The 71,028-nt window shown below is 47.2% G+C and overlaps 1 protein-coding gene across 1 annotated transcript; it reads right to left on the minus strand.

The window, feature by feature from the left end:
- Window positions 1-46,869: 46,869 nt before the first annotated feature.
- Window positions 46,870-53,636, minus strand: LOC129842024 (uncharacterized). Its single transcript, XM_055910399.1, has 3 exons — window positions 52,720-53,636; window positions 49,650-52,316; window positions 46,870-49,529 (listed from the first exon to the last, which is right to left on the minus strand). Exons 1-3 carry the CDS (start codon window positions 53,634-53,636, stop codon window positions 47,588-47,590), a joined length of 5,526 nt encoding a protein of 1,841 aa, XP_055766374.1. The 3' UTR covers window positions 46,870-47,587.
- Window positions 53,637-71,028: the final 17,392 nt, after the last annotated feature.

Consider the following 71,028-nt stretch of genomic DNA (forward strand, 5'->3'; position numbering starts at 1 on the left):
TATATAGTCAGGTCAGGTCTCCTACATAGTCAGGTCTCCTACATAGTCAGGTCAGGTCTCTTACATAGTCAGGTCTCCTACATAGTCAGGTCAGGTCTCCTACATAGTGAGGTCTCCTATGTAGTCAGGTCAGGTCTCCTACATAGTGAGGTCAGGTCTCCTATGTAGTCAGGTCAGGTCTCCTACATAGCCAGGTCTCTTACATACTCAGATTTCCTACATAGTCAGGTCAGGTCTCCTACATGGTCAGGTCTCCGATATAGTCAGGTCAGGTCTCCTATATAGTCAGGTCAGGACTCCTACATAGTCAGGTATCCTATTTAGTCAGGTCAGGTCTCCTATATAGACAGGTCAGGTTTCCTTCACCGTCAGGTCTCCTACATAGTGAGGTCTCCTATATAGTCAGGTCAGGTCTCCTACATAGTCAGGTCAGGTCTCCTATATAGACAGGTCAGGTCTCCTACATAGTCAGGTCTCCTACATAGTCAGGTCTCCTATATAGTCAGGTCAGGTCTCCTATATAGTCAGGTCAGGTTTCCTACACCGTCAGGTCTCCTACATAGTGAGGTCTCCTATATAGTCAGGTCAGGTCTCCTACATAGTCAGGTCAGGTCTCCTATATAGTCAGGTCAGGTCTCCTACATAGTCAGGTCTCCTACATAGTCAGGTCTCCTATATAGTCAGGTCAGGTCTCCTATATAGTCAGGTCAGGTTTCCTACACCGTCAGGTCTCCTACATAGTCAGGTCTCCTACATAGTCAGGTCTCCTACATAGTCAGGTATCCTACATAGTCAGGTCAGGTCTCCTACATAGTCAGGTCTCCTACATAGTCAGGTCTCCTATATAGTCAGGGCAGGTCTCCTACATAGTGAGGTCTCCTATATAGTCAGGTCAGGTCTCCTACATAGTGAGGTCAGGTCTCCTACATAGTGAGGTCAGGTCTCCTATATAGTCAGGTCAGGTCTCCTACATAGTCGGGTCTCCTACATAGTCAGGTCTCCTACATAGTCAGGTCAGGTCTCCTACATAGTGAGGTCTCCTATATAGTCAGTTCAGGTCTCCTACATAGTCAGTTCTCCTACATAGTCAGGTCAGGTCTCCTACATAGTGAGGTCTCCTATGTAGTCAGGTCAGGTCGCCTACATAGTGAGGTCAGGTCTCCTATATAGTCAGGTCAGGTCTCCTACATAGTCGGGTCTCCTACATAGTCAGGTCTCCTATATAGTCAGGTCAGGTCTCCTACATAGTCAGGTCAGGTCTCCTATATAGTCAGGTCAGGTCTCCTACATAGTCAGGTCTCCTATATAGTCAGGTCAGGTCTCCTACATAGTGAGGTCTCCTATATAGTCAGGTCAGGTCTCCTATATAGTCAGGTCAGGACTCCTACATAGTCAGGTATCCTATTTAGTCAGGTCAGGTCTCCTATATAGACAGGTCAGGTTTCCTTCACCGTCAGGTCTCCTACATAGTGAGGTCTCCTATATAGTCAGGTCAGGTCTCCTACATAGTCAGGTCAGGTCTCCTATATAGACAGGTCAGGTCTCCTACATAGTCAGGTCTCCTACATAGTCAGGTCTCCTATATAGTCAGGTCAGGTCTCCTATATAGTCAGGTCAGGTTTCCTACACCGTCAGGTCTCCTACATAGTGAGGTCTCCTATATAGTCAGGTCAGGTCTCCTACATAGTCAGGTCAGGTCTCCTATATAGTCAGGTCAGGTCTCCTACATAGTCAGGTCTCCTACATAGTCAGGTCTCCTATATAGTCAGGTCAGGTCTCCTATATAGTCAGGTCAGGTTTCCTACACCGTCAGGTCTCCTACATAGTCAGGTCTCCTACATAGTCAGGTCAGGTCTCCTACATAGTGAGGTCTCCTATATAGTCAGGTCAGGTCTCCTACATAGTCAGGTCAGGTCTCCTACATAGTCAGGTCAGGTCTCCTACATAGTCAGGTCTCCTACATAGTCAGGTCTCCTACATAGTCAGGTCTCCTACATAGTCAGGTCAGGTCTCCTACATAGTCAGGTCTCCTACATAGTCAGGTCAGGTGTCCTATATAGTCAGGTCAGGACTCCTACATAGTCAGGTATCCTACATAGTCAGGTCTCCTACATAGTCAGGTCAGGTTTCCTACACCGTCAGGGCTCCTACATAGTCAGGTCTCCTACATAGTCAGCTCAGGTCTCCTACATAGTCAGGTCATGTCTCCTACATAGTGAGGTCTCCTATATAGTCAGGTCAGGTCTCCTACATAGTGAGGTCAGGTCTCCTATATAGTCAGGTCAGGTCTCCTACATAGTCGGGTCTCCTACATATTCAGGTCTCCTATATAGTCAGGTCAGGTCTCCTAAATAGTCAGGTCTGATCTCCTATATAGTCAGGTCAGGTCTCCTACATAGTCAGGTCTCCTATATAGTCAGGTCAGGTCTCCTACATAGTCAGGTCTCCTACATAGTCAGGTCAGGTCTCCTACATAGTCAGGTCTCCTACATAGTCAGGTCATGTCTCCTACATTGTGAGGTCAGGTCTCCTACTTAGTCAGGTCAGGTCTCCTACATAGTCAGGTCTCCTACATAGTCAGGTCAGGTCTCCTACATAGTGAGGTCTCCTATGTAGTCAGGTCAGGTCTCCTACATAGTGAGGTCAGGTCTCCTATGTAGTCAGGTCAGGTCTCCTACATAGCCAGGTCTCTTACGTACTCAGATTTCCTACATAGTCAGGTCAGGTCTCCTACATGGTCAGGTCTCCGATATAGTCAGGTCAGGTCTCCTACATAGTGAGGTCTCCTATATAGTCAGGTCAGGTCTCCTATATAGTCAGGTCAGGACTCCTACATAGTCAGGTATCTTATTTAGTCAGGTCAGGTCTCCTATATAGACAGGTCAGGTTTCCTTCACCGTCAGGTCTCCTACATAGTGAGGTCTCCTATATAGTCAGGTCAGGTCTCCTACATAGTCAGGTCAGGTCTCCTATATAGACAGGTCAGGTCTCCTACATAGTCAGGTCTCCTACATAGTCAGGTCTCCTATATAGTCAGGTCAGGTCTCCTATATAGTCAGGTCAGGTTTCCTACACCGTCAGGTCTCCTACATAGTGAGGTCTCCTATATAGTCAGGTCAGGTCTCCTACATAGTCAGGTCAGGTCTCCTATATAGTCAGGTCAGGTCTCCTACATAGTCAGGTCTCCTACATAGTCAGGTCTCCTATATAGTCAGGTCAGGTCTCCTATATAGTCAGGTCAGGTTTCCTACACCGTCAGGTCTCCTACATAGTCAGGTCTCCTACATAGTCAGGTCAGGTCTCCTACATAGTGAGGTCTCCTATATAGTCAGGTCAGGTCTCCTACATAGTCAGGTCAGGTCTCCTACATAGTCAGGTCAGGTCTCCTACATAGTCAGGTCTCCTACATAGTCAGGTCTCCTACATAGTCAGGTCTCCTACATAGTCAGGTCAGGTCTCCTACATAGTCAGGTCTCCTACATAGTCAGGTCAGGTGTCCTATATAGTCAGGTCAGGACTCCTACATAGTCAGGTATCCTACATAGTCAGGTCTCCTACATAGTCAGGTCAGGTTTCCTACAACGTCAGGGCTCCTACATAGTCAGGTCTCCTACATAGTCAGCTCAGGTCTCCTACATAGTCAGGTCATGTCTCCTACATAGTGAGGTCTCCTATATAGTCAGGTCAGGTCTCCTACATAGTGAGGTCAGGTCTCCTATATAGTCAGGTCAGGTCTCCTACATAGTCGGGTCTCCTACATATTCAGGTCTCCTATGTAGTCAGGTCAGGTCTCCTAAATAGTCAGGTCTGATCTCCTATATAGTCAGGTCAGGTCTCCTACATAGTCAGGTCTCCTATATAGTCAGGTCAGGTCTCCTACATAGTCAGGTCTCCTACATAGTCAGGTCAGGTCTCCTACATAGTCAGATTCTCCTACATAGTCAGGTCATGTCTCCTACATTGTGAGGTCAGGTCTCCTACTTAGTCAGGTCAGGTCTCCTACATAGTCAGGTCTCCTACATAGTCAGGTCAGGTCTCCTACATAGTGAGGTCAGGTCTCCTACATAGTGAGGTCTCCTATATAGTCAGCTCATTTCTACCAACATAGTGAGGTCAGGTCTCCTATATAGTGAGGTCAGGTCTCCTATATAGTCAGGTCACGTCTCCTACATAGTCAGGTCTCCTACATAGTCAGGTCTCCTACATAGTCAGGTCAGGACTCCTACATAGTCAGGTCACCTACATAGTCAGGTCAGGTCTCCTGCATAGTGAGGTATCCTACATAGTCAGGTCAGGTCTCCTATATAGTCAGGTCAGGTTTCCTACACCGTCAGGTCTCCTACATAGTCAGGTCTCCTACATAGTCAGTTCAGGTCTCCTACATAGTCAGGTCAGGTCTCCTACATAGTCAGGTCTCCGATATAGTCAGGTCAGGTCTCCTATATAGTGAGGTCTCCTATATAGTCAGGTCAGGTCTCCTATATAGTCAGGTCAGGACTCCTACATAGTCAGGTCTCCTACATAGTCAGGTCAGGTCTCCTGCATAGTGAGGTATCCTATTTAGTCAGGTCAGGTCTCCTATATAGTCAGGTCAGGTCTCCTATATAGTCAGGTCAGGTTTCCTACACAGTCAGGTCTCCTACATAGTCAGGTCTCCTACATAGTGAGGTCTCCTATATAGTCAGGTCAGGTCTCCTACATAGTCAGGTCAGGTCTCCTACATAGTGAGGTCTCCTATATAGTCAGGTCAGGTCTCCTACATAGTGAGGTCAGGTCTCCTATATAGTCAGGTCAGGTCTCCTACATAGTCGGGTCTCCTACATAGTCAGGTCTCCTACATAGTCAGGTCAGGTCCCCTACATAGTGAGGTCTCCTATATAGTCAGGTCAGGTCGCCTACATAGTGAGGTCTCCTATATAGTCAGGTCAGGTCTCCTACATAGTCAGGTCAGGTCTCCTATATAGTCAGGTCAGGTCTCCTACATAGTCAGGTCAGGTCTCCTACATAGTCAGGTCAGGTCTCCTATATAGTCAGATCTCCTACATAGTCGGGTCTCCTACATAGTCAGGTCTCCTACATAGTCAGGTCAGGTCTGCTACATAGTCAGGTATCCTATATAGTCAGGTCAGGTTTCCTATATAGTCAGGTCAGGTCTCCTATATAGTCAGGTCTCCTACAAAGTCAGGTGTTCTACATAGTCAGGTCAGGTCTCCTACATAGTCAGGTCTCCTACATAGTCATGTCAGGTCTCCTACATAGTGAGGTCTCCTATATAGTCAGGTCAGGTCTCCTACATAGTGAGGTCAGGTCTCCTATATAGTCAGGTCAGGTCTCCTACATAGTCAGGTCTCCTACATAGTCAGGTCAGGTCTCTTACATAGTCAGGTCTCCTACATAGTCAGGTCAGGTCTCCTACATAGTGAGGTCTCCTATGTAGTCAGGTCAGGTCTCCTACATAGTGAGGTCAGGTCTCCTATGTAGTCAGGTCAGGTCTCCTACATAGCCAGGTCTCTTACATACTCAGATTTCCTACATAGTCAGGTCAGGTCTCCTACATGGTCAGGTCTCCGATATAGTCAGGTCAGGTCTCCTATATAGTCAGGTCAGGACTCCTACATAGTCAGGTATCCTATTTAGTCAGGTCAGGTCTCCTATATAGACAGGTCAGGTTTCCTTCACCGTCAGGTCTCCTACATAGTGAGGTCTCCTATATAGTCAGGTCAGGTCTCCTACATAGTCAGGTCAGGTCTCCTATATAGACAGGTCAGGTCTCCTACATAGTCAGGTCTCCTACATAGTCAGGTCTCCTACATAGTCAGGTCAGGTCTCCTATATAGTCAGGTCAGGTTTCCTACACCGTCAGGTCTCCTACATAGTGAGGTCTCCTATATAGTCAGGTCAGGTCTCCTACATAGTCAGGTCAGGTCTCCTATATAGTCAGGTCAGGTCTCCTACATAGTCAGGTCTCCTACATAGTCAGGTCTCCTATATAGTCAGGTCAGGTCTCCTATATAGTCAGGTCAGGTTTCCTACACCGTCAGGTCTCCTACATAGTCAGGTCTCCTACATAGTCAGGTCTCCTACATAGTCAGGTCTCCTACATAGTCAGGTATCCTACATAGTCAGGTCAGGTCTCCTACATAGTCAGGTCTCCTACATAGTCAGGTCTCCTATATAGTCAGGGCAGGTCTCCTACATAGTGAGGTCTCCTATATAGTCAGGTCAGGTCTCCTACATAGTGAGGTCAGGTCTCCTACATAGTGAGGTCAGGTCTCCTATATAGTCAGGTCAGGTCTCCTACATAGTCGGGTCTCCTACATAGTCAGGTCTCCTACATAGTCAGGTCAGGTCTCCTACATAGTGAGGTCTCCTATATAGTCAGTTCAGGTCTCCTACATAGTCAGTTCTCCTACATAGTCAGGTCAGGTCTCCTACATAGTGAGGTCTCCTATGTAGTCAGGTCAGGTCGCCTACATAGTGAGGTCAGGTCTCCTATATAGTCAGGTCAGGTCTCCTACATAGTCGGGTCTCCTACATAGTCAGGTCTCCTATATAGTCAGGTCAGGTCTCCTACATAGTCAGGTCAGGTCTCCTATATAGTCAGGTCAGGTCTCCTACATAGTCAGGTCTCCTATATAGTCAGGTCAGGTCTCCTACATAGTCAGGTCAGGTCTCCTATGTAGTCAGGTCAGGTCTCCTACATAGTCAGGTCTCCTATATAGTCAGGTCAGGTCTCCTACATAGTCAGGGCAGGTCTCCTACGTAAACAGGTCCCCTTTATAGTCAGGTCAGGTCTCCTATATAGTCAGGTCAGGTCTCCTACATAGTCAGGTCTCCTACATAGTCAGGTCTCCTATATAGTCAGGTCAGGTCTCCTATATAGTCAGGTCAGGTTTCCTACACCGTCAGGTCTCCTACATAGTCAGGTCTCCTACATAGTCAGGTCTCCTACATAGTCAGGTCTCCTACATAGTCAGGTCAGGTCTCCTACATAGTCAGGTCTCCTACATAGTCAGGTCTCCTATATAGTCAGGGCAGGTCTCCTACATAGTGAGGTCTCCTATATAGTCAGGTCAGGTCTCCTACATAGTGAAGTCAGGTCTCCTACATAGTGAGGTCAGGTCTCCTATATAGTCAGGTCAGGTCTCCTACATAGTCGGGTCTCCTACATAGTCAGGTCTCCTACATAGTCAGGTCAGGTCTCCTACATAGTGAGGTCTCCTATATAGTCAGTTCAGGTCTCCTACATAGTCAGTTCTCCTACATAGTCAGGTCAGGTCTCCTACATAGTGAGGTCTCCTATGTAGTCAGGTCAGGTCGCCTACATACTGAGGTCAGGTCTCCTATATAGTCAGGTCAGGTCTCCTACATAGTCGGGTCTCCTACATAGTCAGGTCTCCTATATAGTCAGGTCAGGTCTCCTACATAGTCAGGTCAGGTCTCCTATATAGTCAGGTCAGGTCTCCTACATAGTCAGGTCTCCTATATAGTCAGGTCAGGTCTCCTACATAGTCAGGTCAGGTCTCGCATGTAGTCAGGTCAGGTCTCCTACATAGTCAGGTCTCCTATATAGTCAGGTCAGGTCTCCTACATAGTCAGGGCAGGTCTCCTACGTAAACAGGTCCCCTATATAGTCAGGTCAGGTCTCCTATATAGTCAGGTCAGGTCTCCTACATAGTCAGGTCAGGTCTCCTACATAGTGAGGTCTCCTATATAGTCAGGTCAGGTCTCCTACATAGTGAGGTCAGGTCTCCTACATAGTCAGGTCTCCTACATAGTCAGGTCAGGTCTACTACATAGTCAGGTCTCCTACATAGTCAGGTCAGGTCTCCTACATAGTCAGGTCAGGTCTCCTATATAGTCAGATCTCCTACATAGTCGGGTCTCCTACATAGTCAGGTCTCCTACATAGTCAGGTCAGGTCTGCTACATAGTCAGGTATCCTATATAGTCAGGTCAGGTTTCCTATATAGTCAGGTCAGGTCTCCTATATAGTCAGGTCTCCTACAAAGTCAGGTGTTCTACATAGTCAGGTCAGGTCTCCTACATAGTCAGGTCTCCTACATAGTCATGTCAGGTCTCCTACATAGTGAGGTCTCCTATATAGTCAGGTCAGGTCTCCTACATAGTGAGGTCAGGTCTCCTATATAGTCAGGTCAGGTCTCCTACATAGTCAGGTCTCCTACATAGTCAGGTCAGGTCTCTTACATAGTCGGGTCTCCTACATAGTCAGGTCAGGTCTCCTACATAGTGAGGTCTCCTATGTAGTCAGGTCAGGTCTCCTACATAGTGAGGTCAGGTCTCCTATATAGTCAGGTCAGGTCTCCTACATAGCCAGGTCTCTTACATACTCAGATTTCCTACATAGTCAGGTCAGGTCTCCTACATGGTCAGGTCTCCGATATAGTCAGGTCAGGTCTCCTACATAGTGAGGTCTCCTATATAGTCAGGTCAGGTCTCCTATATAGTCAGGTCAGGACTCCTACATAGTCAGGTCTCCTACATAGTCAGGTCAGGTCTCCTGCATAGTGAGGTATCCTATTTAGTCAGGTCAGGTCTCCTATATAGACAGGTCAGGTTTCCTTCACCGTCAGGTCTCCTACATAGTGAGGTCTCCTATATAGTCAGGTCAGGTCTCCTACATAGTCAGGTCAGGTCTCCTATACAGTCAGGTCAGGTCTCCTACATAGTCAGGTCTCCTACATAGTCAGGTCTCCTACATAGTCAGGTCTCCTATATAGTCAGGTCAGGTCTCCTATATAGTCAGGTCAGGTTTTCTACACCGTCAGGTCTCCTACATAGTGAGGTCTCCTATATAGTCAGGTCAGGTCTCCTACATAGTCAGGTCAGGTCTCCTATATAGTCAGGTCAGGTCTCCTACATAGTCAGGTCTCCTACATAGTCAGGTCTCCTATATAGTCAGGTCAGGTCTCCTATATAGTCAGGTCAGGTTTCCTACACCGTCAGGTCTCCTACATAGTCAGGTCTCCTACATAGTCAGGTCAGGTCTCCTACATAGTGAGGTCTCCTATATAGTCAGGTCAGGTCTCCTACATAGTCAGGTCAGGTCTCCTACATAGTCAGGTCAGGTCTCCTACATAGTCAGGTCTCCTACATAGTCAGGTCTCCTACATAGTCAGGTCTCCTACATAGTCAGGTCAGGTCTCCTACATAGTCAGGTCTCCTACATAGTCAGGTCTCCTACATAGTCAGGGCAGGTCTCCTACATAGTGAGGTCTCCTATATAGTCAGGTTAGGTCTCCTACATAGTGAGGTCAGGTCTCCTACATAGTGAGGTCAGGTCTCCTATATAGTCAGGTCAGGTCTCCTACATAGTCGGGTCTCCTACATAGTCAGGTCTCCTACATTGTCAGGTCAGGTCTCCTACATAGTGAGGTCTCCTATATAGTCAGTTCAGGTCTCCTACATAGTCAGGTCTCCTATATAGTCAGTTCAGGTCTCCTACATTGTCAGGTCTCCTACATAGTCAGGTAAGGTCTCCTACATAGTGAGGTCTCCTATATAGTCAGGTCAGGTCTCCTACATAGTCGGGTCTCCTACATAGTCAGGTCTCCTATATGGTCAGGTCAGGTCTCCTACATAGTCAGGTCAGGTCTCCTATATAGTCAGGTCAGGTCTCCTACATAGTCAGGTCTCCTATATAGTCAGGTCAGGTCTCCTACATAGTCAGGTCAGGTCTCCTATATAGTCAGGTCTCCTATATAGTCAGGTCAGGTCTCCTACATAGTCAGGGCAGGTCTCCTACGTAAACAGGTCCCCTATATAGTCAGGTCAGGTCTCCTATATAGTCAGGTCAGGTCTCCTACATAGTCAGGTCTCCTACATAGTCAGGTCAGGTCTCCTACATAGTCAGGTCTCCTACATAGTCAGGTCAGGTCTACTACATAGTCAGGTCAGGTCTACTACATAGTCAGGTCAGGTCTCCTACATAGTGAGGTCAGGTCTCCTACATAGTCAGGTCTCCTAAATAGTCAGGTCTCCTACATAGTCAGGTGAGGTCTCCTACATAGTCAGGTCAGGTCTCCTACATAGTCAGGTCTCCGATATAGTCAGGTCAGGTCTCCTACATAGTCAGGTCAGGTCTCCTACATAGTCAGGTCAGGTCTCCTCCATAGTGAGGTCTCCTATATAGTCAGGTCAGGTCTCCTACATAGTGAGGTCTCCTATATAGTCAGGTCAGGTCTCCTACATAGTGAGGTCAGGTCTCCTAAATAGTCAGGTCAGGTCTCCTACATAGTCAGGTCAGGTCTCCTACATAGTCAGGTCAGGTCTCCTACATAGTGAGGTCTCCTATATAGTCAGGTCAGGTCTCCTACATAGTGAGGTCAGGTCTCCTACATAGTGAAGTCAGGTCTCCTACATAGTCAGGTCTCCTTTATAGTCAGGTCTCCTATATGGTCAGGTCAGGTCTCCTACATAGTGAGGTCAGGTCTCCTACATAGTGAGGTCAGGTCTCCTTTATAGTCAGGTCAGGTCTCCTACATAGTGAGGTCAGGTCTCCTACATAGTCAGGTCTCCTATATAGTCAGGTCTCCTATTTAGTCAGGTCAGGTCTCCTATATAGTCAGGTCAGGTTTCCTACACCGTCAGGTCTCCTACATAGTGAGGTCTCCTATATAGTCAGGTCAGGTCTCCTACATAGTCAGGTCAGGTCTCCTACATAGTCAGGTCAGGTCTCCTACATAGTCAGGTCTCCTACATAGTCAGGTCTCCTATATAGTCAGGTCAGGTCTCCTATATAGTCAGGTCAGGTTTCCTACACCGTCAGGTCTCCTACATAGTCAGGTCTCCTACATAGTCAGGGCAGGTCTCCTACATAGTGAGGTCTCCTATATAGTCAGGTCAGGTCTCCTACATAGTCAGGTCAGGTCTCCTACATAGTCAGGTCAGGTCTCCTACATAGTCAGGTCTCCTACATAGTCAGGTCTCCTACATAGTCAGGTCTCCTACATAGTCAGGTCAGGTCTCCTACATAGTCAGGTCTCCTACATAGTCAGGTCTCCTACATAGTCAGGGCAGGTCTCCTACATAGTGAGGTCTCCTATATAGTCAGGTCAGGTCTCCTACATAGTGAGGTCAGGTCTCCTACATAGTGAGGTCAGGTCTCCTATATAGTCAGGTCAGGTCTCCTACATAGTCGGGTCTCCTACATAGTCAGGTCTCCTACATAGTCAGGTCAGGTCTCCTACATAGTGAGGTCTCCTATGTAGTCAGGTCAGGTCTCCTACATAGTCAGATCTCCTACATAGTCAGGTCAGGTCTCCTACATAGTGAGGTCTCCTATGTAGTCAGGTCAGGTCGCCTACATAGTGAGGTCAGGTCTCCTATATAGTCAGGTCAGGTCTCCTACATAGTCGGGTCTCCTACATAGTCAGGTCAGGTCTCCTACATAGTCGGGTCTCCTACATAGTCAGGTATCCTATATAGTCAGGTCAGGTCTCCTACATAGTCAGGTCAGGTCTCCTATATAGTCAGGTCAGGTCTCCTACATAGTCAGGTCTCCTATATAGTCAGGTCAGGTCTCCTACATAGTCAGGTCAGGTCTCCTATATAGTCAGGTCAGGTCTCCTACATAGTCAGGTCTCCTATATAGTCAGGTCAGGTCTCCTACATAGTCAGGGCAGGTCTCCTAAGTAAACAGGTCCCCTATATAGTCAGGTCAGGTCTCCTATATAGTCAGGTCAGGTCTCCTACATAGTCAGGTCTCCTACATAGTCAGGTCAGGTCTCCTACATAGTCAGGTCTCCTACATAGTCAGGTCAGGTCTACTACATAGTCAGGTCTCCTACATAGTCAGGTCAGGTCTCCTACATAGTGAGGTCAGGTCTCCTACATAGTCAGGTCTCCTACATAGTCAGGTCTCCTACATAGTCAGGTCTCCTACATAGTCAGGTCTCCTACATAGTCAGGTCAGGTCTCCTACATAGTCAGGTCAGGTCTCCTACATAGTCAGGTCTCCGATATAGTCAGGTCAGGTCTCCTACATAGTCAGGTCAGGTCTCCTACATAGTCAGGTCAGGTCTCCTACATAGTGAGGTGTCCTATATAGTCAGGTCAGGTCTCCTACATAGTGAGGTCTCCTATATAGTCAGGTCAGGTCTCCTACATAGTGAGGTCAGGTCTCCTAAATAGTCAGGTCAGGTCTCCTACATAGTCAGGTCAGGTCTCCTACATAGTCAGGTCAGGTCTCCTACATAGTGTGGTCTCCTATATAGTCAGGTCAGGTCTCCTACATAGTGAGGTCAGGTCTGCTATATAGTCAGGTCAGGTCTCCTACATAGTGAGGTCAGGACTCCTACATAGTGAAGTCAGGTCTCCTACATAGTCAGGTCTCCTTTATAGTCAGGTCAGGTCTCCTACATAGTGAGGTCTCCTATATAGTCAGGTCAGGTCTCCTACATAGTGAGGTCAGGTCTCCTAAATAGTCAGGTCAGGTCTCCTACATAGTCATGTCAGGTCTCCTACATAGTGAGGTCAGGTCTCCTACATAGTGAGGTCAGGTCTCCTACATAGTGAGGTCAGGTCTCCTACATAGTGAGGTCAGGTCTCCTACATAGTCAGGTCTCCTATATAGTCAGGTCTCCTATATAGTCAGGTCAGGTCTCCTACATAGTGAGGTCAGGTCTCCTACATAGTCAGGTCTCCTATATAGTCAGGTCAGGTCTCCTACATAGTGAGGTCTCCTATATAGTCAGGTCAGATGTCCTATATAGTCAGGTCAGGACTCCTACATAGTCAGGTATCCTACATAGTCAGGTCTCCTACATAGTCAGGTCAGGTCTCCTGCATAGTGAGGTATCCTATAAACTCAGGTCAGGTCTCCTATATAGTCAGGTCAGGTTTCCTACACCGTCAGGGCTCCTACATAGTCAGGTCTCCTACATAGTCAGCTCAGGTCTCCTACATAGTCAGGTCAGGTCTCCTACATAGTGAGGTCTCCTATATAGTCAGGTCAGGTCTCCTACATAGTGAGGTCAGGTCTCCTATATAGTCAGGTCAGGTCTCCTACATAGATGGCTCTCCTACATAGTCAAGTCTACTACATAGTCAGGTCAGGTCTCCTACATAGTGAGGTCTCCTATATAGTCAGGTCAGGTCGCCTAAATAGTGAGGTCAGGTCTCCTATATAGTCAGGTCAGGTCTCCTACATAGTCGGGTCTCCTACATAGTCAGGTCTCCTATATAGTCAGGTCAGGTCTCCTAAATAGTCAGGTCTGGTCTCCTATATAGTCAGGTCAGGTCTCCTACATAGTCAGGTCTCCTATATAGTCAGGTCAGGTCTCCTACATAGTCAGGTCTCCTACATAGTCAGGTGTCCTACATAGTCAGGTCAGGTCTCCTACATAGTCAGGTCTCCTACATAGTCAGGTCAGGTCTCCTACATAGCCAGGTCAGGTCTCCTTAATAGTCAGGTCTCCGATATAGTCAGGTCAGGTCTCCTACATAGTGAGGTCTCCTATATAGTCAGGTCAGGTCTCCTATATAGTCAGGTCAGGACTACTACATAGTCAGGTCTCCTACATAGTCAGGTCAGGTCTCCTGCATAGTGAGGTATCCTATTTAGTCAGGTCAGGTCTGCTATATAGTCAGGTCAGGTTTCCTACACCGTCAGGTCTCCTACATAGTCAGGTCGCCTACATAGTGGGGTCTCCTACATAGTGAGGTCTCCTACATAGTGAGGTCTCCTATATAGTCAGGTCAGGTCTCCTACATAGTCAGGTCAGGTCTCCTATATAGTCAGGTCAGGTCTCCTACATAGTCAGGTCTCCTACATAGTGAGGTCTCCTACATAGTCAGGTCAGGTCTCCTACATAGTGAGGTCTCCTATATAGTCAGGTCAGGTCTCCTACATAGTGAGGTCAGGTCTCCTATATAGTCAGGTCAGGTCTCCTACATAGTCGGGTCTCCTACATAGTCAGGTCTCCTACATAGTCAGGTCTCCTACATAGTCAGGTCTCCTACATAGTCAGGTCAGGTCCCCTACATAGTGAGGTCTCCTACATAGTGAGGTCTCCTATATAGTCAGGTCAGGTCTCCTACATAGTCAGGTCTCCTACATAGTCAGGTCAGGTCTCCTACATAGTGAGGTCTCCTATATAGTCAGGTCAGGTCTCCTACATAGTGAGGTCAGGTCTCCTATATAGTCAGGTCAGGTCTCCTACATAGTCGGGTCTCCTACATAGTCAGGTCTCCTACATAGTCAGGTCTCCTACATAGTCAGGTCTCCTACATAGTCAGGTCAGGTCCCCTACATAGTGAGGTCTCCTATATAGTCAGGTCAGGTCGCCTACATAGTGAGGTCTCCTATATAGTCAGGTCAGGTCTCCTACATAGTCAGGTCAGGTCTCCTATATAGTCAGGTCAGGTCTCCTACATAGTCAGGTCAGGTCTCCTACATAGTCAGGTCAGGTCTCCTACATAGTCGGGTCTCCTACATAGTCAGGTCTCCTACATAGTCAGGTCAGGTCTGCTACATAGTCAGGTATCCTATATAGTCAGGTCAGGTTTCCTATATAGTCAGGTCAGGTCTCCTATAAAGTCAGGTGTTCTACATAGTCAGGTCAGGTCTCCTACATAGTCAGGTCTCCTACATAGTCAGGTCAGGTCTCCTACATAGTGAGGTCTCCTATATAGTCAGGTCAGGTCTCCTACATAGTGAGGTCAGTTCTCCTATATAGTCAGGTCAGGTCTCCTACATAGTCAGGTCTCCTACATAGTCAGGTCAGGTCTCTTACATAGTCAGGTCTCCTACATAGTCAGGTCAGGTCTCCTACATAGTGAGGTCTCCTATATAGTCAGGTCAGGTCTCCTACATAGTGAGGTCAGGTCTCCTATATAGTCAGGTCAGGTCTCCTACATAGTCGGGTCTCCTACATAGTCAGGTCTCCTACATAGTCAGGTCAGGTCTGCTACATAGTCAGGTATCCTATATAGTCAGGTCAGGTCTCCTATAAAGTCAGGTGTTCTACATAGTCAGGTCAGGTCTCCTACATAGTCAGGTCTCCTACATAGTCAGGTCAGGTCTCCTACATAGTGAGGTCTCCTACATAGTGAGGTCAGGTCTCCTATATAGTCAGGTCAGGTCTCCTACATAGTGAGGTCAGGTCTCCTACATAGTCAGGTCTCCTATATAGTCAGGTCTCCTATATAGTCAGGTCAGGTCTCCTACATAGTGAGGTCAGGTCTCCTACATAGTCAGGTCTCCTATATAGTCAGGTCAGGTCTCCTACATAGTGAGGTCTCCTATATAGTCAGGTCAGATGTCCTATATAGTCAGGTCAGGACTCCTACATAGTCAGGTATCCTACATAGTCAGGTCTCCTACATAGTCAGGTCAGGTCTCCTGCATAGTGAGGTATCCTATAAACTCAGGTCAGGTCTCCTATATAGTCAGGTCAGGTTTCCTACACCGTCAGGGCTCCTACATAGTCAGGTCTCCTACATAGTCAGCTCAGGTCTCCTACATAGTCAGGTCAGGTCTCCTACATAGTGAGGTCTCCTATATAGTCAGGTCAGGTCTCCTACATAGTGAGGTCAGGTCTCCTATATAGTCAGGTCAGGTCTCCTACATAGATGGCTCTCCTACATAGTCAAGTCTACTACATAGTCAGGTCAGGTCTCCTACATAGTGAGGTCTCCTATATAGTCAGGTCAGGTCTCCTACATAGTCGGGTCTCCTACATAGTCAGGTCTCCTATATAGTCAGGTCAGGTCTCCTAAATAGTCAGGTCTGGTCTCCTATATAGTCAGGTCAGGTCTCCTACATAGTCAGGTCTCCTATATAGTCAGGTCAGGTCTCCTACATAGTCAGGTCTCCTACATAGTCAGGTGTCCTACATAGTCAGGTCAGGTCTCCTACATAGTCAGGTCTCCTACATAGTCAGGTCAGGTCTCCTACATAGTCAGGTCAGGTCTCCTTAATAGTCAGGTCTCCGATATAGTCAGGTCAGGTCTCCTACATAGTGAGGTCTCCTATATAGTCAGGTCAGGTCTCCTATATAGTCAGGTCAGGACTACTACATAGTCAGGTCTCCTACATAGTCAGGTCAGGTCTCCTGCATAGTGAGGTATCCTATTTAGTCAGGTCAGGTCTGCTATATAGTCAGGTCAGGTTTCCTACCTTCAGGTCTCCTACATAGTCAGGTCTCCTACATAGTGGGGTCTCCTACATAGTGAGGTCTCCTACATAGTGAGGTCTCCTACATAGTGAGGTCTCCTATATAGTCAGGTCAGGTCTCCTACATAGTCAGGTCAGGTCTCCTATATAGTCAGGTCAGGTCTCCTACATAGTCAGGTCTCCTACATAGTGAGGTCTCCTACATAGTCAGGTCAGGTCTCCTACATAGTGAGGTCTCCTATATAGTCAGGTAAGGTCTCCTACATAGTGAGGTCAGGTCTCCTATATAGTCAGGTCAGGTCTCCTACATAGTCGGGTCTCCTACATAGTCAGGTCTCCTACATAGTCAGGTCTCCTACATAGTCAGGTCTCCTACATAGTCAGGTCAGGTCCCCTACATAGTGAGGTCTCCTACATAGTGAGGTCTCCTATATAGTCAGGTCAGGTCTCCTACATAGTCAGGTCTCCTACATAGTCAGGTCAGGTCTCCTACATAGTGAGGTCTCCTATATAGTCAGGTCAGGTCTCCTACATAGTGAGGTCAGGTCTCCTATATAGTCAGGTCAGGTCTCCTACATAGTCGGGTCTCCTACATAGTCAGGTCTCCTACATAGTCAGGTCTCCTACATAGTCAGGTCTCCTACATAGTCAGGTCAGGTCCCCTACATAGTGAGGTCTCCTATATAGTCAGGTCAGGTCGCCTACATAGTGAGGTCTCCTATATAGTCAGGTCAGGTCTCCTACATAGTCAGGTCAGGTCTCCTATATAGTCAGGTCAGGTCTCCTACATAGTCAGGTCAGGTCTCCTACATAGTCAGGTCAGGTCTCCTATATAGTCAGGTCAGGTCTCCTACATAGTCGGGTCTCCTACATAGTCAGGTCTCCTACATAGTCAGGTCAGGTCTGCTACATAGTCAGGTATCCTATATAGTCAGGTCAGGTTTCCTATATAGTCAGGTCAGGTCTCCTATAAAGTCAGGTGTTCTACATAGTCAGGTCAGGTCTCCTACATAGTCAGGTCTCCTACATAGTCAGGTCAGGTCTCCTACATAGTGAGGTCTCCTATATAGTCAGGTCAGGTCTCCTACATAGTGAGGTCAGTTCTCCTATATAGTCAGGTCAGGTCTCCTACATAGTCAGGTCTCCTACATAGTCAGGTCAGGTCTCTTACATAGTCAGGTCTCCTACATAGTCAGGTCAGGTCTCCTACATAGTGAGGTCTCCTATATAGTCAGGTCAGGTCTCCTACATAGTGAGGTCAGGTCTCCTATATAGTCAGGTCAGGTCTCCTACATAGTCGGGTCTCCTACATAGTCAGGTCTCCTACATAGTCAGGTCAGGTCTGCTACATAGTCAGGTATCCTATATAGTCAGGTCAGGTCTCCTATAAATTCAGGTGTTCTACATAGTCAGGTCAGGTCTCCTACATAGTCAGGTCTCCTACATAGTCAGGTCAGGTCTCCTACATAGTGAGGTCTCCTATATAGTCAGGTCAGGTCTCCTACATAGTGAGGTCAGGTCTCCTATATAGTCAGGTCAGGTCTCCTACATAGTCAGGTCTCCTACATAGTCAGGTCAGGTCTCTTACATAGTCAGGTCTCCTACATAGTCAGGTCAGGGCTCCTACATAGTGAGGTCTCCTATATAGTCAGGTCAGGTCTCCTACATAGTGAGGTCAGGTCTCCTATATAGTCAGGTCAGGTCTCCTACATAGTCAGGTCTCCGATATAGTCAGGTCAGGTCTCCTACATAGTGAGGTCTCCTATATAGTCAGGTCAGGTCTCCTATATAGTCAGGTCAGGACTACTACATAGTCAGGTCTCCTACATAGTCAGGTCAGGTCTCCTGCATAGTGAGGTATCCTGTTTTGTCAGGTCAGGTCTCCTATATAGTCAGGTCAGGTCTCCTATATAGTCAGGTCAGGTCTCCTATATAGTCAGGTCAGGTTTCCTACACCGTCAGGTCTCCTACATAGTCAGGTCTCCTACATAGTGAGGTCTCCTATATAGTCAGGTCAGGTCTCCTACATAGTCAGGTCAGGTCTCCTATATAGTCAGGTCAGGTCTCCTACATAGGCAGGTCTCCTACATAGTCAGGTCAGGTCTCCTACATAGTCAGGTCTCCTACATAGTCAGGTCAGGTCTCCTACATAGTTAGGTCTCCTATATAGTCAGGTCAGGTCTCCTACATAGTGAGGTCAGGTCTCCTATATAGTCAGGTCAGGTCTCCTACATAGTCGGGTCTCCTACATAGTCAGGTCTCCTACATAGTCAGGTCTCCTACATAGTCAGGTCTCCTACATAATCAGGTCAGGTCCCCTACATAGTGAGGTCTCCTATATAGTCAGGTCAGGTCTCCTATATAGTCCAGTCAGGTTTCCTACACCGTCAGGTCTCCTACATAGTGAGGTCTCCTATATAGTCAGGTCAGGTCTCCTACATAGTCAGGTCAGGTCTCCTATATAGTCAGGTCAGGTCTCCTACATAGTCAGGTCTCCTACATAGTCAGGTCAGGTCTCCTACATAGTCAGGTCTCCTACATAGTCAGGTCAGGTCTCCTACATAGTGAGGTCTCCTATATAGTCAGGTCAGGTCTCCTACATAGTGAGGTCAGGTCTCCTATATAGTCAGGTCAGGTCTCCTACATAGAAGGGTCTCCTACATAGTCAGGTCTCCTAAATAGTCAGGTATCCTACATAGTCAGGTCTCCTACATAATCAGGTCAGGTCCCCTACATAGTGAGGTCTCCTATATAGTCAGGTCAGGTCTCCTACATAGTCAGGTCAGGTCTCCTATATAGTCAGGTCAGGTCTCCTACATAGTCAGGTCAGGTCTCCTACATAGTCGGGTCTCCTACATAGTCAGGTCTCCTACATAGTCAGGTCAGGTCTCCTATATAGTCAGGTCAGGTCTCCTACATAGTCAGGTCTCCTACATAGTCAGGTCTCCTACATAGTGAGGTCTCCTACATAGTGAGGTCTCCTATAAAGTCAGGTCAGGTCTCCTACATAGTGAGGTCAGGTCTCCTATATAGTCAGGTCAGGTCTCCTACATTGTCAGGTCTCCTACATAGTCAGGTCAGGTCTCTTACATAGTCAGGTCTCCTACATAGTCAGGTCAGGTCTCCTACAAAGTGAGGTCTCTTTAATAGTCAGGTCAGGTCTCCTATATAGTCAGGTCAAGACTCCTACATAGTCAGGTCTCCTGCATAGTGAGGTATCCTATTTCAGTCAGGTCAGGTCTCCTATATAGACAGGTCAGGTTTCCTACACCGTCAGGTCTCCTACATAGTCAGGTCTCCTACATAGTGAGGTCAGGTCTCCTATATAGTCAGGTCAGGTCTCCTACATAGTCAGGTCTCCTACATAGTCAGGTCTCCTATATAGTCAGGTCAGGTCTCCTATATAGTCAGGTCAGGACTCATACATAGTCAGGTCTCCTACATAGTCAGGTCAGGTCTCCTGCATAGTGAGGTATCCTATATAGTCAGGTCAGGTCTCCTATATAGTCAGGTCAGGTCTCCTACATAGTCAGGTCTCCTATATAGTCAGGTCAGGTCTCCTACATAGTCAGGTCTCTTACATAGTCAGGTGTCCTACATAGTCAGGTCAGGTCTCCTACATAGTCAGGTCTCCTACATAGTCAGGTCAGGTCTCCTACATAGTCAGTCAGGTCTCCTTAATAGTCAGGTCTCCGATATAGTCAGGTCAGGTCTCCTACATAGTGAGGTCTCCTATATAGTCAGGTCAGGTCTCCTATATAGTCAGGTCAGGACTACTACATAGTCAGGTCTCCTACATAGTCAGGTCAGGTCTCCTGCATAGTGAGGTATCCTATTTAGTCAGGTCAGGTCTGCTATATAGTCAGGTCAGGTTTCCTACACCGTCAGGTCTCCTACATAGTCAGGTCTCCTACATAGTGGGGTCTCCTACATAGTGAGGTCTCCTACATAGTGAGGTCAGGTCTCCTACATAGTCAGGTCAGGTCTCCTATATAGTCAGGTCAGGTCTCCTACATAGTCAGGTCTCCTACATAGTGAGGTCTCCTACATAGTCAGGTCAGGTCTCCTACATAGTGAGGTCTCCTATATAGTCAGGTCAGGTCTCCTACATAGTGAGGTCAGGTCTCCTATATAGTCAGGTCAGGTCTCCTACATAGTCGAGTCTCCTACATAGTCAGGTCTCCTACATAGTCAGGTCTCATACATAGTCAGGTCTCCTACATAGTCAGGTCAGGTCCCCTACATAGTGAGGTCTCCTACATAGTGAGGTCTCCTATATAGTCAGGTCAGGTCTCCTACATAGTCAGGTCTCCTACATAGTCAGGTCAGGTCTCCTACATAGTGAGGTCAGGTCTCCTATATAGTCAGGTCAGGTCTCCTACATAGTCGGGTCTCCTACATAGTCAGGTCTCCTACATAGTCAGGTCTCCTACATAGTCAGGTCTCCTACATAGTCAGGTCAGGTCCCCTACATACTGAGGTCTCCTATATAGTCAGGTCAGGTCGCCTACATAGTGAGGTCTCCTATATAGTCAGGTCAGGTCTCCTACATAGTCAGGTCAGGTCTCCTATATAGTCAGGTCAGGTCTCCTACATAGTCAGGTCAGGTCTCCTACATAGTCAGGTCAGGTCTCCTATATAGTCAGGTCAGGTCTCCTACATAGTCGGGTCTCCTACATAGTCAGGTCTCCTACATAGTCAGGTCAGGTCTGCTACATAGTCAGGTATCCTATATAGTCAGGTCAGGTTTCCTATATAGTCAGGTCAGGTCTCCTATAAAGTCAGGTGTTCTACATAGTCAGGTCAGGTCTCCTACATAGTCAGGTCTCCTACATAGTCAGGTCAGGTCTCCTACATAGTGAGGTCTCCTATATAGTCAGGTCAGGTCTCCTACATAGTGAGGTCAGTTCTCCTATATAGTCAGGTCAGGTCTCCTACATAGCCAGGTCTCTTACATACTCAGATTTCCTACATAGTCAGGTCAGGTCTCCTACATGGTCAGGTCTCCGATATAGTCAGGTCAGGTCTCCTATATAGTCAGGTCAGGACTCCTACATAGTGAGGTCTCCTATATAGTCAGGTCTCCTACATAATCAGGTCAGGTCCCCTACATAGTGAGGTCTCCTATATAGTCAGGTCAGGTCTCCTACATAGTCAGGTCAGGTCTCCTATATAGTCAGGTCAGGTCTCCTACATAGTCAGGTCAGGTCTCCTACATAGTCAGGTCAGGTCTCCTATATAGTCAGGTCAGGTCTCCTACATAGTCGGGTCTCCTACATAGTCAGGTCTCCTACATAGTCAGGTCAGGTCTCCTATATAGTCAGGTCAGGTCTCCTACATAGTCAGGTCTCCTACATAGTCAGGTCTCCTACATAGTCAGGTCTCCTACATAGTGAGGTCTCCTATAAAGTCAGGTCAGGTCTCCTACATAGTGAGGTCAGGTCTCCTATATAGTCAGGTCAGGTCTCCTACATTGTCAGGTCTCCTACATAGTCAGGTCAGGTCTCTTACATAGTCAGGTCTCCTACATAGTCAGGTCAGGTCTCCTACAAAGTGAGGTCTCTTAAATAGTCAGGTCAGGTCTCCTATATAGTCAGGTCAAGACTCCTACATAGTCAGGTCTCCTGCATAGTGAGGTATCCTATTTCAGTCAGGTCAGGTCTCCTATATAGACAGGTCAGGTTTCCTACACCGTCAGGTCTCCTACATAGTCAGGTCTCCTACATAGTGAGGTCAGGTCTCCTATATAGTCAGGTCAGGTCTCCTACATAGTCAGGTCTCCTACATAGTCAGGTCTCCTATATAGTCAGGTCAGGTCTCCTATATAGTCAGGTCAGGACTCATACATAGTCAGGTCTCCTACATAGTCAGGTCAGGTCTCCTGCATAGTGAGGTATCCTATATAGTCAGGTCAGGTCTCCTATATAGTCAGGTCAGGTCTCCTACATAGTCAGGTCTCCTATATAGTCAGGTCAGGTCTCCTACATAGTCAGGTCTCTTACATAGTCAGGTGTCCTACATAGTCAGGTCAGGTCTCCTACATAGTCAGGTCTCCTACATAGTCAGGTCAGGTCTCCTACATAGTCAGTCAGGTCTCCTTAATAGTCAGGTCTCCGATATAGTCAGGTCAGGTCTCCTACATAGTGAGGTCTCCTATATAGTCAGGTCAGGTCTCCTATATAGTCAGGTCAGGACTACTACATAGTCAGGTCTCCTACATAGTCAGGTCAGGTCTCCTGCATAGTGAGGTATCCTATTTAGTCAGGTCAGGTCTGCTATATAGTCAGGTCAGGTTTCCTACACCGTCAGGTCTCCTACATAGTCAGGTCTCCTACATAGTGGGGTCTCCTACATAGTGAGGTCTCCTACATAGTGAGGTCAGGTCTCCTACATAGTCAGGTCAGGTCTCCTATATAGTCAGGTCAGGTCTCCTACATAGTCAGGTCTCCTACATAGTGAGGTCTCCTACATAGTCAGGTCAGGTCTCCTACATAGTGAGGTCTCCTATATAGTCAGGTCAGGTCTCCTACATAGTGAGGTCAGGTCTCCTATATAGTCAGGTCAGGTCTCCTACATAGTCGAGTCTCCTACATAGTCAGGTCTCCTACATAGTCAGGTCTCATACATAGTCAGGTCTCCTACATAGTCAGGTCAGGTCCCCTACATAGTGAGGTCTCCTACATAGTGAGGTCTCCTATATAGTCAGGTCAGGTCTCCTACATAGTCAGGTCTCCTACATAGTCAGGTCAGGTCTCCTACATAGTGAGGTCAGGTCTCCTATATAGTCAGGTCAGGTCTCCTACATAGTCGGGTCTCCTACATAGTCAGGTCTCCTACATAGTCAGGTCTCCTACATAGTCAGGTCTCCTACATAGTCAGGTCAGGTCCCCTACATACTGAGGTCTCCTATATAGTCAGGTCAGGTCGCCTACATAGTGAGGTCTCCTATATAGTCAGGTCAGGTCTCCTACATAGTCAGGTCAGGTCTCCTATATAGTCAGGTCAGGTCTCCTACATAGTCAGGTCAGGTCTCCTACATAGTCAGGTCAGGTCTCCTATATAGTCAGGTCAGGTCTCCTACATAGTCGGGTCTCCTACATAGTCAGGTCTCCTACATAGTCAGGTCAGGTCTGCTACATAGTCAGGTATCCTATATAGTCAGGTCAGGTTTCCTATATAGTCAGGTCAGGTCTCCTATAAAGTCAGGTGTTCTACATAGTCAGGTCAGGTCTCCTACATAGTCAGGTCTCCTACATAGTCAGGTCAGGTCTCCTACATAGTGAGGTCTCCTATATAGTCAGGTCAGGTCTCCTACATAGTGAGGTCAGTTCTCCTATATAGTCAGGTCAGGTCTCCTACATAGTCAGGTCTCCTACATAGTCAGGTCAGGTCTCTTACATAGTCAGGTCTCCTACATAGTCAGGTCAGGTCTCCTACATAGTGAGGTCTCCTATATAGTCAGGTCAGGTCTCCTACATAGTGAGGTCAGGTCTCCTATATAGTCAGGTCAGGTCTCCTACATAGTCGGGTCTCCTACATAGTCAGGTCTCCTACATAGTAAGGTCAGGTCTGCTACATAGTCAGGTATCCTATATAGTCAGGTCAGGTCTCCTATAAAGTCAGGTGTTCTACATAGTCAGGTCAGGTCTCCTACATAGTCAGGTCTCCTACATAGTCAGGTCAGGTCTCCTACATAGTGAGGTCTCCTATATAGTCAGGTCAGGTCTCCTACATAGTGAGGTCAGGTCTCCTATATAGTCAGGTCAGGTCTCCTACATAGTCAGGTCTCCTACATAGTCAGGTCAGGTCTCTTACATAGTCAGGTCTCCTACATAGTCAGGTCAGGGCTCCTACATAGTGAGGTCTCCTATATAGTCAGGTCAGGTCTCCTACATAGTGAGGTCAGGTCTCCTATATAGTCAGGTCAGGTCTCCTACATAGTCAGGTCTCCGATATAGTCAGGTCAGGTCTCCTACATAGTGAGGTCTCCTATATAGTCAGGTCAGGTCTCCTATATAGTCAGGTCAGGACTACTACATAGTCAGGTCTCCTACATAGTCAGGTCAGGTCTCCTGCATAGTGAGGTATCCTGTTTTGTCAGGTCAGGTCTCCTATATAGTCAGGTCAGGTCTCCTATATAGTCAGGTCAGGTCTCCTATATAGTCAGGTCAGGTTTCCTACACCGTCAGGTCTCCTACATAGTCAGGTCTCCTACATAGTGAGGTCTCCTATATAGTCAGGTCAGGTCTCCTACATAGTCAGGTCAGGTCTCCTATATAGTCAGGTCAGGTCTCCTACATAGTCAGGTCTCCTACATAGTCAGGTCAGGTCTCCTACATAGTCAGGTCTCCTACATAGTCAGGTCAGGTCTCCTACATAGTGAGGTCTCCTATATAGTCAGGTCAGGTCTCCTACATAGTGAGGTCAGGTCTCCTATATAGTCAGGTCAGGTCTCCTACATAGTCGGGTCTCCTACATAGTCAGGTCTCCTACATAGTCAGGTCACCTACATAGTCAGGTCTCCTACATAATCAGGTCAGGTCCCCTACATAGTGAGGTCTCCTATATAGTCAGGTCAGGTCTCCTATATAGTCAGGTCAGGTTTCCTACACCGTCAGGTCTCCTACATAGTCAGGTCTCCTACATAGTGAGGTCTCCTATATAGTCAGGTCAGGTCTCCTACATAGTCAGGTCAGGTCTCCTATATAGTCAGGTCAGGTCTCCTACATAGTCAGGTCTCCTACATAGTCAGGTCAGGTCTCCTACATAGTCAGGTCTCCTACATAGTCAGGTCAGGTCTCCTACATAGTGAGGTCTCCTACATAGTCAGGTCTCCTACATAGTCAGGTCAGGTCTCCTACATAGTCAGGTCTCCTACATAGTCAGGTCAGGTCTCCTACATAGTGAGGTCTCCTATATAGTCAGGTCAGGTCTCCTACATAGTGAGGTCAGGTCTCCTATATAGTCAGGTCAGGTCTCCTACATAGTCGGGTCTCCTACACAGTCAGGTCTCCTACATAGTCAGGTCTCCTACATAGTCAGGTCTCCTACATAATCAGGTCAGGTCCCCTACATAGTGAGGTCTCCTATATAGTCAGGTCAGGTCTCCTACATAGTCAGGTCAGGTCTCCTATATAGTCAGGTCAGGTCTCCTACATAGTCAGGTCAGGTCTCCTACATAGTCAGGTCAGGTCTCCTATATAGTCAGGTCAGGTCTCCTACATAGTCGGGTCTCCTACATAGTCAGGTCTCCTACATAGTCAGGTCAGGTCTCCTATATAGTCAGGTCAGGTCTCCTACATAGTCAGGTCTCCTACATAGTCAGGTCAGGTCTCCTACATAGTGAGGTCTCCTATAAAGTCAGGTCAGGTCTCCTACATAGTGAGGTCAGGTCTCCTATATAGTCAGGTCAGGTCTCCTACATAGTCAGGTCTCCTACATAGTCAGGTCAGGTCTCTTACATAGTCAGGTCTCCTACATAGTCAGGTCAGGTCTCCTACAAAGTGAGGTCTCTTATATAGTCAGGTCAGGTCTCCTATATAGTCAGGTCAAGACTCACACATAGTCAGGTCTCCTGCATAGTGAGGTATCCTAATTAGTCAGGCCAGGTCTCCTATATAGACAGGTCAGGTTTCCTACACCGTCAGGTCTCCTACATAGTCAGGTCTCCTACATAGTGAGGTCAGGTCTCCTATATAGTCAGGTCAGGTCTCCTACATAGTCAGGTCTCCTACATAGTCAGGTCTCCTATATAGTCAGGTCAGGTCTCCTATATAGTCAGGTCAGGACTCATACATAGTCAGGTCTCCTACATAGTCAGGTCAGGTCTCCTGCATAGTGAGGTATCCTATATAGTCAGGTCAGGTCTCCTATATAGTCAGGTCAGGTTTCCTACACCGTCAGGTCTCCTACATAGTCAGGTCTCCTACATAGTCAGGTCAGGTCTCCTACATAGTGAGGTCTCCTATATAGTCAGGTCAGGTCTCCTACATAGTCAGGTCAGGTCTCCTATATAGTCAGGTCAGGTCTCCTACATAGTCAGGTCTCCTACATAGTCAGGTCTCCTACATAGTCAGGTCAGGTCTCCTACATAGTCAGGTCTCCTACATAGTCAGGTCTCCTACATAGTCAGGTCAGGTCTCCTACATAGTCAGGTCTCCTACATAGTCAGGTCAGGTCTCCTACATAGTCTGGTCTCCTACATAGTCAGGTCAGGTCTCCTACATAGTTAGGTCAGGTCTCCTACATAGTCAGGTCTCCGATATAGTCAGGTCAGGTCTCCTACATAGTGAGGTCTCCTATATAGTCAGGTCAGGTCTCCTATATAGTCAGGTCAGGACTCCTACATAGTCAGGTCTCCTACATAGTCAGGTCAGGTCTCCTGCATAGTGAGGTATCCTATTTAGTCAGGTCAGGTCTCCTATATAGTCAGGTCAGGTTTCCTACACCGTCAGGTGTCCTACATAGTTAGGTCTCCTACATAGTGAGGTCTCCTACATAGTGAGGTCAGGTCTCCTACATAGTCAGGTCAGGTCTCCTACATAGTCAGGTCTCCTACATAGTCAGGTATCCTACATAGTCAGGTCAGGTCCCCTACATAGTGAGGTCTCCTACATAGTCAGGTCAGGTCGCCTACATAGTGAGGTCTCCTATATAGTCAGGTCAGGTCTCCTACATAGTCAGGTCAGGTCTCCTATATAGTCAGGTCAGGTCTCCTACATAGTCAGGTCAGGTCTCCTACATAGTCAGGTCAGGTCTCCTTATATAGTCAGGTCATGTCTCCTACATAGTCGGGTCTCCTACATAGTCAGGTCTCCTACATAGTCAGGTCAGGTCTGCTACATAGTCAGGTATCCTATATAGTCAGGTCAGGTTTCCTATATAGTCAGGTCAGGTCTCCTATATAGTCAGGTCTCCTATAAAGTCAGGTGTTCTACATATTCAGGTCAGGTCTCCTACATAGTCAGGTCTCCTACATAGTCAGGTCAGGTCTCCTACATAGTGAGGTCAGGTCTCCTACATAGTGAGGTCTCCTATATAGTCAGGTCAGGTGTCCTACATAGTGAGGTCAGGTCTCCTATATAGTCAGGTCAGGTCTCCTACATAGTCAGGTCTCCTACATAGTCAGGTCAGGTCTCTTACTTAGTCAGGTCTCCTACATAGTCAGGTCAGGTCTCCTACATGGTGAGGTCTCCTATATAGTCAGGTCAGGTCTCCTACATAGTCAGGTCAGGTCTCCTATATAGTCAGGTCAGGTCTCCTACATAGTCGGGTTTCCTACATAGTCAGGTCTCCTACATAGTCAGGTCTCCTACATAGTGAGGTCTCCTATATAGTCAGGTCAGGTCTCCTACATAGTCAGGTCAGGGCTCCTATATAGTCAGGTCAGGTCTCCTACATAGTCAGGTCTCCTATATAGTCAGGTCAGGTCTCCTACATAGTGAGGTCAGGTCTCCTATATAGTCAGGTCAGGTCTCCTACATAGTCGGGTTTCCTACATAGTCAGGTCTCCTACATAGTCAGGTCTCCTACATAGTCAGGTCAGGTCCCCTACATAGTGAGGTCTCCTACATAGTCAGGTCAGGTCTCCTACATAGTCAGGTCAGGTCTCCTATATAGTCAGGTCAGGTCTCCTACATAGTAGGGTCTCCTACATAGTCAGGTATCCTACATAGTCAGGTCAGGTCTCCTATATAGTCAGGTCAGGTCTCCTACATAGTCAGGTCAGGTCTCCTACATAGTCAGGTCAGGTCTCCTACATAGTCAGGTCAGGTCTCCTACATAGTGAGGTCTCCTATATAGTCAGGTCAGGTCTCCTACATAGTGAGGTCAGGTCTCCTATGTAGTCAGGTCAGGTCTCCTACATAGTCAGGTCTCCTACATAGTCAGGTCAGGTCTCTTACATAGTCAGGTCTCCTACATAGTCAGGTCAGGTCTCATACAAAGTGAGGTCTCCTATATAGTCAGGTCAGGTCTCCTATATAGTCAGGTCAGGACTCCTACATAGTCAGGTCTCCTGCATAGTGAGGTATCCTATTTAGTCAGGTCAGGTCTCCTATATAGACAGGTCAGGTTTCCTACACCGTCAGGTCTCCTACATAGTCAGGTCTCCTACATAGTGAGGTCAGGTCTCCTATATAGTCAGGTCAGGTCTCCTACATAGTCAGGTCTCCTACATAGTCAGGTCTCCTATATAGTCAGGTCAGGTCTCCTATATAGTCAGGTCAGGACTCATACATAGTCAGGTCTCCTACATAGTCAGGTCAGGTCTCCTGCATAGTGAGGTATCCTATATAGTCAGGTCAAGTCTCCTATATAGTCAGGTCAGGTTTCCTACACCGTCAGGTCTTCTACATAGTCAGGTCTCCTACATAGTCAGGTCAGGTCTCCTACATAGTAAGGTCTCCTATATAGTCAAGTCAGGTCTGCTACATAGTCAGGTCAGGTCTCCTATATAGTCAGGTCAGGTCTCCTACATAGTCAGGTCTCCTACATAGTCAGGTCTCCTACATAGTCAGGTCAGGTCTCCTACATAGTCAGGTCTCCTACATAGTCAGGTCTCCTACATAGTCAGGTCTCCTACATAGTCAGGGCAGGTCTCCTACATAGTGAGGTCTTCTATATAGTCAGGTCATGTCTCCTACATAGTGAGGTCAGGTCTCCTATATAGTCAGGTCAGGTCTCCTACATAGTCGGGTCTCCTACATAGTCAGGTCTCCTACATAGTCAGGTCAGGTCTCCTACATAGTGAGGTCAGGTCTCCTACATAGTGAGGTCTCCTATATAGTCAGGTCAGGTCTCCTACATAGTGAGGTCAGGTCTCCTATATAGTCAGGTCAGGTCTCCTACATAGTCGGGTCTCCTACATAGTCAGGTCTCCTATATAGTCAGGTCAGGTCTCCTACATAGTCAGGTCAGGTCTCCTATATAGTCAGGTCAGGTCTCCTACATAGTCAGGTCTCCTATATAGTCAGGTCAGGTCTCCTACATAGTCAGGGCAGGTCTCCTACGTAAACAGGTCTCCTATATTGTCAGGTCAGGTCTCCTATATAGTCAGGTCAGGTCTCCTACATAGTCAGGTCTCCTACATAGTCAGGTCAGGTCTCCTACATAGTCAGGTCTCCTACATAGTCAGGTCAGGTCTACTACATAGTCAGGTCTCCTACATAGTCAGGTCAGGTCTCCTACATAGTGAGGTCAGGTCTCCTACATAGTCAGGTCTCCTACATAGTCAGGTCAGGTCTCCTACATAGTCAGTTCTCCTACAAAGTCAGGTCAGGTCTCCTACATAGTCAGGTCAGGTCTCCTACATAGTCAGGTCAGGTCTCCTACATAGTGAGGTCTCCTACATAGTCAGGTCAGGTCTCCTACATAGTCAGGTCTCCTACATAGTCAGGTCAGGTCTACTACATAGTCAGGTCTCCTACATAGTCAGGTCAGGTCTCCTACATAGTCAGGTCAGGTCTCCTACATAGTCAGTTCTCCTAAATAGTCAGGTCTGGTCTCCTACATAGTCAGGTCAGGTCTGATACATAGTCAGGTCAGGTCTCCTACATAGTGAGGTCTCCTATATAGTCAGGTCAGGTCTCCTACATAGCGAGGTCTCCTATATAGTCAGGTCAGGTCTCCTACATAGTGAGGTCAGGTCTGCTATATAGTCAGGTCAGGTCTCCTACATAGTGAGGTCAGGTCTCCTACATAGTGAGGTCAGGTCTCCTATGTAGTCAGGTCAGGTCTCCTACATAGTGAGGTCAGGTCTCCTACATAGTCAGGTCTCCTATATAGTCAGGTCTCCTATATAGTCAGGTCAGGTCTCCTACATAGTGAGGTCTCCTATATAGTCAGGTCAAGTGTCCTATATAGTCAGGTCAGGACTCCTACATAGTCAGGTATCCTACATAGTCAGGTCTCCTACACAGTCAGGTCAGGTCTACTGCATAGTGAGGTATCCTATAAATTCAGGTCAGGTCTCCTATATAGTCAGGTCAGGTTTCCTACACCGTCAGGGCTCCTACATAGTCAGGTCTCCTACATAGTCAGCTCAGGTCTCCTACATAGTCAGGTCAGGTCTCCTACATAGTGAGGTCTCCTATATAGTCAGGTCAGGTCTCCTACATAGTGAGGTCAGGTCTCCTAAATAGTCAGGTCAGGTCTCCTACATAGTCGGCTCTCCTACAGAGTCAGGTCTCCTACATAGTCAGGTCAGGTCTCCTACATAGTGAGGTCTCCTATATAGTCAGGTCAGGTCGCCTATATAGTGAGGTCAGGTCTCCTATATAGTCAGGTCAGGTCTCCTACATAGTCGGGTCTCCTACATAGTCAGGTCTCCTATATAGTCAGGTCAGGTCTCCTAAATAGTCAGGTCTGGTCTCCTATATAGTCAGGTCAGGTCTCCTACATAGTCAGGTCTCCTATATAGTCAGGTCAGGTCTCCTACATAGTCAGGGCAGGTCTCCTACGTAGTCAGGTCTCCTATATAGTCAGGTCAGGTCAGGTCTCCTATATAGTCAGGTCAGGTCTCCTACATAGTCAGGTCTCCTACATAGTCAGGTCAGGTCTCCTACATAGTGAGGTCTCCTATATAGTCAGGTCAGGTCGCCTATATAGTGAGGTCAGGTCTCCTATATAGTCAGGTCAGGTCTCCTACATAGTCAGGTCTCCTATATAGTCAGGTCAGGTCTCCTAAATAGTCAGGTCTGGTCTCCTATATAGTCAGGTCAGGTCTCCTACATAGTCAGGTCTCCTATATAGTCAGGGCAGGTCTCCTACATAGTCAGGGCAGGTCTCCTACGTAGTCAGGTCTCCTATATAGTCAGGTCAGGTCAGGTCTCCTATATAGTCAGGTCAGGTCTCCTACATAGTCAGGTCTCCTACATAGTCAGGTCAGGTCTCCTACATAGTCAGGTCTCCTACATAGTCAGGTCAGGTCTCCTACATAGTCAGGTCTCCTACATAGTCAGGTCAGGTCTCCTACATAGTGAGGTCAGGTCTCCTACTTAGTCAGGTCTCCTACATAGTGAGGTCTCCTACATAGTCAGGTCAGGTCTCCTACATAGTGAGGTCTCCTATATAGTCAGGTCAGGTCTCCTACATAGTGAGGTCAGGTCTCCTATATAGTCAGGTCAGGTCTCCTACATAGTCGGGTCTCCTACATAGTCAGGTCTCCTACATAGTCAGGTCTCCTACATAGTCAGGTCTCCTACATAGTCAGGTCAGGTCCCCTACATAGTGAGGTCTCCTACATAGTGAGGTCTCCTATATAGTCAGGTCAGGTCTCCTACATAGTCAGGTCTCCTACATAGTCAGGTCAGGTCTCCTACATAGTGAGGTCTTCTATATAGTCAGGTCAGGTCTCCTACATAGTGAGGTCAGGTCTCCTATATAGTCAGGTCAGGTCTCCTACATAGTCGGGTCTCCTACATAGTCAGGTCTCCTACATAGTCAGGTCTCCTACATAGTCAGGTCAGGTCCCCTACATAGTGAGGTCTCCTATATAGTCAGGTCAGGTCGCCTACATAGTGAGGTCTCCTATATAGTCAGGTCAGGTCTCCTACATAGTCAGGTCAGGTCTCCTATATAGTCAGGTCAGGTCTCCTACATAGTCAGGTCAGGTCTCCTACATAGTCAGGTCAGGTCTCCTATATAGTCAGGTCAGGTCTCCTACATAGTCGGGTCTCCTACATAGTCAGGTCTCCTACATAGTCAGGTCAGGTCTGCTACATAGTCAGGTATCCTATATAGTCCGTTCAGGTGTTCTACATAGTCAGGTCAGGTCTTCTACATAGTCAGGTCTCCTACATAGTCAGGTCAGGTCTCCTACATAGTGAGGTCTCCTATATAGTCAGGTCAGGTCTCCTACATAGTGAGGTCAGATCTCCTATATAGTCAGGTCAGGTCTCCTACATAGTCAGGTCTCCTACATAGTCAGGTCAGGTCTCTTACATAGTCAGGTCTCCTACATAGTCAGGTCAGGTCTCCTACATAGTGAGGTCTCCTATATAGTCAGGTCAGGTCTCCTACATAGTGAGGTCAGGTCTCCTATATAGTCAGGTCAGGTCTCCTATATAGTCAGGTCAGGTCTCCTACATAGTCGGGTCTCCTACATAGTCAGGTCTCCTACATAGTCAGGTCAGGTCTGCTACATAGTCAGGTATCCTATATAGTCAGGTCAGGTCTCCTATAAAGTCAGGTGTTCTACATAGTCAGGTCAGGTCTCCTACATAGTCAGGTCTCCTACATAGTCAGGTCAGGTCTCCTACATAGTGAGGTCTCCTATATAGTCAGGTCAGGTCTCCTACATAGTGAGGTCAGGTCTCCTATATAGTCAGGTCAGGTCTCCTACATAGTCAGGTCTCCTACATAGTCAGGTCAGGTCTCTTACATAGTCAGGTCTCCTACATAGTCAGGTCAGGTCTCCTACAAAGTGAGGTCTCCTATATAGTCAGGTCAGGTCTCCTACATAGTGAGGTCAGGTCTCCTATATAGTCAGGTCAGGTCTCCTACATAGTCAGGTCTCCGATATAGTCAGGTCAGGTCTCCTACATAGTGAGGTCTCCTATATAGTCAGGTCAGGTCTCCTATATAGTCAGGTCAGGACTCCTACATAGTCAGGTCTCCTACATAGTCAGGTCAGGTCTCCTGCATAGTGAGGTATCCTATTTAGTCAGGTCAGGTCTCCTATTTAGTCAGGTCAGGTCTCCTATTTAGTCAGGTCAGGTCTCCTATTTAGTCAGGTCAGGTTTCCTACACCGTCAGGTCTCCTACATAGTCAGGTCTCCTACATAGTGAGGTCTCCTATATAGTCAGGTCAGGTCTCCTACATAGTCAGGTCAGGTCTCCTATATAGTCAGGTCAGGTCTCCTACATAGTCAGGTCTCCTACATAGTCAGGTCAGGTCTCCTACATAGTCAGGTCTCCTACATAGTCAGGTCAGGTCTCCTACATAGTGAGGTCTCCTATATAGTCAGGTCAGGTCTCCTACATAGTGAGGTCAGGTCTCCTATATAGTCAGGTCAGGTCTCCTACATAGTCGGGTCTCCTACATAGTCAGGTCTCCTACATAGTCAGGTCTCCTACATAGTCAGGTCTCCTACATAGTCAGGTCAGGTCCCCTACATAGTGAGGTCTCCTATATAGTCAGGTCAGGTCTCCTACATAGTCAGGTCAGGTCTCCTATATAGTCAGGTCAGGTCTCCTACATAGTCAGGTCAGGTCTCCTACATAGTCAGGTCAGGTCTCCTATATAGTCAGGTCAGGTCTCCTACATAGTCGGGTCTCCTACATAGTCAGGTCTCCTACATAGTCAGGTCAGGTCTCCTATATAGTCAGGTCAGGTCTCCTACATAGTCAGGTCTCCTACATAGTCAGGTCAGGTCTCCTACATAGTGAGGTCTCCTATAAAGTCAGGTCAGGTCTCCTACATAGTGAGGTCAGGTCTCCTATATAGTCAGGTCAGGTCTCCTACATAGTCAGGTCTCCTACATAGTCAGGTCAGGTCTCTTACATAGTCAGGTCTCCTACATAGTCAGGTCAGGTCTCCTACAAAGTGAGGTCTCCTATATAGTCAGGTCAGGTCTCCTATATAGTCAGGTCAGGACTCCTACATAGTCAGGTCTCCTGCATAGTGAGGTATCCTATTTAGTCAGGTCAGGTCTCCTATATAGACAGGTCAGGTTTCCTACACCGTCAGGTCTCCTACATAGTCAGGTCTCCTACAAAGTGAGGTCAGGTCTCCTATATAGTCAGGTCAGGTCTCCTACATAGTCAGGTCTCCTACATAGTCAGGTCTCCTATATAGTCAGGTCAGGTCTCCTATATAGTCAGGTCAGGACTCATACATAGTCAGGTCTCCTACATAGTCAGGTCAGGTCTCCTGCATAGTGAGGTATCCTATATAGTCAGGTCAGGTCTCCTATATAGTCAGGTCAGGTTTCCTACACCGTCAGGTCTCCTACATAGTCAGGTCTCCTACATAGTCAGGTCAGGTCTCCTACATAGTGAGGTCTCCTATATAGTCAGGTCAGGTCTCCTACATAGTCAGGTCAGGTCTCCTATATAGTCAGGTCAGGTCTCCTACATAGTCAGGTCTCCTACATAGTCAGGTCTGCTATAGAGTCAGGTCAGGTCTCCTACATAGTGAGGTCAGGTCTCCTACATAGTGAGGTCAGGTCTCCTACATAGTCAGGTCTCCTATATAGTCAGGTCTCCTATATAGTCAGGTCAGGTCTCCTACATAGTGAGGTCTCATATATAGTCAGGTCAAGTGTCCTATATAGTCAGGTCAGGACTCCTACATAGTCAGGTATCCTACATAGTCAGGTCTCCTACACAGTCAGGTCAGGTCTCCTACATAGTGAGGTCTCCTATAAAGTCAGGTCAGGTCTCCTACATAGTGAGGTCAGGTCTCCTATATAGTCAGGTCAGGTATCCTACATAGTCAGGTCTCCTACATAGTCAGGTCAGGTCTCTTACATAGTCAGGTCTCCTACATAGTCAGGTCAGGTCTCCTACAAAGTGAGGTCTCCTATATAGTCAGGTCAGGTCTCCTATATAGTCAGGTCAGGACTCCTACATAGTCAGGTCTCCTGCATAGTGAGGTATCCTATTTAGTCAGGTCAGGTCTCCTATATAGACAGGTCAGGTTTCCTACACCGTCAGGTCTCCTACATAGTCAGGTCTCCTACAAAGTGAGGTCAGGTCTCCTATATAGTCAGGTCAGGTCTCCTACATAGTCAGGTCTCCTACATAGTCAGGTCTCCTATATAGTCAGGTCAGGTCTCCTATATAGTCAGGTCAGGACTCATACATAGTCAGGTCTCCTACATAGTCAGGTCAGGTCTCCTGCATAGTGAGGTATCCTATATAGTCAGGTCAGGTCTCCTATATAGTCAGGTCAGGTTTCCTACACCGTCAGGTCTCCTACATAGTCAGGTCTCCTACATAGTCAGGTCAGGTCTCCTACATCGTGAGGTCTCCTATATAGTCAGGTCAGGTCTCCTACATAGTCAGGTCAGGTCTCCTATATAGTCAGGTCAGGTCTCCTACATAGTCAGGTCTCCTACATAGTCAGGTCTGCTATAGAGTCAGGTCAGGTCTCCTACATAGTGAGGTCAGGTCTCCTACATAGTGAGGTCAGGTCTCCTACATAGTCAGGTCTCCTATATAGTCAGGTCTCCTATATAGTCAGGTCAGGTCTCCTACATAGTGAGGTCTCCTATATAGTCAGGTCAAGTGTCCTATATAGTCAGGTCAGGACTCCTACATAGTCAGGTATCCTACATAGTCAGGTCTCCTACACAGTCAGGTCAGGTCTCCTGCATAGTGAGGTATCCTATAAATTCAGGTCAGGTCTCCTATATAGTCAGGTCAGGTTTCCTACACTGTCAGGGCTCCTACATAGTCAGGTCTCCTACATAGTCAGCTCAGGTCTCCTACATAGTCAGGTCAGGTCTCCTACATAGTGAGGTCTCCTATATAGTCAGGTCAGGTCTCCTACATAGTGAGGTCAGGTCTCCTAAATAGTCAGGTCAGGTCTCCTACATAGTCGGCTCTCCTACATAGTCAGGTCTCCTACATAGTCAGGTCAGGTCTCCTACATAGTGAGGTCTCCTATATAGTCAGGTCAGGTCGCCTATATAGTGAGGTCAGGTCTCCTATATAGTCAGGTCAGGTCTCCTACATAGTCGGGTCTCCTACATAGTCAGGTCTCCTATATAGTCAGGTCAGGTCTCCTAAATAGTCAGGTCTGGTCTCCTATATAGTCAGGTCAGGTCTCCTACATAGTCAGGTCTCCTATATAGTCAGGTCAGGTCTCCTACATAGTCAGGGCAGGTCTCCTACGTAGTCAGGTCTCCTATATAGTCAGGTCAGGTCAGGTCTCCTATATTGTCAGGTCAGGTCTCCTACATAGTCAGGTCTCCTACATAGTCAGGTCAGGTCTCCTACATAGTCAGGTCTCCTACATAGTCAGGTCTCCTATATAGTCAGGTCAGGTCTCCTATATAGTCAGGTCAGGACTCATACATAGTCAGGTCTCCTACATAGTCAGGTCAGGTCTCCTGCATAGTGAGGTATCCTATGTAGTCAGGTCAGGTCTCCTATATAGTCAGGTCAGGTTTCCTACACCGTCAGGTCTCCTACATAGTCAGGTCTCCTACATAGTCAGGTCAGGTCTCCTACATAGTGAGGTCTCCTATATAGTCAGGTCAGGTCTCCTACATAGTCAGGTCAGGTCTCCTATATAGTCAGGTCAGGTCTCCTACATAGTCAGGTCTCCTACATAGTCAGGTCTGCTATAGAGTCAGGTCAGGTCTCCTACATAGTGAGGTCAGGTCTCCTACATAGTGAGGTCAGGTCTCCTACATAGTCAGGTCTCCTATATAGTCAGGTCTCCTATATGACAGGTCAGGTCTCCTACATAGTGAGGTCTCCTATATAGTCAGGTCAAGTGTCCTATATAGTCAGGTCAGGACTCCTACATAGTCAGGTATCCTACATAGTCAGGTCTCCTACACAGTCAGGTCAGGTCTCCTGCATAGTGAGGTATCCTATAAATTCAGGTCAGGTCTCCTATATAGTCAGGTCAGGTTTCCTACACTGTCAGGGCTCCTACATAGTCAGGTCTCCTACATAGTCAGCTCAGGTCTCCTACATAGTCAGGTCAGGTCTCCTACATAGTGAGGTCTCCTATATAGTCAGGTCAGGTCTCCTACATAGTGAGGTCAGGTCTCCTAAATAGTCAGGTCAGGTCTCCTTCATAGTCGGCTCTCCTACATAGTCAGGTCTCCTACATAGTCAGGTCAGGTCTCCTACATAGTGAGGTCTCCTATATAGTCAGGTCAGGTCGCCTATATAGTGAGGTCAGGTCTCCTATATAGTCAGGTCAGGTCTCCTACATAGTCGGGTCTCCTACATAGTCAGGTCTCCTATATAGTCAGGTCAGGTCTCCTAAATAGTCAGGTCTGGTCTCCTATATAGTCAGGTCAGGTCTCCTACATAGTCAGGTCTCCTATATAGTCAGGTCAGGTCTCCTACATAGTCAGGGCAGGTCTCCTACGTAGTCAGGTCTCCTATATAGTCAGGTCAGGTCAGGTCTCCTATATAGTCAGGTCAGGTCTCCTACATAGTCAGGTCTCCTACATAGTCAGGTCAGGTCTCCTACATAGTCAGGTCTCCTACATAGTCAGGTCAGGTCTCCTACATAGTGAGGTCAGGTCTCCTATATAGTGATGTCTTCTACATAGTCAGGTCAGGTCTCCTACATAGTCAGGTCTCTTACATAGTCAGGTCTCCTACATAGTCAGGTCAGGTCTCCTACATAGTCAGGTCTCCTACATAGTCAGGTCTCTTACATAGTCAGGTCTCCTACATAGTCAGGTCTCTTACATAGTCAGGTCTCCTACATAGTCAGGTCTCCTACATAGTCAGGTCAGGTCTCCTACATAGTCAGGTCTCCTACATAGTCAGGTCTCTTACATAGTCAGGTCTCCTACATAGTCAGGTCAGGTCTCCTACATAGTCAGGTCTCTTACATAGTCAGGTCAGGTCTCCTACATAGTCAGGTCTCCTACATAGTCAGGTCAGGTCTCCTACATAGTGAGGTCAGGTCTCCTACATAGTCAGGTCTTCTACATAGTCAGGTCAGGTCTCCTACATAGTCAGGTCTCCTACATAGTCAGGTCAGGTCTCCTGCATAGTGAGGTATCCTATTTAGTCAGGTCAGGTCTCCTATATAGTCAGGTCAGGTCTCCTATATAGTCAGGTCAGGTCTCCTATATAGTCAGGTCAGGTTTCCTACACCGTCAGGTCTCCTACATAGTCAGGTCTCCTACATAGTGAGGTCTCCTATATAGTCAGGTCAGGTCTCCTACATAGTCAGGTCAGGTCTCCTATATAGTCAGGTCAGGTCTCCTACATAGTCAGGTCTCCTACATAGTCAGGTCAGGTCTCCTACATAGTCAGGTCTCCTACATAGTCAGGTCAGGTCTCCTACATAGTGAGGTCTCCTATATAGTCAGGTCAGGTCTCCTACATAGTGAGGTCAGGTCTCCTATATAGTCAGGTCAGGTCTCCTACATAGTCGGGTCTCCTACATAGTCAGGTCTCCTACATAGTCAGGTCTCCTACATAGTCAGGTCTCCTACATAGTCAGGTCAGGTCCCCTACATAGTGAGGTCTCCTATATAGTCAGGTCAGGTCTCCTACATAGTCAGGTCAGGTCTCCTATATAGTCAGGTCAGGTCTCCTACATAGTCAGGTCAGGTCTCCTACATAGTCAGGTCAGGTCTCCTATATAGTCAGGTCAGGTCTCCTACATAGTCGGGTCTCCTACATAGTCAGGTCTCCTACATAGTCAGGTCAGGTCTCCTATATAGTCAGGTCAGGTCTCCTACATAGTCAGGTCTCCTACATAGTCAGGTCAGGTCTCCTACATAGTGAGGTCTCCTCTAAAGTCAGGTCAGGTCTCCTACATAGTGAGGTCAGGTCTCCTATATAGTCAGGTCAGGTCTCCTACATAGTCAGGTCTCCTACATAGTCAGGTCAGGTCTCTTACATAGTCAGGTCTCCTACATAGTCAGGTCAGGTCTCCTACAAAGTGAGGTCTCCTATATAGTCAGGTCAGGTCTCCTATATAGTCAGGTCAGGACTCCTACATAGTCAGGTCTCCTGCATAGTGAGGTATCCTATTTAGTCAGGTCAGGTCTCCTATATAGACAGGTCAGGTTTCCTACACCGTCAGGTCTCCTACATAGTCAGGTCTCCTACAAAGTGAGGTCAGGTCTCCTATATAGTCAGGTCAGGTCTCCTACATAGTCAGGTCTCCTACATAGTCAGGTCTCCTATATAGTCAGGTCAGGTCTCCTATATAGTCAGGTCAGGACTCATACATAGTCAGGTCTCCTACATAGTCAGGTCAGGTCTCCTGCATAGTGAGGTATCCTATATAGTCAGGTCAGGTCTCCTATATAGTCAGGTCAGGTTTCCTACACCGTCAGGTCTCCTACATAGTCAGGTCTCCTACATAGTCAGGTCAGGTCTCCTACATAGTGAGGTCTCCTATATAGTCAGGTCAGGTCTCCTACATAGTCAGGTCAGGTCTCCTATATAGTCAGGTCAGGTCTCCTACATAGTCAGGTCTCCTACATAGTCAGGTCTGCTATAGAGTCAGGTCAGGTCTCCTACATAGTGAGGTCAGGTCTCCTACATAGTGAGGTCAGGTCTCCTACATAGTCAGGTCTCCTATATAGTCAGGTCTCCTATATAGTCAGGTCAGGTCTCCTACATAGTGAGGTCTCCTATATAGTCAGGTCAAGTGTCCTATATAGTCAGGTCAGGACTCCTACATAGTCAGGTATCCTACATAGTCAGGTCTCCTACACAGTCAGGTCAGGTCTCCTACATAGTGAGGTCTCCTATAAAGTCAGGTCAGGTCTCCTACATAGTGAGGTCAGGTCTCCTATATAGTCAGGTCAGGTATCCTACATAGTCAGGTCTCCTACATAGTCAGGTCAGGTCTCTTACATAGTCAGGTCTCCTACATAGTCAGGTCAGGTCTCCTACAAAGTGAGGTCTCCTATATAGTCAGGTCAGGTCTTCTATATAGTCAGGTCAGGACTCCTACATAGTCAGGTCTCCTGCATAGTGAGGTATCCTATTTAGTCAGGTCAGGTCTCCTATATAGACAGGTCAGGTTTCCTACACCGTCAGGTCTCCTACATAGTCAGGTCTCCTACAAAGTGAGGTCAGGTCTCCTATATAGTCAGGTCAGGTCTCCTACATAGTCAGGTCTCCTACATAGTCAGATCTCCTATATAGTCAGGTCAGGTCTCCTATATAGTCAGGTCAGGACTCATACATAGTCAGGTCTCCTACATAGTCAGGTCAGGTCTCCTGCATAGTGAGGTATCCTATATAGTCAGGTCAGGTCTCCTATATAGTCAGGTCAGGTTTCCTACACCGTCAGGTCTCCTACATAGTCAGGTCTCCTACATAGTCAGGTCAGGTCTCCTACATCGTGAGGTCTCCTATATAGTCAGGTCAGGTCTCCTACATAGTCAGGTCAGGTCTCCTATATAGTCAGGTCAGGTCTCCTACATAGTCAGGTCTCCTACATAGTCAGGTCTGCTATAGAGTCAGGTCAGGTCTCCTACATAGTGAGGTCAGGTCTCCTACATAGTGAGGTCAGGTCTCCTACATAGTCAGGTCTCCTATATAGTCAGGTCTCCTATATAGTCAGGTCAGGTCTCCTACATAGTGAGGTCTCCTATATAGTCAGGTCAAGTGTCCTATATAGTCAGGTCAGGACTCCTACATAGTCAGGTATCCTACATAGTCAGGTCTCCTACACAGTCAGGTCAGGTCTCCTGCATAGTGAGGTATCCTATAAATTCAGGTCAGGTCTCCTATATAGTCAGGTCAGGTTTCCTACACTGTCAGGGCTCCTACATAGTCAGGTCTCCTACATAGTCAGCTCAGGTCTCCTACATAGTCAGGTCAGGTCTCCTACATAGTGAGGTCTCCTATATAGTCAGGTCAGGTCTCCTACATAGTGAGGTCAGGTCTCCTAAATAGTCAGGTCAGGTCTCCTACATAGTCGGCTCTCCTACATAGTCAGGTCTCCTACATAGTCAGGTCAGGTCTCCTACATAGTGAGGTCTCCTATATAGTCAGGTCAGGTCGCCTATATAGTGAGGTCAGGTCTCCTATATAGTCAGGTCAGGTCTCCTACATAGTCGGGTCTCCTACATAGTCAGGTCTCCTATATAGTCAGGTCAGGTCTCCTAAATAGTCAGGTCTGGTCTCCTATATAGTCAGGTCAGGTCTCCTACATAGTCAGGTCTCCTATATAGTCAGGTCAGGTCTCCTACATAGTCAGGGCAGGTCTCCTACGTAGTCAGGTCTCCTATATAGTCAGGTCAGGTCAGGTCTCCTATATAGTCAGGTCAGGTCTCCTACATAGTCAGGTCTCCTACATAGTCAGGTCAGGTCTCCTACATAGTCAGGTCTCCTACATAGTCAGGTCTCCTATATAGTCAGGTCAGGTCTCCTATATAGTCAGGTCAGGACTCCTATATAGTCAGGTCAGGACTCATACATAGTCAGGTCTCCTACATAGTCAGGTCAGGTCTCCTGCATAGTGAGGTATCCTATATAGTCAGGTCAGGTCTCCTATATAGTCAGGTCAGGTTTCCTACACCGTCAGGTCTCCTACATAGTCAGGTCTCCTACATAGTCAGGTCAGGTCTCCTACATAGTGAGGTCTCCTATATAGTCAGGTCAGGTCTCCTACATAGTCAGGTCAGGTCTCCTATATAGTCAGGTCAGGTCTCCTACATAGTCAGGTCTCCTACATAGTCAGGTCTGCTATAGAGTCAGGTCAGGTCTCCTACATAGTGAGGTCAGGTCTCCTACATAGTGAGGTCAGGTCTCCTACATAGTCAGGTCTCCTATATAGTCAGGTCTCCTATATGACAGGTCAGGTCTCCTACATAGTGAGGTCTCCTATATAGTCAGGTCAAGTGTCCTATATAGTCAGGTCAGGACTCCTACATAGTCAGGTATCCTACATAGTCAGGTCTCCTACACAGTCAGGTCAGGTCTCCTGCATAGTGAGGTATCCTATAAATTCAGGTCAGGTCTCCTATATAGTCAGGTCAGGTTTCCTACACTGTCAGGGCTCCTACATAGTCAGGTCTCCTACATAGTCAGCTCAGGTCTCCTACATAGTCAGGTCAGGTCTCCTACATAGTGAGGTCTCCTATATAGTCAGGTCAGGTCTCCTACATAGTGAGGTCAGGTCTCCTAAATAGTCAGGTCAGGTCTCCTTCATAGTCGGCTCTCCTACATAGTCAGGTCTCCTACATAGTCAGGTCAGGTCTCCTACATAGTGAGGTCTCCTATATAGTCAGGTCAGGTCGCCTATATAGTGAGGTCAGGTCTCCTATATAGTCAGGTCAGGTCTCCTACATAGTCGGGTCTCCTACATAGTCAGGTCTCCTATATAGTCAGGTCAGGTCTCCTAAATAGTCAGGTCTGGTCTCCTATATAGTCAGGTCAGGTCTCCTACATAGTCAGGTCTCCTATATAGTCAGGTCAGGTCTCCTACATAGTCAGGGCAGGTCTCCTACGTAGTCAGGTCTCCTATATAGTCAGGTCAGGTCAGGTCTCCTATATAGTCAGGTCAGGTCTCCTACATAGTCAGGTCTCCTACATAGTCAGGTCAGGTCTCCTACATAGTCAGGTCTCTTACATAGTCAGGTCAGGTCTCCTACATAGTCAGGTCTCCTACATAGTCAGGTCAGGTCTCCTACATAGTGAGGTCAGGTCTCCTATATAGTGAGGTCTTCTACATAGTCAGGTCAGGTCTCCTACATAGTCAGGTCTCTTACATAGTCAGGTCTCCTACATAGTCAGGTCAGGTCTCCTACATAGTCAGGTCTCCTACATAGTCAGGTCTCCTACATAGTCAGGTCAGGTCTCCTACATAGTGAGGTCAGGTCTCCTATATAGTGAGGTCTTCTACATAGTCAGGGCAGGCCTCCTACGTAGTCAGGTCTCCTATATAGTCAGGTCAGGTCAGGTCTCCTATATAGTCAGGTCAGGTCTCCTACATAGTCAGGTCTCCTACATAGTCAGGTCAGGTCTCCTACATAGTCAGGTCTCTTACTTAGTCAGGTCAGGTCTCCTACATAGTCAGGTCTCCTACATAGTCAGGTCAGGTCTCCTACATAGTGAGGTCAGGTCTCCTATATGGTGAGGTCTTCTACATAGTCAGGTCAGGTCTCCTACATAGTGAGGTCTTCTACATAGTCAGGTCAGGTCTCCTACATAGTGAGGTCTCCTATATAGTGAGGTCAGGTCTCCTACATAGTCAGGTCTCCTATATAGTCAGGTCTCCTATATGACAGGTCAGGTCTCCTACATAGTGAGGTCTCCTATATAGTCAGGTCAAGTGTCCTATATAGTCAGGTCAGGACTCCTACATAGTCAGGTATCCTACATAGTCAGGTCTCCTACACAGTCAGGTCAGGTCTCCTGCATAGTGAGGTATCCTATAAATTCAGGTCAGGTCTCCTATATAGTCAGGTCAGGTTTCCTACACTGTCAGGGCTCCTACATAGTCAGGTCTCCTACATAGTCAGCTCAGGTCTCCTACATAGTCAGGTCAGGTCTCCTACATAGTGAGGTCTCCTATATAGTCAGGTCAGGTCTCCTACATAGTGAGGTCAGGTCTCCTAAATAGTCAGGTCAGGTCTCCTTCATAGTCGGCTCTCCTACATAGTCAGGTCTCCTACATAGTCAGGTCAGGTCTCCTACATAGTGAGGTCTCCTATATAGTCAGGTCAGGTCGCCTATATAGTGAGGTCAGGTCTCCTATATAGTCAGGTCAGGTCTCCTACATAGTCGGGTCTCCTACATAGTCAGGTCTCCTATATAGTCAGGTCAGGTCTCCTAAATAGTCAGGTCTGGTCTCCTATATAGTCAGGTCAGGTCTCCTACATAGTCAGGTCTCCTATATAGTCAGGTCAGGTCTCCTACATAGTCAGGGCAGGTCTCCTACGTAGTCAGGTCTCCTATATAGTCAGGTCAGGTCAGGTCTCCTATATAGTCAGGTCAGGTCTCCTACATAGTCAGGTCTCCTACATAGTCAGGTCAGGTCTCCTACATAGTCAGGTCTCTTACATAGTCAGGTCAGGTCTCCTACATAGTCAGGTCTCCTAAATAGTCAGGTCAGGTCTCCTACATAGTGAGGTCAGGTCTCCTATATAGTGAGGTCTTCTACATAGTCAGGTCAGGTCTCCTACATAGTCAGGTCTCTTACATAGTCAGGTCTCCTACATAGTCAGGTCAGGTCTCCTACATAGTCAGGTCTCCTACATAGTCAGGTCTCTTACATAGTCAGGTCTCCTACATAGTCAGGTCTCCTACATAGTCAGGTCAGGTCTCCTACATAGTCAGGTCTCCTACATAGTCAGGTCTCTTACATAGTCAGGTCTCCTACATAGTCAGGTCAGGTCTCCTACATAGTCAGGTCTCTTACATAGTCAGGTCAGGTCTCCTACATAGTCAGGTCTCCTACATAGTCAGGTCAGGTCTCCTACATAGTGAGGTCAGGTCTCCTACATAGTCAGGTCTTCTACATAGTCAGGTCAGGTCTCCTACATAGTCAGGTCTCTTACATAGTCAGGTTAGGTCTCCTACATAGTCAGGTCTCCTACATAGTCAGGTCAGGTCTCCTACATAGTGAGGTCAGGTCTCCTATATAGTGAGGTCTTCTACATAGTCAGGGCAGGCCTCCTACGTAGTCAGGTCTCCTATATAGTCAGGTCAGGTCAGGTCTCCTATATAGTCAGGTCAGGTCTCCTACATAGTCAGGTCTCCTACATAGTCAGGTCAGGTCTCCTACATAGTCAGGTCTCTTACTTAGTCAGGTCAGGTCTCCTACATAGTCAGGTCTCCTACATAGTCAGGTCAGGTCTCCTACATAGTGAGGTCAGGTCTCCTATATGGTGAGGTCTTCTACATAGTCAGGTCAGGTCTCCTACATAGTGAGGTCTTCTACATAGTCAGGTCAGGTCTCCTACATAGTGAGGTCTCCTATATAGTCAGGTCAGGTCTCCTACATAGTGAGGTCAGGTCTCCTATATAGTCAGGTCAGGTCTCCTACATAGTCGGGTCTCCTACATAGTCAGGTCTCCTACATAGTCAGGTCTCCTACATAGTCAGGTCTCCTACATAGTCAGGTCAGGTCCCCTACATAGTGAGGTCTCCTACATAGTGAGGTCTCCTATATAGTCAGGTCAGGTCTCCTACATAGTCAGGTCTCCTACATAGTCAGGTCAGGTCTCCTACATAGTGAGGTCTCCTATATAGTCAGGTCAGGTCTCCTACATAGTGAGGTCAGGTCTCCTATATAGTCAGGTCAGGTCTCCTACATAGTCGGGTCTCCTACATAGTCAGGTCTCCTACATAGTCAGGTCTCCTACATAGTCAGGTCTCCTACATAGTCAGGTCAGGTCCCCTACATAGTGAGGTCTCCTATATAGTCAGGTCAGGTCGCCTACATAGTGAGGTCTCCTATATATCAGGTCAGGTCTCCTGCATAGTCAGGTCAGGTCTCCTATATAGTCAGGTCAGGTCTCCTACATAGTCAGGTCAGGTCTCCTACATTGTCAGGTCAGGTCTCCTATATAGTCAGGTCAGGTCTCCTACATAGTCGGGTCTCCTACATAGTCAGGTCTCCTACATAGTCAGGTCAGGTCTGCTACATAGTCAGGTATCCTATATAGTCAGGTCAGGTTTCCTATATAGTCAGGTCAGGTCTCCTATAAAGTCAGGTGTTCTACATAGTCAGGTCAGGTCTCCTACATAGTCAGGTCTCCTACATAGTCAGGTCAGGTCTCCTACATAGTGAGGTCTCCTATATAGTCAGGTCAGGTCTCCTACATAGTGAGGTCAGGTCTCCTATATAGTCAGGTCAGGCCTCCTACATAGTCAGGTCTCCTACATAGTCAGGTCAGGTCTCTTACATAGTCAGGTCTCCTACATAGTCAGGTCTCCTACATAGTCAGGTCAGGTCTCCTACATAGTGAGGTCTCCTATATAGTCAGGTCAGGTCTCCTACATAGTGAGGTCAGGTCTCCTATATAGTCAGGTCAGGTTCTCCTACATAGTCAGGTCTCCGATATAGTCAGGTCAGGTCTCCTACATAGTGAGGTCTCCTATATAGTCAGGTCAGGTCTCCTATATAGTCAGGTCAGGACTCCTACATAGTCAGGTCTCCTACATAGTCAGGTCAGGTCTCCTGCATAGTGAGGTATCCTATTTAGTCAGGTCAGGTCTCCTATATAGTCAGGTCAGGTCTCCTACATAGTCAGGTCAGGTCTCCTACATTGTCAGGTCAGGTCTCCTATATAGTCAGGTCAGGTCTCCTACATAGTCGGGTCTCCTACATAGTCAGGTCTCCTACATAGTCAGGTCAGGTCTGCTACATAGTCAGGTATCCTATATAGTCAGGTCAGGTATCCTATATAGTCAGGTCAGGTCTCCAATAAAGTCAGGTGTTCTACATAGTCAGGTCAGGTCTCCTACATAGTCAGGTCTCCTACATAGTCAGGTCAGGTCTCCTACATAGTGAGGTCTCCTATATAGTCAGGTCAGGTCTCCTACATAGTGAGGTCAGGTCTCCTATATAGTCAGGTCAGGCCTCCTACATAGTCAGGTCTCCTACATAGTCAGGTCAGGTCTCTTACATAGTCAGGTCTCCTACATAGTCAGGTCTCCTACATAGTCAGGTCAGGTCTCCTACATAGTGAGGTCTCCTATATAGTCAGGTCAGGTCTCCTACATAGTGAGGTCAGGTCTCCTATATAGTCAGGTCAGGTTCTCCTACATAGTCAGGTCTCCGATATAGTCAGGTCAGGTCTCCTACATAGTGAGGTCTCCTATATAGTCAGGTCAGGTCTCCTATATAGTCAGGTCAGGACTCCTACATAGTCAGGTCTCCTACATAGTCAGGTCAGGTCTCCTGCATAGTGAGGTATCCTATTTAGTCAGGTCAGGTCTCCTATATAGTCAGGTCAGGTCTCCTATATAGTCAGGTCAGGTCTCCTATATAGTCAGGTCAGGTTTCCTACACTGTCAAGTTGTCTAGGTGTTATAATTATTTTCAGCTCTGCCCAAACTTGAAAACGGCTTGCTCAACCCGTGAAGGATGCAAAGGGACAACTCAATTCCTTTCCAGTGTTTTATTATGGTTTTGATGCCATTTGTTGAATATGTTGAAATAGTTGATTTGTTGAATAGAGTAGTTGAATCACAGAGGAATAGGGAATAGGAATAGCACTAGCAATAGGAATAGCACTAGCACTAGGAATAGCACTAGCACTAGGAATAGGTTGATAACCTTAAACAAACAGAGAATAAACATGCATTATTTTACACTAAACAATGCATGACACAGCAACAAAGCATGGCTTTGAATAAAGTAAACGTTTAAACAATTTAATCTAGCACTTCTAGCAATTACTTCTGCAGTCAGAAAATATCCACAACAAAAGTCAAAATTCCTACCAGAGTTAAACATGTAAATTGCTAAGCACTGGATGCAACATAATAAATAATTCCAAACATTACATACCAGTTGCGTCTTTAGGGTTGAACAATGAGCTGTGTGTATGTTGAGGACCAAACATTTTATACCCATGCTTATCTGACAGGTGCGCATGTAAAAGTAGTCCCTCCAGAAATCCTGGCTCAATTTTTTAGTTCCACCTGTGTTTTTTGGGTTATCTGCCCTCTTGAGGCCTGGAGGTCTTTAAAGGAAGAGCTGCCATTGTGCTCATGTTTTGAGTGTTCTGTTTTGACGCAACACCTCCCACTTGACCTCCTGGTTCTTGAACCTAAGGAGGTCACACGAACCTCGATGTTGGGCAGGTTCGATTTCAGCTATCAGGCTCTTCCTTCTTCAACAGGAAGTAAAACAATGATGCGTCTGACATCCCTATGAAGAACCGTAGCAGGTATTTTAGTTGAGAGTTTCTTTGACTTCTCTTGAGCAGGCTTCACAGTTGGGACTGGGTAGCTGGGAAAAGTTCTGACATGCACATCTCTGACGATGCCCTTCTTGTCAATGTTGACACTGATGACTCTGGCTAGTTTGTAGTGACCCCTCCAGGCATTTTGGTCAGCCAGCCAGACAACATCTCCAACAGCCACATTCCTATGTGTTGTGTGCCATTTACTCCTCACGAATAGATTGGGCCCAGCTAACTGACTCCACTTCCTCCAGAACCGGTCAACTTCTGTTTGGATCGCTCTCAATCTTTTGTATGGGTAGCTTTCAAAATCAAAGCATCCAAGATCTCCTCTGGGTCCAATCCGTCCAAGCAGAAGGGAATTTGGGCTGATGTATTCCATGCAGTCCTCCCGGCTTTGAGTTCTTGCATCTATGGGCCTCTCATTGGCAAGGTTAGCAGCCGTGTAGAGAAATGTTTGAAACTCAGTCCATGTGAAGAGTCCTTCTCCTCCCAGGTTGTGCAAAGCCCGCTTCACAGTACGAACAGCTGCTTCTGCAGCTCCATTCCTGTGAGGGGAGTCTGCTGGGTGGATTTTCCAGCTCCATTCTGTCCCATGCTTGGAAGCTTCATTTTCAAGCTCAGATTTATCTAGTTGATCCAAGAAGATGTAGAGTTCTTTGAGGGCAGGTCTGGCACCCACAAAGTTCTTTCCAGGATCTGACCACAATTTCTTTGGGTGCCCTCTCAGTGCCGTGAATCTTTGGTAAGCCAGTAGGAAGCCTTCCGTCGACTGGTCACTGACAACATCTGTGTGCATAGCTCTGGATACCATGCAACAGAAGACAATACCCCACACCTTGAGCTTGGTTTTCTTTTTCACCTCGTCCTTGACTTCATACGGTCCAAATAAGTCCACTGTTGTGTACTCAAATGGTCTGGCTGGTGTTATCCGCTCGGATGGAAGGTCACTCATGATCTGTTGGCACTTTCTGGCCCTGGCCTTTCTGCACACCACACAATTGTCAACTCTCTTTTTAGCCAGCTTCCGGCCTTTTATCACCCAGGCTTTCTTCCTCATCCGGAGGAGTGTGCCTGCTATTTCTTCATGATTTGCACCATGGGCCTCTTGAGCTAGGAGAGTGGATATCCATGCCTCATATGGTAGAATTGGTACGGCAGTTTCCTCCTCATCAAAGATCTGGAACCTTCCTCCACAAACTAAGAGCCCAGTCTCTTTATCTCTGTAAACAGCGAGTCTGTTGAGAGTGGTATCTTGAAAGGTTATACCTTCTTGAGCTGCAAGGAACAAGTCTCTTAGTGCATCCTCACACTCCCCGACAGTGAGTACAGCTTGTTTGGCTCTGTACCTCCAGTTTGTTGAAAGAGCGTCCTCCCACTTTGGTTTATCTGAGGCTGAATTCTTGGTTAACATTTCTTTCCATCTCGTTGCGGCTCTCCAAACCCAGGCAATGACTCGGATCAGCCTGGTCAGATTGCTGAATTTCCTGATGTCAATCAGTTTTGTTACCGCAGAGCCGGCTGGTGATCTTCGGATCCGAGTCTTAGGTTCATCTGGTTTATTTTGCTGTGTATCACTCTGGTTTCTCTTGACCTGCGCTCTGGTCAGTGCTGCTGAGAAAGCTTTCCTTCGAAGTTTGTTTATACCTTCCTTGGCATACGCAGCGATTTCTTTGGCTGACTTATGTGGCCACTCTTTCACAGGTTTCCTCAGGAATGCTGGTCCATCCTGCCACATGGAATCTTCCTGGAGGTCTTCTGGGGCTGCCCCTCTTGTTATGATGTCAGCACTGTTCAGGCTTCCTGGGATCCACCACCAGTCTTCTATGGATGTGGATTTCTGGATCTCTCCAACTCTATTTGCAAAGAAAGTTTGATATCCATAGCTGTCTCTCTGGATTGCTCCCAACACAGTTTGACTGTCCAGTAGATGGAGCCATCGTTCAATTTCTATTCGACTGTGCTTTTCAACGTACTTTCGAAGTCGTGCTGCATAGACAGCACCGCAGATTTCAGCTTTTACTGGTTCTCCCTTTTGGTCCAATGGTGTAAGCTTTGCTTTGGATTCAACCAGTCTGACTTTGATGCCTTGCTGGGTCTCCCATCTTAAGTACACTACGGCTCCATAGCTCTTGTCACTTCCATCAGAGAATGTTATTCCCCATGGTTTTCCAATCCAGTTGGCTGGTGTGAGGCTTCTGTGAAAGGTGATTTGGCCAAGACGTGTGTATTCCTCAAAGAATTGGATGGCTTCTTCCCTCAAATTTTCAGACAAAGGTTTTTCCCAAGTGTCTCGGGTCAGAGTTTTGCCTCCAGCTTCCTGAAACGCCTTTCTGACAAGAATGGCGCCCTTTTGTTTGGCAGGTGTGACGAGGCCTATTGGGTCATACAGGCTAGCTACCTGGCTCAGCAGTTCTCTTCTCGTCAGTGGGTTTGGAGTTTTCCCTCTCACCTCTTCATCAAGGAGATTTTGGCCGACTCTCATTTTCCCTTTCCTCTTTGAGAAATTGATTGAAGTCATGAGGTACAGTCTATCCTCCTCAACAAGGTATCCAACTCCAAGGGCTTTATTGTATCCTTCCCTCATTTGGTTTGGGAGAATGAGTGCTGTGCTTGACTGCGCTCCTTGTTCTTCTGGTACGATCTCCTGCCTCCCACTTTGATCTGACCGGACCCAGGGCTTGAGGACGAAGCCGCCTGCCTTCAGGATCTCTTCAACACTTTTGGTGTTCTGGTCCAGCTTTTGCAAGTCATTATGGGAAGTCAGGATGTCATCGACATAGGTATCCTCTTCAAGGATCCTACGTTCCTCCTCCAGGTGAGCAAACATGGGCAGTTTGCTTGTCTCTCTCATAGCCAATTGCGCAATGCACCCTGCTGGTCGATCGCCAATGTTGACTCTGGTGATCGCATACTCTTCAATCTCTTCCTCCTCAGTGTCTCTCCAGAGAAATCTGTGGAGGTGCATCTCCAGGTCTTCCAACCACACAGAATTGTACATTTTCTTAATGTCGCCGAGGGCAGCATTGACGCCTCTCCTGAACCTGAGTAGTACTGCTCGGATGGGATTGAGGACATCAGGCCCTTTCAGCAGAAGGTCATTCATGCTGACCCCTCTAAACTTCTGGCTGCTGTTCCATACCAGTCTCACAGGTGTTGTGAGAGAGTGCGGGTTTGCTGCCACCAAGTGGCTGACATACCATACTGGCCCCTTCCAGCTGGCAATGAGCTCTTTGGTGAGTTTCTTCGCTGCTCTTCTCTCGACCATTTCATGGACTTGAGCTGTGTATGCTATTCTCCACTCTGGCTCTTTTTTGAGTTGCTTTTCTGTTCTCAAGAAGGTGGCTTCCACCCCACTCCTGTTGTCAGGAAGGGAACTTGGATCTTGAATCCAGGGGTATTTTGTGTCCCAGTGGGGTTCATCACTGTGAGCATCTGCTTTGATGTAGGTGAGGCCTTTCCTTATGATCTCCAGCTCTCTTTCCTCACTCAGAGTCATTTCTTTGCCTCCTGGTTGACAGTTGCCGCACCGGCATCCTCCACACTTTGGGTCGCAAGCTGCTCCAATGCTGTCCCACTTCCACCAATCCAAGAACTCTCTGTGAGCAACTGTTCCTTTGGTTTCAGCTGTGAACAGCTTAGCTATCTCTTGATATTTGACAGCAGTTGCTTTCATGGATCGAGCAAAGTGTGTTTCAGACCTGTGTGCGGCTATATCCACTTCTTCAAACAGATCTGGATGTGCTCCACCAACAGTCTTTCCTAGCGGGCCTTCCCACAAGACAAGGTCTCCAATCACCTTCACTCTTTGCGGAGCAAGTCTTCCTTCGCGGTGGCTTATCAGTAGCTCAATATTCTCTGGTCTACTCAGATCTCCTAGATTGACTTCTGGGAAGAACTTCTTGAGTTGCTCAGGTTTGATGACTCTGTGGACGTTGGCAATTTCATTCAAACCATAGCAGATAAGCTCATGAGCTCTTTCCGTGCCTATGGGCGTTTTGACCCTCACTCTGAGGAGATATCTTCTGGTTCTAACCTTCATGGCCATTCCTCCGACTCCATGAACGACTAAAGTGATGTTTTCACTTCGAAGATTTAATCTTCTGGCAGCTCTGTGAGTGATGTAGTTTGTGTCCGATGCCAAGTCGATCAGGGTTCCAATTCTTTGTCCTGCATTGGCAGTTACCTTGAGCAACATTAGAATAACTGGCAATTCTTCTACTGCACTTGACTCAGTCACTCCCAGCTGATTATTTTCGACACAGTTTGTTTTCGCAGTGGCGTTGGTGAATGCTTTCTTGAATTTCTCTGCCATCTCTGGGGAGAGCTTAGATACCAATTCCTCCTGCTCCTCTGTAAGCGTATACCTTCTCACATTGGATTGTCTTCTGTCTGAGTCACTTCTCTTGAAATCTCCCTTCAGACAAAGAAAGAAATGATGGTCTTTCTTACAGTCTCTTTTCCTGCACAGGTAAGTGTCTTTGCATTCATCATCTTCTCCATGACAGACCAAGCACCTCTTGCAGGCCCCCAGCTTTTCTACAGCATCCAACTTTTCCACCGGCTTCAGCTCTTTGAAACGCTTGCAAAAGAAGATCTTTTCTCTATGCTTTTCATCTCCACAGACAACACAGCCGCCTTTCCTTGTGGAACGTGTGGACGCATATTTTCCTCTCCACACAAGCATATTTCTTCTCTGGCTTTTCACTCCCTCCCAGCTGCTCTAATTTTTCAAGAATTTCCTCCTGTGTTTTCAGGAATTTAAGAAGGTTTTCAAAGTGATTGTCCGGCGTGACATTATTCCTCGGGTTAACCATGAAGACAAGCCAATCCCGCTTGATGTTGTCAGGTAACTTGCTTTCTATGGATCTAATCACTAGAGGGTTGTTGATGGCTCCTGTGCCTCCAAGCTCTGTGAGATCATCCAGTGCCTTCTCTATAGTTTGGATCATGTCGATAACTTTCCTTGGCTGATTTGCTCTTAAAGCAGGAATTTTCTCCAGATCCTCAATTATCTCCAAGGCAATTGTAGACTTGTTTCCATACCTGTTCTCAAGCACCCTGAACATGTCCTCAGCAGTATTGTAAGTAGACAAACGGAGGTCTCTGCACATTCTCTCATCTACACTGTCAATGAGTTGGATTTTCTTTACTTCGACTGAGCCTGTTGGTTCCCCCTGCTTCTGTAGACTCTCCCAGTCTCTCCTCCATCGATGGAAATTCCTTTTATACCCACTGAACTTGGGTAAACAGGTTGGTTTTATTCTCAGTGTCGGCTGTGGAGCTGGCATGGGCATCTGCAGCACTCTCCCTCTGTCTTTATCCTCATCCGCAATTCTTTGCGCTGTGAGAAATTCTGCCCTCCTTGCTTCAAGGTTGTTTCTGAATGCTTTCAGATTCTTTATTCTGGCTTCCAGCCGTTCTTTTTCCGCTACTGGAATCCACATCTCCCACTCTGCTAGGCTTGTGATTGCATCTTGGACTTGTGCCTTCGCACCATTCCACCGTAGCTCGAAGCCATCTCTATTTACAGCAATAACAGGTATTTGAGCAACTCCATCACAGGCGGTCTCAGCTTCTTTGATTGCAGACTTCACCTCGTCCTCCCCGTATCTAGGCCATAGGTTGGACTGGATCATCCCCCTGACCTCATCCAATCGTACTTCGCATTCTTGGAATGTCTTCTCAAGTTCAGTCTGCTGCTGCTTGCTCAGGTCAGTTTCTTCACCCTCATCGGTTTCAGCTTCAATGTCTGCCAGAAGTCCAGCCCTGTATTCATCATTTGTCTCACTGACCTTCCTTGCCTCCGACGTGAGCTTCTTGAACTCCTCTCGCAGTTCGCTCTTAGTCATGTGTTTTGCACCTCTGCTAAGGAAGTTTGCTTGCTTGGTAAAAGCACTCTTTGCCAAAGTTCTTTCTTGCTTCAGCTCCTTCACTGTTTTCCCAAGAGCTTCCTCCGCCATTTTGAGATGTAAGCCAATACTCTCTCTGCGACGACAGCTTTCCTGACTTCAGGCCGTTAATCCTTTCGTCTTCACTGCCACGCGTGGTTATCAACTGTCAAGTTGTCTAGGTGTTATAATTATTTTCAGCTCTGCCCAAACTTGAAAACGGCTTGCTCAACCCGTGAAGGATGCAAAGGGACAACTCAATTCCTTTCCAGTGTTTTATTATGGTTTTGATGCCATTTGTTGAATATGTTGAAATAGTTGATTTGTTGAATAGAGTAGTTGAATCACAGAGGAATAGGGAATAGGAATAGCACTAGCAATAGGAATAGCACTAGCACTAGGAATAGCACTAGCACTAGGAATAGGTTGATAACCTTAAACAAACAGAGAATAAACATGCATTATTTTACACTAAACAATGCATGACACAGCAACAAAGCATGGCTTTGAATAAAGTAAACGTTTAAACAATTTAATCTAGCACTTCTAGCAATTACTTCTGCAGTCAGAAAATATCCACAACAAAAGTCAAAATTCCTACCAGAGTTAAACATGTAAATTGCTAAGCACTGGATGCAACATAATAAATAATTCCAAACATTACATACCAGTTGCGTCTTTAGGGTTGAACAATGAGCTGTGTGTATGTTGAGGACCAAACATTTTATACCCATGCTTATCTGACAGGTGCGCATGTAAAAGTAGTCCCTCCAGAAATCCTGGCTCAATTTTTTAGTTCCACCTGTGTTTTTTGGGTTATCTGCCCTCTTGAGGCCTGGAGGTCTTTAAAGGAAGAGCTGCCATTGTGCTCATGTTTTGAGTGTTCTGTTTTGACGCAACATACACCGTCAGGTCTCCTACATAGTCAGGTCTCCTACATAGTGAGGTCTCCTATATAGTCAGGTCAGGTCTCCTACATAGTCAGGTCAGGTCTCCTATATAGTCAGGTCAGGTCTCCTACATAGTCAGGTCTCCTACATAGTCAGGTAAGGTCTCCTACATAGTCAGATCTCCTACATAGTCAGGTCAGGTCTCCTACATAGTGAGGTCTCCTATATAGTCAGGTCAGGTCTCCTACATAGTGAGGTCAGGTCTCCTATATAGTCAGGTCAGGTCTCCTACATAGTCGGGTCTCCTACATAGTCAGGTCTCCTACATAGTCAGGTCTCCTACATAGTCAGGTCTCCTACATAGTCAGGTCAGGTCCCCTACATAGTGAGGTCTCCTATATAGTCAGGTCAGGTCTCCTACATAGTCAGGTCAGGTCTCCTATATAGTCAGGTCAGGTCTCCTACATAGTCAGGTCAGGTCTCCTACATAGTCAGGTCAGGTCTCCTATATAGTCAGGTCAGGTCTCCTACATAGTCGGGTCTCCTACATAGTCAGGTCTCCTATATAGTCAGGTCAGGTCTCCTATATAGTCAGGTCAGGTCTCCTACATAGTCAGGTCTCCTACATAGTCAGGTCAGGTCTCCTACATAGTGTTGTCTCCTATAAAGTCAGGTCAGGTCTCCTAAATAGTCAGGTCTGGTCTCCTATATAGTCAGGTCAGGTCTCCTACATAGTCAGGTCTCCTATATAGTCAGGTCAGGTCTCCTACATAGTCAGGGCAGGTCTCCTACGTAGTCAGGTCTCCTATATAGTCAGGTCAGGTCAGGTCTCCTATATAGTCAGGTCAGGTCTCCTACATAGTCAGGTCTCCTACATAGTCAGGTCAGGTCTCCTACATAGTCAGGTCTCTTACATAGTCAGGTCAGGTCTCCTACATAGTCAGGTCTCCTACATAGTCAGGTCAGGTCTCCTACATAGTGAGGTCAGGTCTCCTATAAAGTCAGGTGTTCTACATAGTCAGGTCAGGTCTCCTACATAGTCAGGTCTCCTACATAGTCAGGTCAGGTCTCCTACATAGTGAGGTCTCCTATATAGTCAGGTCAGGTCTCCTACATAGTGAGGTCAGGTCTCCTATATAGTCAGGTCAGGCCTCCTACATAGTCAGGTCTCCTACATAGTCAGGTCAGGTCTCTTACATAGTCAGGTCTCCTACATAGTCAGGTCTCCTACATAGTCAGGTCAGGTCTCCTACATAGTGAGGTCTCCTATATAGTCAGGTCAGGTCTCCTACATAGTGAGGTCAGGTCTCCTATATAGTCAGGTCAGGTTCTCCTACATAGTCAGGTCTCCGATATAGTCAGGTCAGGTCTCCTACATAGTGAGGTCTCCTATATAGTCAGGTCAGGTCTCCTATATAGTCAGGTCAGGACTCCTACATAGTCAGGTCTCCTACATAGTCAGGTCAGGTCTCCTGCATAGTGAGGTATCCTATTTAGTCAGGTCAGGTCTCCTATATAGTCAGGTCAGGTCTCCTACATAGTCAGGTCAGGTCTCCTACATTGTCAGGTCAGGTCTCCTATATAGTCAGGTCAGGTCTCCTACATAGTCGGGTCTCCTACATAGTCAGGTCTCCTACATAGTCAGGTCAGGTCTGCTACATAGTCAGGTATCCTATATAGTCAGGTCAGGTATCCTATATAGTCAGGTCAGGTCTCCAATAAAGTCAGGTGTTCTACATAGTCAGGTCAGGTCTCCTACATAGTCAGGTCTCCTACATAGTCAGGTCAGGTCTCCTACATAGTGAGGTCTCCTATATAGTCAGGTCAGGTCTCCTACATAGTGAGGTCAGGTCTCCTATATAGTCAGGTCAGGCCTACTACATAGTCAGGTCTCCTACATAGTCAGGTCAGGTCTCTTACATAGTCAGGTCTCCTACATAGTCAGGTCTCCTACATAGTCAGGTCAGGTCTCCTACATAGTGAGGTCTCCTATATAGTCAGGTCAGGTCTCCTACATAGTGAGGTCAGGTCTCCTATATAGTCAGGTCAGGTTCTCCTACATAGTCAGGTCTCCGATATAGTCAGGTCAGGTCTCCTACATAGTGAGGTCTCCTATATAGTCAGGTCAGGTCTCCTATATAGTCAGGTCAGGTCTCCTACATAGTCAGGTCTCCTACATAGTCAGGTCTCCTACATAGTCAGGTCTCCTACATAGTCAGGTCAGGTCCCCTACATAGTGAGGTCTCCTACATAGTGAGGTCTCCTATATAGTCAGGTCAGGTCTCCTACATAGTCAGGTCTCCTACATAGTCAGGTCAGGTCTCCTACATAGTGAGGTCTCCTATATAGTCAGGTCAGGTCTCCTACATAGTGAGGTCAGGTCTCCTATATAGTCAGGTCAGGTCTCCTACATAGTCGGGTCTCCTACATAGTCAGGTCTCCTACATAGTCAGGTCTCCTACATAGTCAGGTCTCCTACATAGTCAGGTCAGGTCCCCTACATAGTGAGGTCTCCTATATAGTCAGGTCAGGTCGCCTACATAGTGAGGTCTCCTATATATCAGGTCAGGTCTCCTGCATAGTCAGGTCAGGTCTCCTATATAGTCAGGTCAGGTCTCCTACATAGTCAGGTCAGGTCTCCTACATTGTCAGGTCAGGTCTCCTATATAGTCAGGTCAGGTCTCCTACATAGTCGGGTCTCCTACATAGTCAGGTCTCCTACATAGTCAGGTCAGGTCTGCTACATAGTCAGGTATCCTATATAGTCAGGTCAGGTTTCCTATATAGTCAGGTCAGGTCTCCTATAAAGTCAGGTGTTCTACATAGTCAGGTCAGGTCTCCTACATAGTCAGGTCTCCTACATAGTCAGGTCAGGTCTCCTACATAGTGAGGTCTCCTATATAGTCAGGTCAGGTCTCCTACATAGTGAGGTCAGGTCTCCTATATAGTCAGGTCAGGCCTCCTACATAGTCAGGTCTCCTACATAGTCAGGTCAGGTCTCTTACATAGTCAGGTCTCCTACATAGTCAGGTCTCCTACATAGTCAGGTCAGGTCTCCTACATAGTGAGGTCTCCTATATAGTCAGGTCAGGTCTCCTACATAGTGAGGTCAGGTCTCCTATATAGTCAGGTCAGGTTCTCCTACATAGTCAGGTCTCCGATATAGTCAGGTCAGGTCTCCTACATAGTGAGGTCTCCTATATAGTCAGGTCAGGTCTCCTATATAGTCAGGTCAGGACTCCTACATAGTCAGGTCTCCTACATAGTCAGGTCAGGTCTCCTGCATAGTGAGGTATCCTATTTAGTCAGGTCAGGTCTCCTATATAGTCAGGTCAGGTCTCCTACATAGTCAGGTCAGGTCTCCTACATTGTCAGGTCAGGTCTCCTATATAGTCAGGTCAGGTCTCCTACATAGTCGGGTCTCCTACATAGTCAGGTCTCCTACATAGTCAGGTCAGGTCTGCTACATAGTCAGGTATCCTATATAGTCAGGTCAGGTATCCTATATAGTCAGGTCAGGTCTCCAATAAAGTCAGGTGTTCTACATAGTCAGGTCAGGTCTCCTACATAGTCAGGTCTCCTACATAGTCAGGTCAGGTCTCCTACATAGTGAGGTCTCCTATATAGTCAGGTCAGGTCTCCTACATAGTGAGGTCAGGTCTCCTATATAGTCAGGTCAGGCCTCCTACATAGTCAGGTCTCCTACATAGTCAGGTCAGGTCTCTTACATAGTCAGGTCTCCTACATAGTCAGGTCTCCTACATAGTCAGGTCAGGTCTCCTACATAGTGAGGTCTCCTATATAGTCAGGTCAGGTCTCCTACATAGTGAGGTCAGGTCTCCTATATAGTCAGGTCAGGTTCTCCTACATAGTCAGGTCTCCGATATAGTCAGGTCAGGTCTCCTACATAGTGAGGTCTCCTATATAGTCAGGTCAGGTCTCCTATATAGTCAGGTCAGGACTCCTACATAGTCAGGTCTCCTACATAGTCAGGTCAGGTCTCCTGCATAGTGAGGTATCCTATTTAGTCAGGTCAGGTCTCCTATATAGTCAGGTCAGGTCTCCTATATAGTCAGGTCAGGTCTCCTATATAGTCAGGTCAGGTTTCCTACACCGTCAGGTCTCCTACATAGTCAGGTCTCCTACATAGTGAGGTCTCCTATATAGTCAGGTCAGGTCTCCTACATAGTCAGGTCAGGTCTCCTATATAGTCAGGTCAGGTCTCCTACATAGTCAGGTCTCCTACATAGTCAGGTAAGGTCTCCTACATAGTCAGATCTCCTACATAGTCAGGTCAGGTCTCCTACATAGTGAGGTCTCCTATATAGTCATGTCAGGTCTCCTACATAGTGAGGTCAGGTCTCCTATATAGTCAGGTCAGGTCTCCTACATAGTCGGGTCTCCTACATAGTCAGGTCTCCTACATAGTCAGGTCTCCTACATAGTCAGGTCTCCTACATAGTCAGGTCAGGTCCCCTACATAGTGAGGTCTCCTATATAGTCAGGTCAGGTCTCCTACATAGTCAGGTCAGGTCTCCTATATAGTCAGGTCAGGTCTCCTACATAGTCAGGTCAGGTCTCCTACATAGTCAGGTCAGGTCTCCTATATAGTCAGGTCAGGTCTCCTACATAGTCGGGTCTCCTACATAGTCAGGTCTCCTATATAGTCAGGTCAGGTCTCCTATATAGTCAGGTCAGGTCTCCTACATAGTCAGGTCTCCTACATAGTCAGGTCAGGTCTCCTACATAGTGTTGTCTCCTATAAAGTCAGGTCAGGTCTCCTAAATAGTCAGGTCTGGTCTCCTATATAGTCAGGTCAGGTCTCCTACATAGTCAGGTCTCCTATATAGTCAGGTCAGGTCTCCTACATAGTCAGGGCAGGTCTCCTACGTAGTCAGGTCTCCTATATAGTCAGGTCAGGTCAGGTCTCCTATATAGTCAGGTCAGGTCTCCTACATAGTCAGGTCTCCTACATAGTCAGGTCAGGTCTCCTACATAGTCAGGTCTCTTACATAGTCAGGTCAGGTCTCCTACATAGTCAGGTCTCCTACATAGTCAGGTCAGGTCTCCTACATAGTGAGGTCAGGTCTCCTATATAGTGAGGTCTTCTACATAGTCAGGTCAGGTCTCCTACATAGTCAGGTCTCTTACATAGTCAGGTCTCCTACATAGTCAGGTCAGGTCTCCTACATAGTCAGGTCTCCTACATAGTCAGGTCTCTTACATAGTCAGGTCTCCTACATAGTCAGGTCTCCTACATAGTCAGGTCAGGTCTCCTACATAGTCAGGTCTCCTACATAGTCAGGTCTCTTACATAGTCAGGTCTCCTACATAGTCAGGTCAGGTCTCCTACATAGTCAGGTCTCTTACATAGTCAGGTCAGGTCTCCTACATAGTCAGGTCTCCTACATAGTCAGGTCAGGTCTCCTACATAGTGAGGTCAGGTCTCCTACATAGTCAGGTCTTCTACATAGTCAGGTCAGGTCTCCTACATAGTCAGGTCTCTTACATAGTCAGGTCAGGTCTCCTACATAGTCAGGTCTCCTACATAGTCAGGTCAGGTCTCCTACATAGTGAGGTCAGGTCTCCTATATAGTGAGGTCTTCTACATAGTCAGGGCAGGCCTCCTACGTAGTCAGGTCTCCTATATAGTCAGGTCAGGTCAGGTCTCCTATATAGTCAGGTCAGGTCTCCTACATAGTCAGGTCTCCTACATAGTCAGGTCAGGTCTCCTACATAGTGAGGTCAGGTCTCCTATATAGTGAGGTCTTCTACATAGTCAGGTCAGGTCTCCTACATAGTCAGGTCTCTTACATAGTCAGGTCTCCTACATAGTCAGGTCAGGTCTCCTACATAGTCAGGTCTCCTACATAGTCAGGTCTCTTACATAGTCAGGTCTCCTACATAGTCAGGTCTCCTACATAGTCAGGTCAGGTCTCCTACATAGTCAGGTCTCCTACATAGTCAGGTCTCTTACATAGTCAGGTCTCCTACATAGTCAGGTCAGGTCTCCTACATAGTCAGGTCTCTTACATAGTCAGGTCAGGTCTCCTACATAGTCAGGTCTCCTACATAGTCAGGTCAGGTCTCCTACATAGTGAGGTCAGGTCTCCTACATAGTCAGGTCTTCTACATAGTCAGGTCAGGTCTCCTACATAGTCAGGTCTCTTACATAGTCAGGTCAGGTCTCCTACATAGTCAGGTCTCCTACATAGTCAGGTCAGGTCTCCTACATAGTGAGGTCAGGTCTCCTATATAGTGAGGTCTTCTACATAGTCAGGGCAGGCCTCCTACGTAGTCAGGTCTCCTATATAGTCAGGTCAGGTCAGGTCTCCTATATAGTCAGGTCAGGTCTCCTACATAGTCAGGTCTCCTACATAGTCAGGTCAGGTCTCCTACATAGTCAGGTCTCTTACATAGTCAGGTCAGGTCTCCTACATAGTCAGGTCAGGTCTCCTACATAGTGAGGTCAGGTCTCCTATATGGTGAGGTCTTCTACATAGTCAGGTCAGGTCTCCTACATAGTGAGGTCTTCTACATAGTCAGGTCAGGTCTCCTACATAGTGAGGTCTCCTATATAGTCAGGTCAGGTCTCCTACATAGTTAGGTCAGGTCTCCTATATAGTCAGGTCAGGTCTCCTACATAGTCGGGTCTCCTACATAGTCAGGTCTCCTACATAGTCAGGTCACCTACATAGTCAGGTCTCCTACATAGTCAGGTCAGGTCCCCTACATAGTGAGGTCTCCTACATAGTGAGGTCTCCTATATAGTCAGGTCAGGTCTCCTACATAGTCAGGTCTCCTACATAGTCAGGTCAGGTCTCCTACATAGTGAGGTCTCCTATATAGTCAGGTCAGGTCTCCTACATAGTGAGGTCAGGTCTCCTATATAGTCAGGTCAGGTCTCCTACATAGTCGGGTCTCCTACATAGTCAGGTCTCCTACATAGTCAGGTCTCCTACATAGTCAGGTCTCCTACATAGTCAGGTCAGGTCCCCTACATAGTGAGGTCTCCTATATAGTCAGGTCAGGTCGCCTACATAGTGAGGTCTCCTATATATCAGGTCAGGTCTCCTACATAATCAGGTCAGGTCTCCTATATATTCACGTCAGGTCTCCTACATAGTCAGGTCAGGTCTCCTACATTGTCAGGTCAGGTCTCCTATATAGTCAGGTCAGGTCTCCGACATAGTCGGGTCTCCTACATAGTCAGGTCTCCTACATAGTCAGGTCAGGTCTGCTACATAGTCAGGTATCCTATATAGTCAGGTCAGGTTTCCTATATAGTCAGGTCAGGTCTCCTATAAAGTCAGGTGTTCTACATAGTCAGGTCAGGTCTCCTACATAGTGAGGTCTCCTATATAGTCAGGTCAGGTCTCCTACATAGTGAGGTCAGGTCTCCTATATAGTCAGGTCAGGTCTCCTACATAGTCAGGTCTCCTACATAGTCAGGTCAGGTCTCTTACATAGTCAGGTCTCCTACATAGTCAGGTCAGGTCTCCTACATAGTGAGGTCTCCTATATAGTCAGGTCAGGTCTCCTACATAGTGAGGTCAGGTCTCCTATATAGTCAGGTCAGGTCTCCTACATAGTCGGGTCTCCTACATAGTCAGGTCTCCTACATAGTCAGGTCAGGTCTGCTACATAGTCAGGTATCCTATATAGTCAGGTCAGGTCTCCAATAAAGTCAGGTGTTCTACATAGTCAGGTCAGGTCTCCTACATAGTCAGGTCTCCTACATAGTCAGGTCAGGTCTCCTACATAGTGAGGTCTCCTATATAGTCAGGTCAGGTCTCCTACATAGTGAGGTCAGGTCTCCTATATAGTCAGGTCAGGTCTCCTACATAGTCAGGTCTCCTACATAGTCAGGTCAGGTCTCTTACATAGTCAGGTCTCCTACATAGTCAGGTCTCCTACATAGTCAGGTCAGGTCTCCTACATAGTGAGGTCTCCTATATAGTCAGGTCAGGTCTCCTACATAGTGAGGTCAGGTCTCCTATATAGTCAGGTCAGGTTCTCCTACATAGTCAGGTCTCCGATATAGTCAGGTCAGGTCTCCTACATAGTGAGGTCTCCTATATAGTCAGGTCAGGTCTCCTATATAGTCAGGTCAGGACTCCTACATAGTCAGGTCTCCTACATAGTCAGGTCAGGTCTCCTGCATAGTGAGGTATCCTATTTAGTCAGGTCAGGTCTCCTATATAGTCAGGTCAGGTCTCCTATATAGTCAGGTCAGGTCTCCTATATAGTCAGGTCAGGTTTCCTACACCGTCAGGTCTCCTACATAGTCAGGTCAGGTCTCCTATATAGTCAGGTCAGGTCTCCTACATAGTCAGGTCTCCTACATAGTCAGGTCAGGTCTCCTACATAGTCAGGTCTCCTACATAGTCAGGTCAGGTCTCCTACATAGTGAGGTCTCCTATATAGTCAGGTCAGGTCTCCTACATAGTGAGGTCAGGTCTCCTATATAGTCAGGTCAGGTCTCCTACATAGTCGGGTCTCCTACATAGTCAGGTCTCCTACATAGTCAGGTCTCCTACATAGTCAGGTCAGGTCCCCTACATAGTGTGGTCTCCTATATAGTCAGGTCAGGTCTCCTACATAGTCAGGTCAGGTCTCCTATATAGTCAGGTCAGGTCTCCTACATAGTCAGGTCAGGTCTCCTACATAGTCAGGTCAGGTCTCCTATATAGTCAGGTCAGGTCTCCTACATAGTCGGGTCTCCTACATAGTCAGGTCTCCTATATAGTCAGGTCAGGTCTCCTATATAGTCAGGTCAGGTCTCCTACATAGTCAGGTCTCCTACATAGTCAGGTCAGGTCTCCTACATAGTGAGGTCTCCTATAAAGTCATGTCAGGTCTCCTACATAATGAGGTCAGGTCTCCTATATAGTCAGGTCAGGTCTCCTACATAGTCAGGTCTCCTACATAGTCAGGTCAGGTCTCTTACATAGTCAGGTCTCCTACATAGTCAGGTCAGGTCTCCTACAAAGTGAGGTCTCCTATATAGTCAGGTCAGATCTCCTATATAGTCAGGTCAGGACTCCTACATAGTCAGGTCTCCTGCATAGTGAGGTATCCTATTTAGTCAGGTCAGGTCTCCTATATAGACAGGTCAGGTTTCCTACACCGTCAGGTCTACTACATAGTCAGGTCTCCTACATAGTGAGGTCAGGTCTCCTATATAGTCAGGTCAGGTCTCCTACATAGTCAGGTCTCCTACATAGTCAGGTCTCCTATATAGTCAGGTCAGGTCTCCTATATAGTCAGGTCAGGACTCATACATAGTCAGGTCTCCTACATAGTCAGGTCAGGTCTCCTGAATAGTGAGGTATCCTATATAGTCAGGTCAGGTCTCCTATATAGTCAGGTCAGGTTTCCTACACCGTCAGGTCTCCTACATAGTCAGGTCTCCTACATAGTCAGGTCAGGTCTCCTACATAGTGAGGTCTCCTATATAATCCGGCTCAGTTCTCCTACATACTCAGGTCAGGTCTCCTACATAGTCAGGTCTCCTATATAGTCAGGTCAGGTCTCCTATATAGTCAGGTCAGGACTCATACATAGTCAGGTCTCCTACATAGTCAGGTCAGGTCTCCTGCATAGTGAGGTATCCTATATAGTCAGGTCAGGTCTCCTATATAGTCAGGTCAGGTTTCCTACACCGTCAGGTCTCCTACATAGTCAGGTCTCCTACATAGTCAGGTCAGGTCTCCTACATAGTGAGGTCTCCTATATAATCCGGCTCAGTTCTCCTACATACTCAGGTCAGGTCTCCTATATAGTCAGGTCAGGTCTCCTACATAGTCAGGTCTCCTACATAGTCAGGTCTCCTACATAGTCAGGTCAGGTCTCCTACATAGTCAGGTCTCCTACATAGTCAGGTCTCCTACATAGTCAGGTCAGGTCTCCTACATAGTCAGGTCTCCTACATAGTCAGGTCAGGTCTCCTACATAGTCAGGTCTCCTACATAGTCAGGTCAGGTCTCCTACATAGTTAGGTCAGGTCTCCTACATAGTCAGGTCTCCGATATAGTCAGGTCAGGTCTCCTACATAGTGAGGTCTCCTATATAGTCAGGTCAGGTCTCCTATATAGTCAGGTCAGGACTCCTACATAGTCAGGTCTCCTACATAGTCAAGTCTCCTACATAGTCAGGTCAGGTCTCCTACATAGTCAGGTCTCCTACATAGTCAGGTCTCCTACATAGTCAGGTCAGGTCTCCTGCATAGTGAGGTATCCTATTTAGTCAGGTCAGGTCTCCTATATAGTCAGGTCAGGTTTCCTACACCGTCAGGTCTCCTACATAGTTAGGTCTCCTACATAGTGAGGTCTCCTACATAGTGAGGTCAGGTCTCCTACATAGTCAGGTCAGGTCTCCTATATAGTCAGGTCAGGTCTCCTACATAGTCAGGTCTCCTACATAGTCAGGTCAGGTCTCCTACATAGTCAGGTCTCCTACATAGTCAGGTCAGGTCTCCTACATAGTGAGGTCTCCTATATAGTCAGGTCAGGTCTCCAAAATAGTGAGGTCAGGTCTCCTATATAGTCAGGTCAGGTCTCCTACATAGTCGGGTCTCCTACATAGTCAGGTCTCCTACATAGTCAGGTCTCCTACATAGTCAGGTCTCCTACATAGTCAGGTCAGGTCCCCTACATAGTGAGGTCTCCTATATAGTCAGGTCAGGTCGCCTACATAGTGAGGTCTCCTATATAGTCAGGTCAGGTCTCCTACATAGTCAGGTCAGGTCTCCTATATAGTCAGGTCAGGTCTCCTACATAGTCAGGTCAGGTCTCCTACATAGTCAGGTCAGGTCTCCTTATATAGTCAGGTCAGGTCTCCTACATAGTCGGGTCTCCTACATAGTCAGGTCTCCTACATAGTCAGGTCAGGTCTGCTACATAGTCAGGTATCCTATATAGTCAGGTCAGGTTTCCTATATAGTCAGGTCAGGTCTCCTATATAGTCAGGTCTCCTATAAAATCAGGTGTTCTACATATTCAGGTCAGGTCTCCTACATAGTCAGGTCTCCTACATAGTCAGGTCAGGTCTCCTACATAGTGAGGTCAGGTCTCCTACATAGTGAGGTCTCCTATATAGTCAGGTCAGGTGTACTACATAGTGAGGTCAGGTCTCCTATATAGTCAGGTCAGGTCTCCTACATAGTCAGGTCTCCTACATAGTCAGGTCAGGTCTCTTACATAGTCAGGTCTCCTACATAGTCAGGTCAGGTCTCCTACATAGTGAGGTCTCCTATATAGTCAGGTCAGGTCTCCTACATAGTGAGGTCAGGTCTCCTATATAGTCAGGTCAGGTCTCCTACATAGTCAGGTCTCCGATATAGTCAGGTCAGGTCTCCTACATAGTGAGGTCTCCTATATAGTCAGGTCAGGTCTCCTATATAGTCAGGTCAGGACTCCTACATAGTCAGGTCTCCTACATAGTCAGGTCAGGTCTCCTGCATAGTGAGGTATCCTATTTAGTCAGGTCAGGTCTCCGAAATATAGTCAGGTCAGGTTTCCTACACCGTCAGGTCTCCTACATAGTCAGGTCTCCTACATAGTGAGGTCTCCTATATAGTCAGGTCAGGTCTCCTACATAGTCAGGTCAGGTCTCCTATATAGTCAGGTCAGGTCTCCTACATAGTCAGGTCTCCTACATAGTCAGGTCAGGTCTCCTACATAGTCAGGTCTCCTACATAGTCAGGTCAGGTCTCCTACATAGTGAGGTCTCCTATATAGTCAGGTCAGGTCTCCTACATAGTGAGGTCAGGTCTCCTATATAGTCAGGTCAGGTCTCCTACATAGTCGGGTCTCCTACATAGTCAGGTCTCCTACATAGTCAGGTCTCCTACATAGTCAGGTCAGGTCCCCTACATAGTGAGGTCTCCTACATAGTGAGGTCAGGTCTCCTACATAGTCAGGTCAGGTCTCCTATATAGTCAGGTCAGGTCTCCTACATAGTCAGGTCTCCTACATAGTCAGGTCAGGTCTCCTACATAGTCAGGTCTCCTACATAGTCAGGTCAGGTCTCCTACATAGTGAGGTCTCCTATATAGTCAGGTCAGGTCTCCTACATAGTGAGGTCAGGTCTCCTATATAGTCAGGTCAGGTCTCCTACATAGTCGGGTCTCCTACATAGTCAGGTCTCCTACATAGTCAGGTCTCCTACATAGTCAGGTCTCCTACATAGTCAGGTCAGGTCCCCTACATAGTGAGGTCTCCTATATAGTCAGGTCAGGTCGCCTACATAGTGAGGTCTCCTATATAGTCAGGTCAGGTCTCCTACATAGTCAGGTCAGGTCTCCTATATAGTCAGGTCAGGTCTCCTACATAGTCAGGTCAGGTCTCCTACATAGTCAGGTCAGGTCTCCTTATATAGTCAGGTCAGGTCTCCTACATAGTCGGGTCTCCTACATAGTCAGGTCTCCTACATAGTCAGGTCAGGTCTGCTACATAGTCAGGTATCCTATATAGTCAGGTCAGGTTTCCTATATAGTCAGGTCAGGTCTCCTATATAGTCAGGTCTCCTATAAAATCAGGTGTTCTACATATTCAGGTCAGGTCTCCTACATAGTCATGTCTCCTACATAGTCAGGTCAGGTCTCCTACATAGTGAGGTCAGGTCTCCTACATAGTGAGGTCTCCTATATAGTCAGGTCAGGTGTCCTACATAGTGAGGTCAGGTCTCCTATATAGTCAGGTCAGGTCTCCTACATAGTCAGGTCTCCTACATAGTCAGGTCAGGTCTCTTACATAGTCAGGTCTCCTACATAGTCAGGTCAGGTCTCCTACATAGTGAGGTCTCCTATATAGTCAGGTCAGGTCTCCTACATAGTGAGGTCAGGTCTCCTATATAGTCAGGTCAGGTCTCCTACATAGTCAGGTCTCCGATATAGTCAGGTCAGGTCTCCTACATAGTGAGGTCTCCTATATAGTCAGGTCAGGTCTCCTATATAGTCAGGTCAGGACTCCTACATAGTCAGGTCTCCTACATAGTCAGGTCAGGTCTCCTGCATAGTGAGGTATCCTATTTAGTCAGGTCAGGTCTCCGAAATATAGTCAGGTCAGGTTTCCTACACCGTCAGGTCTCCTACATAGTCAGGTCTCCTACATAGTGAGGTCTCCTATATAGTCAGGTCAGGTCTCCTACATAGTCAGGTCAGGTCTCCTATATAGTCAGGTCAGGTCTCCTACATAGTCAGGTCTCCTACATAGTCAGGTCAGGTCTCCTACATAGTCAGGTCTCCTACATAGTCAGGTCAGGTCTCCTACATAGTGAGGTCTCCTCTATAGTCAGGTCAGGTCTCCTACATAGTGAGGTCAGGTCTCCTATATAGTCAGGTCAGGTCTCCTACATAGTCGGGTCTCCTACATAGTCAGGTCTCCTACATAGTCAGGTCTCCTACATAGTCAGGTCAGGTCCCCTACATAGTGAGGTCTCCTACATAGTCAGGTCAGGTCTCCTACATAGTCAGGTCAGGTCTCCTATATAGTCAGGTCAGGTCTCCTACATAGTCGGGTCTCCTACATAGTCAGGTCTCCTACATAGTCAGGTCAGGTCTCCTATATAGTCAGGTCAGGTCTCCTACATAGTCAGGTCAGGTCTCCTACATAGTCAGGTCAGGTCTCCTACATAGTCAGGTCAGGTCTCCTACATAGTGAGGTCTCCTATATAGTCAGGTCAGGTCTCCTACATAGTGAGGTCAGGTCTCCTATTTAGTCAGGTCAGGTCTCCTACATAGTCAGGTCTCCTACATAGTCAGGTCAGGTCTCCTACATAGTCAGGTCTCCTACATAGTCAGGTCAGGTCTCCTATATAGTCAGGTCAGGACTCCTACATAGTCAGGTCTCCTGCATAGTGAGGTATCCTATTTAGTCAGGTCAGGTCTCCTACATAGTCAGGTCTCCTACATAGTCAGGTCAGGTCTCTTACATAGTCAGGTCTCCTACATAGTCAGGTCAGGTCTCCTACAAAGTGAGGTCTCCTATATAGTCAGGTCAGGTCTCCTATATAGTCAGGTCAGGACTCCTACATAGTCAGGTCTCCTGCATAGTGAGGTATCCTATTTAGTCAGGTCAGGTCTCCTATATAGACAGGTCAGGTTTCCTACACCGTCAGGTCTCCTACATAGTCAGGTCTCCTATATAGTCAGGTCAGGTCTCCTATATAGTCAGGTCAGGTCTCCTACATAGTCAGGTCTCCTACATAGTCAGGTCAGGTCTCCTACATAGTGAGGTCTCCTATATAGTCAGGTCAGGTCTCCTACATAGTCAGGTCAGGTCTCCTATATAGTCAGGTCAGGTCTCCTACATAGTCAGGTCTCCTACATAGTCAGGTCTCCTACATAGTCAGGTCAGGTCTCCTACATAGTCAGGTCTCCTACATAGTCAGGTCTCCTACATAGTCAGGGCAGGTCTCCTACATAGTGAGGTCTTCTATATAGTCAGGTCATGTCTCCTACATAGTGAGGTCAGGTCTCCTATATAGTCAGGTCAGGTCTCCTACATAGTCGGGTCTCCCACATAGTCAGGTCTCCTACATAGTCAGGTCAGGTCTCCTACATAGTGAGGTCAGGTCTCCTACATAGTGAGGTCTCCTATATAGTCAGGTCAGGTCTCCTACATAGTCAGGTCTCCTACATAGTCAGGTCAGGTCTCCTACATAGTGAGGTCAGGTCTCCTACATAGTGAGGTCTCCTATATAGTCAGGCCAGGTCTCCTACATAGTGAGGTCAGGTCTCCTATATAGTGAGGTCAGGTCTCCTACATAGTCGGGTCTCCTACATAGTGAGGTCTCCTATATAGTCAGGTCAGGTCTCCTACATAGTCAGGTCAGGTCTCCTATATAGTCAGGTCAGGTCTCCTACATAGTCAGGTCTCCTATATAGTCAGGTCAGGTCTCCTACATAGTCAGGGCAGGTCTCCTACGTAAACAGGTCTCCTATATAGTCAGGTCAGGTCTCCTATATAGTCAGGTCAGGTCTCCTACATAGTCAGGTCTCCTACATAGTCAGGTCAGGTCTCCTACATAGTCAGGTCTCCTACATAGTCAGGTCAGGTCTACTACATAGTCAGGTCTCCTACATAGTCAGGTCAGGTCTCCTACATAGTGAGGTCAGGTCTCCTACATAGTCAGGTCTCCTACATAGTCAGGTCAGGTCTCCTACATAGTCAGTTCTCCTACAAAGTCAGGTCAGGTCTCCTACATAGTCAGGTCAGGTCTCCTACATAGTCAGGTCAGGTCTCCTACATAGTGAGGTCTCCTACATAGTCAGGTCAGGTCTCCTACATAGTCAGGTCTCCTACATAGTCAGGTCAGGTCTACTACATAGTCAGGTCTCCTACATAGTCAGGTCAGGTCTCCTACATAGTGAGGTCAGGTCTCCTACATAGTCAGGTCTCCTACATAGTCAGGTCAGGTCTCCTACATAGTCAGTTCTCCTAAATAGTCAGGTCTGGTCTCCTACATCGTCAGGTCAGGTCTCCTACATAGTCAGGTCAGGTCTCCTACATAGTGACGTCTCCTATATAGTCAGGTCAGGTCTCCTACATAGTGAGGTCAGGTCTGCTATATAGTCAGGTCAGGTCTCCTACATAGTGAGGTCAGGTCTCCTACATAGTGAGGTCAGGTCTCCTATATAGTCAGGTCAGGTCTCCTACATAGTGAGGTCAGGTCTCCTACATAGTCAGGTCTCCTATATAGTCAGGTCTCCTATATAGTCAGGTCAGGTCTCCTACATAGTGAGGTCTCCTATATAGTCAGGTCAAGTGTCCTATATAGTCATTTCAGGACTCCTACATAGTCAGGTATCCTACATAGTCAGGTCTCCTACACAGTCAGGTCAGGTCTCCTGCATAGTGAGGTATCCTATAAATTCAGGTCAGGTCTCCTATATAGTCAGGTCAGGTTTCCTACATAGTCAGGTCTCCTACATAGTCAGGTCTCCTACATAGTCAGGTCAGGTCTCCTACATAGTCAGGTCTCCTACATAGTCAGGTCTCCTACATAGTCAGGGCAGGTCTCCTACATAGTGAGGTCTTCTATATAGTCAGGTCATGTCTCCTACATAGTGAGGTCAGGTCTCCTATATAGTCAGGTCAGGTCTCCTACATAGTCGGGTCTCCCACATAGTCAGGTCTCCTACATAGTCAGGTCAGGTCTCCTACATAGTGAGGTCAGGTCTCCTACATAGTGAGGTCTCCTATATAGTCAGGTCAGGTCTCCTACATAGTCAGGTCTCCTCTATAGTCAGGTCAGGTCTCCTACATAGTGAGGTCAGGTCTCCTACATAGTGAGGTCTCCTATATAGTCAGGCCAGGTCTCCTACATAGTGAGGTCAGGTCTCCTATATAGTGAGGTCAGGTCTCCTACATAGTCGGGTCTCCTACATAGTGAGGTCTCCTATATAGTCAGGTCAGGTCTCCTACATAGTCAGGTCAGGTCTCCTATATAGTCAGGTCAGGTCTCCTACATAGTCAGGTCTCCTATATAGTCAGGTCAGGTCTCCTACATAGTCAGGGCAGGTCTCCTACGTAAACAGGTCTCCTATATAGTCAGGTCAGGTCTCCTAT

Source organism: Salvelinus fontinalis, unplaced genomic scaffold (genome assembly GCF_029448725.1).
Source record: "Salvelinus fontinalis isolate EN_2023a unplaced genomic scaffold, ASM2944872v1 scaffold_0007, whole genome shotgun sequence".
Taxonomy (NCBI): domain Eukaryota; kingdom Metazoa; phylum Chordata; class Actinopteri; order Salmoniformes; family Salmonidae; genus Salvelinus; species Salvelinus fontinalis.

What these genes read in the sequence shown, in the direction of transcription:
- LOC129842024 (XM_055910399.1), bottom strand. Translation starts at nt 53,636, where the DNA reads ATGGCGGAGGAAGCTCTTGGGAAAACAGTGAAGGAGCTGAAGCAAGAA. An exon ending in TTCAGGGTGCTTGAGAACAG is followed by an intron (nt 52,317 to 52,719) that starts GTATGGAAACAA and finishes ACGTTCCACAAG; the next exon opens with GAAAGGCGGCTGTGTTGTCT. An exon ending in TATGCAGCACGACTTCGAAA is followed by an intron (nt 49,530 to 49,649) that starts GTACGTTGAAAA and finishes CTTTGCAAATAG; the next exon opens with AGTTGGAGAGATCCAGAAAT.